Here is a 72,089-nt window from a genome sequence, read left to right on the forward strand (position 1 = left end):
GTCACATGTAATGAAATGAAATTAAATGAAATAAATGAATTAAAATAAAATACTGTTTCCACTCGTAATCTTTCTAATTTGTGTCCCTGAAAGTGTTTTTGGAGTTGAAGAAACCCTAGCATTTCAGGCAAATAACACTCTTGTCATTATTTGACTCAGTGCGAGTGCAGGAAATTAGAACGCAGTAGAGTGGAGCAGAGCAGAGCAGAGTAGCGTAGACTAGCCTAGCCTAGCCCAGCCCAGCCCAGCCCAGTTATGCTCTGTTACGGCCAGCATTCTCCATGACAAGCGATGCCCTAGGTCTGAGGGCTCCATCCAGAAGAGCAGGTGTCTGCAGGGCAGGTCCCGGACCCATCCAGGAGACAGGCTGAGAGAGGGACACACCTGTGACATGGCTCGGGCAGGGACTGACGGCCCCCGGCTGAGCTGAGACACGTCCGCGGGGCCCTTGGCAGGAGACGGCGTGGGTGGGGGTTCCAGGGGAGGCCGGTCCCAGCCATTGAGGCCTCTGAGCACCCCCAGGACCCTGACAGAAGGAGACCTGCGCTGCTCATGCACTCTCCTTTAGGCGTTTATGGTTGGCTGCTTTGGAGACCTTTTGGAGTGTTGGGCTAGATGGACCTTCAGGCTGAGCGGGTATTGTTGTTCTCAGGCTCTTGTGTTCTGGCACGTTTGCCCAAGGGAAACAGCTCAGGCATTTCTAAGAATGAGTCCACGGACAAAAACGAAAGAAAAAAATCCATGGGGAAATGAACCGGTATTGCTCACACCAGGAAGATTTGCAACCATTTAGTTCAGGAGCACGTCCTGCTTCAGACTCAGGGCTTGATCTTTGAGCCTCACTAGTGTCCGAGATGGGGGTTTTGTCACCCTGTGGAAACCCAGCTCAACTGGAGGAACGCAGAGGACTTTCAAAAACCGCACTTCACACCTGCTTTTTACAAAGTTGTTCAGACGGTCAAATTATCTAGAGATAATGAAGTTCAACAAGGCCAAGGGAAGGGTCCTGCACATGGGTCGGGGCAATCCCAAACACAGCTACAGGCTGGGCGGAGAATGGATTGAGAGCAGCCCTGAGGAGAAGGACTTGGGGCTGTCGGTGGGTGACAAGCCCAACATGAGCCGGCACTGCACGCTTGCAGCCCAGAAAGCCAACTGTATCCCGGGCTGCATCCAAAGCAGCGTGACCAGCAGGTCGAGGGAGGTGAACCTGCCCCTCTACTCCGCTCCTGTGAGACCCCACCTGGAGTACTACGTTGAGCTCTGGGGCCCCCAACATCAGGAGGACATGGAGCTGTTGGAGCGAGTCCAGAGGAGGCCACGAAGCTGATCAGAGGGCTGGAGCGCCTCTCCTGTGCAGACAGGCTGAGAGAGTTGGCCTTGTTCAGCCTGGAGAAGAGAAGGCTCCGAGCAGACCTTGTAGCAGCCTTCCAGCACCTGAACGGGGCCTACAGGAGAGCTGGAGAGGGACTGCTGACAAGGGCCTGTAGTGATAGGACGAGGGGGAATGGCTTGAAACTAACGGAGGGTAGATTTAGAGTAGATAGAAGGACAAAATGAATCCACCACTTCTCTGGGCACCCTGTTCTTCTGCCTCACCTCCCTCACAGTGAAGAATTTCTGCCTAATACCTAATCTAAATCTACTCTCCTTCAGCGTAAAGCCATGAGCCCTTGTCCTGCCACTACGTGCCCTTGTCAACAGTCCCTCTCCAACAGTCCAAACGATTGACCTGCAACCAACAAACTCTGCAGATAAGCATTAAGTCTTACTCTTGCAGAGAAGTGCATGTGGGTGAAATCATAGCGGCCAAAAGGAAGCCTCTTTGCATAACTAAGAAGTAGTACTTTGGTGAAGTCATTTGCTTTGGATTACACCAGCAGAGTTGCAGTCTGGGTTTTCAGTTCATGGCCGTTTCTTTCAGCCACGGTTGTCCCTAGAGAGAAAGGAGAATTTGTGGGCTTCCCTTTGAAATTCTGTTCTTTCTTTTAATTGCCACAGACCCACAGGTGCCACGCCCGTCAGTATTCTGCACGTCCCTGCCTAGAAAATGTATGCTGTCCCCTCAGTTGAGGAAAAAACTAGTGAAACCTCTCTTTTCGGAATCAGTTGTTGACTTAGAGCTGGTGTTACTCCTTCAGGGGTACTTCCAGATAGAGCTGCTCGGTGTCGTGGGTTAAGCCCAGCCAGCAGCTAAGCCCCACGCAGCCGCTCGCTCGCTCACTCCCCCTCCCCCGGCGGGACGGGGCAGAGAGTCGCAAGAGTGAAAGTGAGACAACTCGTGGCTTGAGACAAAGACAGTGTCATAGGTAGAGCAAAAGCCGCGCACGCAAGCGAAGCGAAGCAAAGCGAAGCAAAACAAAACAAGGAATTCCTTCCCCACTTCCCGCCGGCAGGCGGGTGTTCAGCCATCTCCAGGGAAGCAGGGCTCCATCACGCGTAGCGCTGGCTTGGGAAGGCAAACGCCACCACTCCCAGTGTTCCCCTACCCTCCTTCCTCTTCCCCAGCCCCTTCTGCGCTCGGCATGGCATCATACGGTATGGGATATCCCTTTGGGCAGTTGGGGTCAGCCGTCTGTACGGTTACATGCGGAAGAGTGGCGAGGAGATAGGCGATGCAGGTCAGTACAGCTCTTTCCCAGACTCCTTTCAGCTCTTTCCCAGACTCCTTTCAAAAAATCCCTTTATGCTTTGTTAAGGCACCAGAGATTTCTATTCCACATTGTAGCACGCTGTTACTTATGTTATCCCTGGCTAGATTCTGCTGTCACGCACCTTCTCTGGAGCTGACCGTGCGCTATTTGCGTGTCCGCTTGCAAGGCTTTCCGTTAGCCCAGATTCATTGCGCACGCGCATTCTCACCTGAAAACCTCATCAACTCACACCCATCGTTCCTCGCCGTGGGCCGTCGCTCCGCGGTGCCAGGCATCTCCCCGCTTGCTGCTTACCTTGCACGGGGAAACTACTGGGGGAGCCCCGCTGGGACCTCGAGGTAATAAAAGCCTTTTGATCATCTGTGCGCGCATTGCGTTTGTGTATCCGACCCTGTTTGGGTCTGGTTCGGTGTCACCACTGGCGGAGGCCAGTCGGGGGCCACCACCTGGATCTGACACTGTCCCGGCTGTGTCCCCTCCCCACTTCTTGCGCACCCCCAGCCTACTGGCTGGCGGGGCGGTGTGAGAAGCAGAAAAGGCCTTGCCTCTGTGTAAGCACTGCTCGGCCATAACGAAGGCATCTCTGTGTTATCAACACTGTTTTCAAGAGCAAGGGTTGACCTCCCGGCGAGGGAGGTCACTGTTGCTTCATCCTTTACTTCTAGAACTCATCCTTCCCTTTCCGTACCAGCTCAGGACATGGCGTGAACCGGCAACAAGCCGTCCCTTCGCGGCTTCTCCTGTTCCCTGCCTTTGCTTATGAACAGCTCTTGCAACAGCATTGCTGCCGCACTTCCCTCCAGCTTGTCAATCCCTTTGCCTTGGCTGCAGCTCTGGTGGTTCGAACTGCTGTCCTCAGCACATGCTCTCCATTGGGCTTACCAGCACTGCTGTGACGTTGGGGTTTATTTGCACTAATCCAGGAGACAGGTAGAGATACAGAGATACAGACATGGAGATGGAGATGATTTTTCAAACTCTTCTAGACAACTGAGTCAGAGACTTGTTTTTCCTGAGTGTTTCGGGGAAAACCTGCTCAGTCCACGCGGCTGAAGCCAAATGGGGATCAACACGCTTTATTGCTCCGTCAACAACCTGAAATTCAGGAGCAATCTGTGAAATGTTGCAAGGAACGGTGAAGGCTGCTGGGCAGAGGGGCGGCGGGCGGGGGCTGCCGGGGGCCCTGTCGCCTCCATGTCACAGTGCCGCCACCCGGCAACGCAGCAGTCACAATGCTCTGGGCAGGATAAAGGGGGCATCCTGCCCTGTCCCGCTGCCAGCCTGCCCGGCTTCACCACCGGGACAGAGCTGGCCTGAAGACATCTGAGAGGACCTCCTTGTGGAGCTGGTGGAATTCCATGGAGGGGGCTGAGGAAGGAAGACGGGACGCTGGACGAGGCTGCTGGAGGTTCTCGGCTGCAATGCCAGCTCCCGGTGGGGCCACCTTCAAAGCTCATCTGATGGATGGAAATCCTGCTTCAGGCTTTGGGGAACAGAGGCAAGCTTCTCAGGAGATGAGAAGAACCATTCCAGACCTGGAGGTGCCCGCGGCTCTCAGGCTTTTTCAGCTGGACAGCAGTGGCAAGACCAAGGGAATGCCTTCTTGGCACCTGAGGAGCACCGAAGAGCTCGCCGTCCTCATCCCCCGCAGAGCACGGGGCAGCAGCTGTAAGAAACGGGACGCACAGACGTCCCAGCGCCCTCCCGCAGTGCTTTGGACCACCCGCTGGTATCCTGTCAGGCACGGGCAGGATTCTTGCCCCCAAGGTCGATCAGGCCGGGGGCATTTTGCTACTCTCGGAAGCCCCTGAGGTGGCTCCAGGTTGAGGGAGGAAAGGGGGTGGGCAGCGCTAGTGCCTTGTGGGAGGCGTGACCAGCCTGTGGGAGGAGGAGGAGGAGGAGGAGGAGGAGGAGGAGGAGGAGGAGGAGGAGGAGGAGGAGGCCGGTCTTGCTCACATGCTCAGGGAATAGCCAATCGCCAGCACCACTGGGGTCAGGAAGGAATTTTCCCCCGGGGCAGATGGGCACTGGTCCCCGGGGGTTTTTTGCCTTCCTCTGCAGCACTGAGCACGACCACTTGTCAGTCAGGGCTCCTCTGCTCCGTTTCACCTAGGCTACTGCCTGCTGCTCACGCACCACGAAGATGGCCTCTCGTGCCCTGCAGCTGGGGGGAGGAAGGCTTTTTTTCCCCCACAGTGGGGGTTTTTTGCCTTCCTCTGCGGCACTGAGCACGGCCCCTTGCCAGGGCCGCTTTGGGCCGTTTGGGCCAGGTGCCTGCTGCTCCTGCTCCGCCAAGGTGGCCCTGGGGCCCTGCACCCGGGAGGAGGAAGCTTTCCAGGCTCCCAGGGTGGCCCCCGGGGCTTGCTGCTTGTCCTGCGTAGCCCTGAGCACAGCCCCTGCTCAGGGCTCCCCGGGCCCTTGGGGCGAGGGTCTTGCCGCCTGCTCTGGCCCCTCGGAGGCACCACTCGTGCCCTGGGTCTCTCGGGCTCTTGCCCAGCGCAAGTTGGGAGCGGGAGCGAGCTCTGCTCTTCCTGGGCTCCATTTGCCCAGGGCTCCTGGCTTGCTGCACCCTCAGGAGCTGCCACTTGTCAGCTCTCCCTGCAAGCAAGGCAAGCGCAGGGCAGGCACCAGAGCACTTGGCGTGCGCTGCTGGCCGAGAAGCACAGTGGGAGAAGTTTTGGAAGGCAAAAAGTATGATTGCCATCAATAGATGCTAAAAAACCAAAATACAACAGAACAAAACACAATAAACAAAATAAATTAAAAAATAAACTAAAATTAAAAGATGAAATGAAATGAAATGAAACAAAATGAAATGACGTGACATGTAATGCAATGACATGACGTGACATGTAATGCAATGACGTGATGTCACATGTAATGAAATGAAATTAAATGAAATAAATGAATTAAAATAAAATACTGTTTCCACTCGTAATCTTTCTAATTTGTGTCCCTGAAAGTGTTTTTGGAGTTGAAGAAACCCTAGCATTTCAGGCAAATAACACTCTTGTCATTATTTGACTCAGTGCGAGTGCAGGAAATTAGAACGCAGTAGAGTGGAGCAGAGCAGAGCAGAGTAGCGTAGACTAGCCTAGCCTAGCCCAGCCCAGCCCAGCCCAGTTATGCTCTGTTACGGCCAGCATTCTCCATGACAAGCGATGCCCTAGGTCTGAGGGCTCCATCCAGAAGAGCAGGTGTCTGCAGGGCAGGTCCCGGACCCATCCAGGAGACAGGCTGAGAGAGGGACACACCTGTGACATGGCTCGGGCAGGGACTGACGGCCCCCGGCTGAGCTGAGACACGTCCGCGGGGCCCTTGGCAGGAGACGGCGTGGGTGGGGGTTCCAGGGGAGGCCGGTCCCAGCCATTGAGGCCTCTGAGCACCCCCAGGACCCTGACAGAAGGAGACCTGCGCTGCTCATGCACTCTCCTTTAGGTGTTTATGGTTGGCCGCTTTGGAGACCTTTTGGAGTGTTGGGCTAGATGGACCTTCAGGCTGAGCGGGTATTGTTGTTCTCAGGCTCTTGTGTTCTGGCACGTTTGCCCAAGGGAAACAGCTCAGGCATTTCTAAGAATGAGTCCACAGACAAAAACGAAAGAAAAAAATCCATGGGGAAATGAACCGGTATTGCTCACACCAGGAAGATTTGCAACCATTTAGTTCAGGAGCACGTCCTGCTTCAGACTCAGGGCTTGATCTTTGAGCCTCACTAGTGTCCGAGATGGGGGTTTTGTCACCCTGTGGAAACCCAGCTCAACTGGAGGAACGCAGAGGACTTTCAAAAACCGCACTTCACACCTGCTTTTTACAAAGTTGTTCAGACGGTCAAATTATCTAGAGATAATGAAGTTCAACAAGGCCAAGGGAAGGGTCCTGCACATGGGTCGGGGCAATCCCAAACACAGCTACAGGCTGGGCGGAGAATGGATTGAGAGCAGCCCTGAGGAGAAGGACTTGGGGCTGTCGGTGGGTGACAAGCCCAACATGAGCCGGCACTGCACGCTTGCAGCCCAGAAAGCCAACTGTATCCCGGGCTGCATCCAAAGCAGCGTGACCAGCAGGTCGAGGGAGGTGAACCTGCCCCTCTACTCCGCTCCTGTGAGACCCCACCTGGAGTACTACGTTGAGCTCTGGGGCCCCCAACATCAGGAGGACGTGGAGCTGTTGGAGCGAGTCCAGAGGAGGCCACGAAGCTGATCAGAGGGCTGGAGCGCCTCTCCTGTGCAGACAGGCTGAGAGAGTTGGCCTTGTTCAGCCTGGAGAAGAGAAGGCTCCGAGCAGACCTTGTAGCAGCCTTCCAGCACCTGAACGGGGCCTACAGGAGAGCTGGAGAGGGACTGCTGACAAGGGCCTGTAGTGATAGGACGAGGGGGAATGGCTTGAAACTAACGGAGGGTAGATTTAGAGTAGATAGAAGGACAAAATGAATCCACCACTTCTCTGGGCACCCTGTTCTTCTGCCTCACCTCCCTCACAGTGAAGAATTTCTGCCTAATACCTAATCTAAATCTACTCTCCTTCAGCGTAAAGCCATGAGCCCTTGTCCTGCCACTACGTGCCCTTGTCAACAGTCCCTCTCCAACAGTCCAAACGATTGACCTGCAACCAACAAACTCTGCAGATAAGCATTAAGTCTTACTCTTGCAGAGAAGTGCATGTGGGTGAAATCATAGCGGCCAAAAGGAAGCCTCTTTGCATAACTAAGAAGTAGTACTTTGGTGAAGTCATTTGCTTTGGATTACACCAGCAGAGTTGCAGTCTGGGTTTTCAGTTCATGGCCGTTTCTTTCAGCCACGGTTGTCCCTAGAGAGAAAGGAGAATTTGTGGGCTTCCCTTTGAAATTCTGTTCTTTCTTTTAATTGCCACAGACCCACAGGTGCCACGCCCGTCAGTATTCTGCACGTCCCTGCCTAGAAAATGTATGCTGTCCCCTCAGTTGAGGAAAAAACTAGTGAAACCTCTCTTTTCGGAATCAGTTGTTGACTTAGAGCTGGTGTTACTCCTTCAGGGGTACTTCCAGATAGAGCTGCTCGGTGTCGTGGGTTAAGCCCAGCCAGCAGCTAAGCCCCACGCAGCCGCTCGCTCGCTCACTCCCCCTCCCCCGGCGGGACGGGGCAGAGAGTCGCAAGAGTGAAAGTGAGACAGCTCGTGGCTTGAGACAAAGACAGTGTCATAGGTAGAGCAAAAGCCGCGCACGCAAGCGAAGCAAAGCAAAGTGAAGCAAAACAAAACAAGGAATTCCTTCCCCACTTCCCGCCGGCAGGCGGGTGTTCAGCCATCTCCAGGGAAGCAGGGCTCCATCACGCGTAGCGCTGGCTTGGGAAGGCAAACGCCACCACTCCCAGTGTTCCCCTACCCTCCTTCCTCTTCCCCAGCCCCTTCTGCGCTCAGCATGGCATCATACGGTATGGGATATCCCTTTGGGCAGTTGGGGTCAGCCGTCTGTACGGTTACATGCGGAAGAGTGGCGAGGAGATAGGCGATGCAGGTCAGTACAGCTCTTTCCCAGACTCCTTTCAGCTCTTTCCCAGACTCCTTTCAAAAAATCCCTTTATGCTTTGTTAAGGCACCAGAGATTTCTATTCCACATTGTAGCACGCTGTTACTTATGTTATCCCTGGCTAGATTCTGCTGTCACGCACCTTCTCTGGAGCTGACCGTGCGCTATTTGCGTGTCCGCTTGCAAGGCTTTCCGTTAGCCCAGATTCATTGCGCACGCGCATTCTCACCTAAAAACCTCATCAACTCACACCCATCATTCCTCGCCGTGGGCCGTCGCTCCGCGGTGCCAGGCATCTCCCCGCTTGCTGCTTACCTTGCACGGGGAAACTACTGGGGGAGCCCCGCTGGGACCTCGAGGTAATAAAAGCCTTTTGATCATCTGTGCGCGCATTGCGTTTGTGTATCCGACCCTGTTTGGGTCTGGTTCGGTGTCACCACTGGCGGAGGCCAGTCGGGGGCCACCACCTGGATCTGACACTGTCCCGGCTGTGTCCCCTCCCCACTTCTTGCGCACCCCCAGCCTACTGGCTGGCGGGGCGGTGTGAGAAGCAGAAAAGGCCTTGCCTCTGTGTAAGCACTGCTCGGCCATAACGAAGGCATCTCTGTGTTATCAACACTGTTTTCAAGAGCAAGGGTTGACCTCCCGGCGAGGGAGGTCACTGTTGCTTCATCCTTTACTTCTAGAACCCATCCTTCCCTTTCCGTACCAACTCAGGACATGGCGTGAACCGGCAACAAGCCGTCCCTTCGCGGCTTCTCCTGTTCCCTGCCTTTGCTTATGAACAGCTCTTGCAACAGCATTGCTGCCGCACTTCCCTCCAGCTTGTCAATCCCTTTGCCTTGGCTGCAGCTCTGGTGGTTCGAACTGCTGTCCTCAGCACATGCTCTCCATTGGGCTTACCAGCACTGCTGTGACGTTGGGGTTTATTTGCACTAATCCAGGAGACAGGTAGAGATACAGAGATACAGACATGGAGATGGAGATGATTTTTCAAACTCTTCTAGACAACTGAGTCAGAGACTTGTTTTTCCTGAGTGTTTCGGGGAAAACCTGCTCAAAAAAAAAACCTGCCGAAGCCAAATGGGGATCAACGCGCTTTATTGCTCCGTCAACAACCTGAAATTCAGGAGCAATCTGTGAAATGTTGCAAGGAACGGTGAAGGCTGCTGGGCAGAGGGGCGGCGGGCGGGGGCTGCCGGGGGCCCTGTCGCCTCCATGTCACAGTGCCGCCACCCGGCAACGCAGCAGTCACAATGCTCTGGGCAGGATAAAGGGGGCATCCTGCCCTGTCCCGCTGCCAGCCTGCCCGGCTTCACCACTGGGACAGAGCTGGCCTGAAGACATCTGAGAGGACCTCCTTGTGGAGCTGGTGGAATTCCGTGGAGGGGGCTGAGGAAGGAAGACGGGACGCTGGACGAGGCTGCTGGAGGTTCTCGGCTGCAATGCCAGCTCCCGGTGGGGCCACCTTCAAAGCTCATCTGATGGATGGAAATCCTGCTTCAGGCTTTGGGGAACAGAGGCAAGCTTCTCAGGAGATGAGAAGAACCATTCCAGACCTGGAGGTGCCCGCGGCTCTCAGGCTTTTTCAGCTGGACAGCAGTGGCAAGACCAAGGGAATGCCTTCTTGGCACCTGAGGAGCACCGAAGAGCTTGCTGTCCTCATCCCCCGCAGAGCAAGGGGCAGCAGCCGTAAGAAACGGGACGCACAGACGTCCCAGCGCCCTCCCGCAGTGCTTTGGACCACCCGCTGGTATCCTGTCAGGCACGGGCAGGATTCTTGCCCCCAAGGTCAATCAGGCCGGGGGCATTTTGCTACTCTCGGAAGCCCCTGAGGTGGCTCCAGGTTGAGGGAGGAAGGGGGGTGGGCAGCGCTAGTGCCTCGTGGGAGGCGTGACCAGCCTGTGGGAGGAGGAGGAGGAGGAGGAGGAGGAGGAGGAGGAGGAGGAGGCCGGTCTTGCTCACATGCTCAGGGAATAGCCGATCGCCAGCACCGCTGGGGTCAGGAAGGAATTTTCCCCCGGGGCAGATGGGCACTGGTCCCCGGGGGTTTTTTGCCTTCCTCTGCAGCACTGAGCACGACCACTTGTCAGTCAGGGCTCCTCTGCTCCGTTTCACCTAGGCTACTGCCTGCTGCTCACGCACCACGAAGATGGCCTCTCGTGCCCTGCAGCTGGGGGGAGGAAGGCTTTTTTTCCCCCACAGTGGGGGTTTTTTGCCTTCCTCTGCGGCACTGAGCACGGCCCCTTGCCAGGGCCGCTTTGGGCCGTTTGGGCCAGGTGCCTGCTGCTCCTGCTCCGCCAAGGTGGCCCTGGGGCCCTGCACCCGGGAGGAGGAAGCTTTCCAGGCTCCCAGGGTGGCCCCCGGGGCTTGCTGCTTGTCCTGCGTAGCCCTGAGCACAGCCCCTGCTCAGGGCTCCCCGGGCCCTTGGGGCGAGGGTCTTGCCGCCTGCTCTGGCCCCTCGGAGGCACCACTCGTGCCCTGGGTCTCTCGGGCTCTTGCCCAGCGCAAGTTGGGAGCGGGAGCGAGCTCTGCTCTTCCTGGGCTCCATTTGCCCAGGGCTCCTGGCTTGCTGCACCCTCAGGAGCTGCCACTTGTCAGCTCTCCCTGCAAGCAAGGCAAGCGCAGGGCAGGCACCAGAGCACTTGGCGTGCGCTGCTGGCCGAGAAGCACAGTGGGAGAAGTTTTGGAAGGCAAAAAGTATGATTGCCATCAATAGATGCTAAAAAACCAAAATACAACAAAACAAAACACAATAAACAAAATAAATTAAAAAATAAACTAAAATTAAAAGATGAAATGAAATGAAACGAAATGACATGACGTGACATGTAATGCAATGATGTGATGTCACATGTAATGAAATGAAATTAAATGAAATAAATGAATTAAAATAAAATACTGTTTCCACTCGTAATCTTTCTAATTTGTGTCCCTGAAAGTGTTTTTGGAGTTGAAGAAACCCTAGCATTTCAGGCAAATAACACTCTTGTCATTATTTGACTCAGTGCGAGTGCAGGAAATTAGAACACAGTAGAGTGGAGCAGAGCAGAGCAGAGTAGCGTAGACTAGCCTAGCCTAGCCTAGCCCAGCCCAGCCCAGTTATGCTCTGTTATGGCCAGCATTCTCCATGACAAGCAATGCCCTAGGTCTGAGGGCTCCATCCAGAACCTGTGGATACCCCCACCCTGGCAGTGTTCAAGCCCAGGCTGGATGGGGCTTTGGGCAACCTGGACTAGTGGAGGGTGTCCCTGCCCTGTCATCTTTTGTGGTGGGTTGACCCTGGCTGGAGGCCAGGTGCCCAGCCGAGCCGCTCTCTCACTCCCCTCATTCACTAGACAGGGGAGAAAAGGCATAACAAAATGCTTGTAGGTCGAGATAAGGACAGGGAGAGATCACTCACTAGTTATCGTCACGAGCAATACAGACCGAACTTAGAGAGGGAATTCATCTGATTTATTACTAGGCAAAACAGAGTAGAGAAATGAGAAATAAAACCAAATCTTAAAACACCTCCCCCCACCCCTCCCATCTTCCTGAGCTCGACTTCACTCCCGGCTTCAGCCTTCCCCCCCCTCAGCAGCACAGAGGGATGGGGAATGGGGGTTGTGGTCAGTTCATCGCATGTTGTTTCTGATGCTTCTTCATCCTCAGGGGGAGGACTCCTCTCATCGTTCCCCTGCTCCAGCATGGAGTCCCTCTCACAGGGTGCAGACCTTCAGGAGCAAACTGCTCCAGCGTGGGGTCCCCCACGGGGTCACAAGTCCTGCCAGTAAACCTGCCCTGGTGTGGGCTCCCCTCTTCACAGGTCCACCGGTCCGGCCAGGAACTTGCTCCAGCATGGGCTTCCCATGGGCCACAGCCTCCTTCAGGTGCCTCCAGATGCTCCGGCATGGGGTCCTCCACGGGCTGCAGGTGGAATCTCTACACCCCCTCATCCTTCCTCCATGGGCTGCAGGGGGACAGCCTGCTTCACCATGGCCTTCACCACGGGCTGCAGGGGGATCTCTGCTCCAGCGCCTGGAGCTCCTCCTCCCCCTCCATCTGCAGTGACCTTGGTGTCTGCAGAGTTTCTTACATCTCACTCCTCTCTCCGGCTGCAAAAGCTCTCTCCCTCTAAGAGTTTTTCCCCTTCTTAAATATGTTATCACAGAGGTGCTGATTGGCTTGGCCTTGGCCAGCAGCGGGCCCGTCTTAGAGCCGGCTGGCATTGGCTCTGTCAGACACAGGGGGAGCTTCTAGCAGCTTCTCACAGAAGCCACCCCTGTAGCCCCCCCACTACCAAAACCTTGCCACGCAAACCCAACACGTCTTTAAAGGTCCCTTCTAATCCCAACCGTCCTGTGATTCTAGGATTCTACTTTAAAAATTCACATTTGATCCATTGCTGAAATATTATTAGCAGTAATAAATTTGACATTTGCCACTTTTAAGAGATCATACAGTATGTTAGTCTTAAGTTCCGTATCAAGTTCAGGATATTCCACACTGGGATCACGCAAAACCTACTTGTTTGCAGTCTAGCCTGCAGCAAAAATAAAATATCCAGCATAAAAGCCCAGGCTTGAATTCCAAGTAATTCAAAGTAAAACGAAACACTTAAACATCATCAGAAAAAAATATCTTAATTCTGTACTACTGTTCACATCAGCAATGCCTCTTTTTTTTTTTTTTTTTTTTTTTTTTTTAACAGATTCCCTTCCATTCTTTCCACTTCCCTACCCCAGTGGACACCATGTCAGACACCAAATGGATTTCTGAGCAAAGCATGCTTTTCACCATGCTTGATGATATAACACAACAGCACAGTAGGAATTCAGGTACTGTAATCTAGCACCAGAATTAAACGACTTCTGTTCCGAAGCAGGGACGGCACAGTAGTGAACTCGGAAGAACACACACTTACACATGAAACCTAGAAAGCTTAAGATGTAGATTTATTATGCATTAGGAAGCTTATTAACTTAAAAGCCAAACTGCATAGTACAAAAGGTTTGTTATCTCTGCTTAATGTGGAACAAGTTTCAAAATATATATTTTTAAAATTTGTTTAGTCAATACACAATCCTTTTAAAAAACTGTATATCTGTCAGTAACCTCATATTTATAAATACATGATTTACACAGTACCCCATCTGGAAAAAATTAAAACTCCTTACAAATATCTACATATATTGCATACATATAAAACATTAATAGGAGTACTTCATTAAAGTTGGGTTTAATGGTCCATTTACACTGCAGTAAAATACATATAAATCTGTTATTTTTCATAAAATGTCTCTAAAAATTAGCACATTTGTAGCCATTCATAACTCCTTTAAAGCATCTTTTAGAAAGGAAATTTGATATGAATATATCCATGAGATTCAGCAGGTAAGACAGTGATATGAAGGCTAAATATGATTAATAACTGAACACTAAGTAGTAGTTAAGGCAGGGGTGAAAAGAATTAATAGGAAAGACTATTTCATATGGCAGATAAAGTGACAAAATGCAATAAATACATATATTTCTTGATGTAAACTACTCTGGCACCCACAGTTTTTCCCGCCTCAGAAGTCAGGAGTGTCCATATTCCTGATGCTTTTCATTTTATAATTAAAATTCAGTACTTTTTAATCAGCAAAATATTAATGTGACCAGTGCTCTCAGATGCCATCTGGATTTGCTTTAACTGCTCAGAACTGACTGTTCTGGAATATGGATTTAAGACTTCAATATGACCTTCACTTATGGGTAATGACTGTCATGTGTGATCATACACCCTCAGAAGTCATTTCGGTTTCGTTAATGCTTTCTGGTAACTACTGGATGTGTCATTACTAAGTAATATTTGAGAATGTGTCTTCAGGAAATTTAATTACTTTTATTGACTAGCACTATTTCAGATACGAGAACTATATATACCAGTCCCTATCACATCATGAGGACTACATGTGGCATACATGCAGACAAAAGGCATAAGAAACGCAAAACAACTTTTAGCAGTGGCAGAAACTGTTCTGCCTCAAACCTGATTATTTTGCATACAACTTTGGGATTGAACATTCAAATGTAAAAAAAATAAATTCCATTATGTCTGTATATTTGGGTTTCTACCTAATTCAAGGATTTGAGGTCGCATTTGCAGTCCAATATTGGGTCAAATCAGACCTAGTTGTGACCTGCCATGCTAAACAAACCCTTCTGCACGCACAGTATCAACCTCTAGCATCATACAGCATGTAACCTTCTCTCGCACACAGCTGCTTTCCTTTCAGAGGCCAGACACTCTGCACATCGCTTCCAAAGCCGCAATTCAGTGCGTGGATTTGTTCCATAGTATCCTCAGCAGTTAGCCTTCATACACTGCTATCTTGCAGCAATGGTTCAATGTCCTCTTCACTACTTCGGTCTTGGTTGTTACTCAGAGTACTGCTGATGCTGTTACTGTGTTTCCTGGTACTGCTGGCTTTGCTGTGCTCAGGAATAAATAAGGCAACTAGAAAAGCCAGAAGAACAACGCATGCTCCAACCAGGAAGGGTGGACCAGGAATGATTGCTCTCTGCAGGGAAACAAGCATATCAAAGAATTCATTAAGTTTCAGACATTGACTTCTGCAGTAAGAACTATATCATTAAGGCAGGAGATAACGCAAGACGTATTTACAGTGACTATAAAGTTTATGCAAGCAAGTTCGTATATGCACTGCAACATGAATTTTCTGCATCTACAATCCTTAAAAATTCTTCACGTGATCTGCACACTGATCTGGGGGGAAAAAAAAATCACGCACAAAACTATCAATTGACAACAGGACTGCCTAGTAGATGAAACAGACACTGACTGATGCTTCTTTGTAATTTCCTTTAGGCAACATGCCTGTTAAATCAGCAAGAGTCCTCTGAAGATCAATAGGATAAGGTTTCAACATCCAGAAGTACAAATGCTCAATAAATCTTTAACTTAACTTCACTTTTTCCACTTGCTTCCGTGGCTGACACACTGGAGAATCAAGTTAGTCGAATAAACAAACATCCCCAAAAACTAATATATATGAGTGAGGAAAGTAAGAGCAGGCCATGCAGTACATACTGCTCTTACTGCAGAGACAGGTTGCTGGCATGTATGATAACTTCACATTTGGAGTTATTTGTTCTTGCTTCTAAGCAATTTATTGTAAAAATTAAAATACAATTTATCCACATTTCATAACCACAATTAAAAACATGCACTGGAAAAGTTAAGACTGAATTTAAACCAGCTAAGTTTGATGACAAAACTCTACAAAAGTGTCAGAAATCCAGCATTTTTTTATTAATCTTAAACAACTTTTCTGTATTTTTGTCAACTAAAACTAAATAAAAAATCAGAAGATGAAACTTGTCAATCCAGTGTAGATTTTTCCTACCAAATGAAATGGAGGAAGTTATATTAATATGAAGTGGGAAAGTAGCTAAAATTAAACATACAGTAACAGGATATTTCCCTTGCTTCAACTCTTGTTACAGAGACCTAATTTTTCAGCTGATGGTCTCTAAATTTAAAGTATATAATCATATTAACAGAATTTATATTAACAATATTACTTAAATCTTTAAGTGGCGCTAAGCCCACAGGTACTTAAAGAATGTAGTAAACTTCCATAAATTAGTATCATCATTCGTAGTGTAACAGCTGATTTATCTCAGCAGCTTTTGAATATTCCACTACTGCAGTTTCACTGAAGGGAGAAAGAAGTTTTGAAAAGCAGCATGAGCTCATTGCATTGCCAAGCATTATTATGACTCTCCAAACACAGCCTATGACTGCACTGTTTGCTGTAAGCGCCCCCTGTGGATAATTATAATGATGCAATCTTACTCTCCTCTTTAGGCTGTTTGGTTTTGAATAAAGTTATTTAAATGGGAATTAAGTCAGATATGCTTAATTTCTGCTATTTATGCTCTCCAGAGTAGATACACAATCTTTCTTGAATAGGTGCATCAGATCTTTTCTTTGATGGAAGAGAAATCACAAGTGTGATCTATGGTAACATTGCAGCTCTCCCACAAGAGAAAAAGAGAGTTATATTCAGTAAAATCCTATTCTTAAATCCTCTAGAGTCATAGAAATGAATACTTAAAGACAAGTCAAGAAAAGACAAGAATTAAGTTTGAATTGTTTAAAAAACCACCAGAAATGACCACTAGGAGGATATGTTCGTCTCCATTTACTCTACATGTTATATAACTGAAATTTGCATCCAGACTTTCCTGTCACCACAGTTTGAATATGAAGGCTTACAAACCCATTATATCTAACAATTTGTTTTAGCACTCTGTCCATTAATGAACACAGAAGACTATATCTGAAAGGTACAATACTAAATTATGACAATAATCAGCTTTCACTAGTTAAGGTAAAAAACGTTTGGTTTTTTAAATGGGACAAGACAGCTTTCAAAGTAAAGTGTGTCAAAAGTTACACAAATTTATTCTTCATTAATAATGTTAACAACAACTATTTAAATAACCTATTTCTGACAGCAATTTAAAAGTCTGTTTCCTGTTGTAGAAGTAACACTGGTATTACAGTAGTGGAAACAAAGGAGGAAGAGCTGCTTTTAATTCACCTGAACAGCACACTGAGTTTGATCAAGGTTCAGCACAGTAACAGTGCATTCTCAACTGAGCTCCTATAGACTCATTGTTTTTGACAAGCAGGAGCAGAATACAAGTTTATGCTTAAAAAAACCAAAACCAACTAACAATGCTTTTCACAGGCTCGAACACATTCTACCAGCTAACTGCAGTTCCACAGACATCCAGTAACTTTTTAAAACAAGGTACCTGAACATTTAAACTTGTTATTAAAAAGCTTCTTGGAGAATATTTATTAGCATTTAATAAAATCAAAATATTTTCAATATATATATCTGTAATGCAACTCCTAGTTTTCAATTTAAAACACTGAACAAAATCAAAAGACAGGTAGCTTGTGTCTGGGCCTTGAAAATCCAAGTTATTGGCACTAGTGTTGTAAGCTAGGCTTGTACACATATGCTAACTTCCTTGTTTAATCTTGGTGCTTTCCCTGGTTTTCACCTCCAGTCATTTTACTCAGATGAATTTTTAAAGCTATATAATGTTTAAATTGTGGAGTTCTTTCCCACTGTTATATTAGACTTGAACATAAGAATTAGTAGGAAAAGAACTGTACAGTTATTTTCCTGAATGATAATTTGATGTGTTAGGTGCCTGGTAACTATTAACAGTGACAGATGTAATTACAGACATTTAACAAAGCTTATGAGTACACACACAATTAAACATAAGAGCAGTCACATTGAAATCAGAATAAAAAGCAATCTTAGTTATGCAAATACTTACTGATTTTGCTGTAGTGTTAACTAAAAAAAAAAGCCTACTTATTTATTAAGTAGGATTTCAAGAAAACAAGGGCATCTGAAACAACAGTTTAATTTACACTTACAGCTTAGAAAAATCATTGTTTTATAAGGAAGCTCATACATTAGGTTTCAGCATGGGAATTTCTTCTACCACAAGCTTTAGAACATTCCACAACAGAAGTTTTGACTCATTTATTTACTGGAACACTCAGTTGCTCCACTGTAGTACATCTGGGCTACTTCAACAATAAAAACGACATATGGGTATTCTTTAAGTAAAAGAACATACCGACATTACTTGTAACACAAATATGTGTACAAGGTCAAAAAGCCAACACGCTCCCTGCCCTCATGAAAAGCTTATGTGCTGCGATGCTGTAAAAAACAAGAGTTCAAGAGCGAAATTTTAACTAGTGAAAACATGGCAAAGTTCTTTAAAACCCAAAATCATGACTATAAAGGTTTTCTTGTATCTTACTACTGTTTCCTTTTTTGTGTCTTTGCCCATTTACTCTAAAATTCTATTCAGTTTGCTCGAGACAATTATGGAGCAGAGAGCATGTGTTCAAGCACTGGTTAAAGTTAATACCTGGAAGATGCACAACAAACAGTTGTTTCCACAGTAACAGCCACCAGTTATTTACATATTCAGCTAAGCTGATTAAGAAGGAACTCGGATTAATGACAAGCTAAGAGATCATCAGCTCTCTGAAAAGTCCAGTCTTAGTATTTTGAAAAAGCAATGAAATTGTAGCTGAAGACATCAGAGCAATCAAGCTAAAAAGAAAAAAGGTCCATAAGATTCTCCAAACTCTGGTAACCATGTATTTGGTATCTTGGAGCCAAGAAGGAAAGAACAAAGCAGACAAAAATGCAGACCTGAAACAAAGATGGAAGGGATACCAGAAAAGTCTGAAGGGAGTTCCGAAGTAATGTTGTACAGGACTGACTTCTCCCCTCCCCGCCAAGTTTCATACAGGTAAGCAAAGGTGATAAACAGCATTGTTACTGCCACTGGAAAAAAAAAGTACCTCGGCTGTATGCTGAATTACTGTATACGTGAATAATTAACCTACTGCTGTGACGTTCAAAGATAAACTTGTTACAATTTACTGTTACCAAAAATGACCTTCCTATTGTCAAAATTTCACATTCCACTGTAATTCAGGATTACAGCTGTTTTGAGTAGATTTATATCAAAAGAAGTTAACCAGTTCCGTTAGAAAACTGAAACCAAAGCTGCTACTACTGTAAATCTAAATATGTACTATGAAATTTAAATTATGAGCTATCTTAATAGTCTGATAAAGCTGACACATGAGAATTAACTAGATCAAGAAGTAGATATCAAGATTTTAAATCAACCAAAAATGATAGATTTTTCCCTTACGAGTTCTACACTGCAAACTTCACACCAAATTTGAACCTTACCTCATCACTGGGATCTTGCATTGCTTTTTTTCCAGAAGTCTGATCAGGTGGCAATTCATTGAGGTCCACATGAAAGAGAAAGAAAATAAAGCCATACAGTGCTGGTCCCAGGCCATTGCACAGACCTCTTATTCCAGTTATTATTCCTTGGACAACACCTAATAAATGAAAAAAAAAAAAGAGTAGATTTATTTTTTTCAATCAAGAATGAAAAACTCAGAGCCAACAGCTCTGAGTGTATTCTAATGGCTGCACGGAAATAGCACATCTCATAATTACTTCTGCATACTAAGATCTTAAGAAATACATTGAGGACAACTGGACTGAAATAATCTTCTGCATGACCATAGTTCTTTCACTGTACTTGCATGCTACTGGAAGCAATACGAGTTTTGAATATGAGTAACTAAATTTATTTGCAAGTCTAATTTTCTGTGTTAGTGTTTTTCCACTGTCACCCAAAGCCTGCAATGAAGAAAGCAGAGGTTAGGTGTGGTACCTGTTCAGTTTATTTTCAAGTGAAATATAGAGTAATTTATCTAAGTGTTAAGGGTTGTTATTGGCAAAATATGCTCAAATTGTAATAGATTTCTTCCCTTCACCAGTCTAAAACCAGGATTTATTTATTAAGTACCAAGTAGCTTATTCAGGGCAGTAAATTCAGCAGTACTACAGTAAATTCACAATACTGGATTGGTTGCAGTTTTACATTAGATTTTAAAAGCTTGATTAAGATCTGTATTTCTGTTTCAAGTTCATTAAGTGATTGTGACAAAAGATTTTTGACAATCTTACAGATTAAGATTCTACAGAACACTATTTTTACAGTATTAGTAGTCTGCATATCCCCTTCCTTCTTAAGGCAGTAACTTGTAAACGGGAAGGAAAGAAACCATGCCAAAAAAAGTTGTCCAAGTTTTTTCTCTGTATGTTGACATGCAAGCTTAAAATCTTTGTGCCACTAGGTGGCAAAACTTCACTCTAGAAATTACTGTATGCCTGAGCTATTAACAGTAGTTTCCTCTATGTAAAATGAAAGATCAATGACTTCTGTCCAGTTTTCATTTCATGACATAAATAAAAACCAACTCTTTTAAAACTCTTTTAAATGTCTCTATTGGAAACAAAAATGGAGGAGAGGGGAATGATAAAACCAGCCATGTAAAATACTGTCTTTTGTACCTTTCAAGCTTAATAGAACTCTGCCTCCTAGAACTGCACCTCCTTTGTACCTCCCATTATCTAACTTCAAGTTGTACAATATTAAAGCAGGACTGATACTTATGATTTATATGTACAGTTCTTTTTTAAAAGAGAACACTAAATTCAGTTATTATACCACAAAGTTGTACTTTGTGATTACTCCTTCCTGCACTTCATTTTAAATGAAGAGTTATTTCTGATTGTTCATTACCCTTCACATCAAAACCAATGATTTTTTCTGTCTTCTGAGATCAACTATTTAATTCAGCTTTCTTTTCTACTCCTTGAACATCTGAAGTATTATAGGAAACAGGGCCAATTTTTCCACACAGAACAGAGCTTCTTGTAAAGGCTTATTTTAATCTGGTAAGATGTGGTTTTAGCTTCCATTAAAAAGACCGTATTGTTACATTAATCCTCACTATCTACTTAGAAAATAATACTTTTAATTAAAAAAAAAAAAAAGGAAGGAAAAAACATGAAAGTTACCACTTCTGGTTTTGTTGCTTTTGCAGTACTTTTAGAGGAAGCTTGAAGAGAAGTAGGTGGTCAGACAGAAACTATGTATTCTGCAATGCAAATTTGATAAATTTGTGCACATCCTTCCTCTCTAGATTAGCAGACTTCCACAGCTACCACCAAAGAAACTCATCACTCATCAACACATTTGAAAAGTACACCTACAGAAGAATTCTGCTTTCTAGGCAGAAGAGTCATGCAAGACTCAGTCTGATGCTGAAACAGAAATTAATTCTATACTCACCTTGTTGATCTGACTCTGCATTTCGTGAAACCAGAGCACTGATTGCTGGGAATGTAATGCTTGACATTGCTGCTACAGCTCCTGCTGCCCACATCATCCTGTGTTAAATGCATAATTTGAATTAAAAATGAGACTGCCTACATAATTACTCCCCACTCCCCCAAAAAGGGCCACATGGCTACCCTCATTTCAGGCTTAATGTCCTTTCAAAAAGTACTCTTATTAAAATGCCTAAAGACTGGAAATTATCTGGTCAGGGCCTTCTTCCTGCTGCCCTCCCACAAACCACCCCGAGCTTGTTGGAATAGAAATGCATCTGATTCTACACTAGCTATTATGGCAGAGGAAAAGAAGGGTGTGGCAGAGAAGTGATGCACAGGCTTTCCTTGTCCAAAAGCTGTACAAAGGAACAATTTCACAGGGTGGCCCAGTAAGGCGGTTCTCTAACTTGTATAACTCACAAGGAAATGCTCTGATGAAGAACAAACATTCATCACTGCCGGTAGGACAAAGTTTGTAAAGAAAATGCTGTTCCAGCTTACAGCTGTAGTTCACTTTACTTACAGACTGTTTTTCCAACAAGAGAAGCTCTATAACTACAGTTATAGTAAGAGAATGACATGTTAGGAAAAAAAAGAAAAAAGTAGGGGTCCAGTAACTGATTAGAATGGATCTAGTGGAATTACTGGAGAACTTACTATTTATTAGCTTGTGAGTTTAAGAAAAAGTATTAACCACATTTGTAGACATAAAACTCAGCACACCAAAATGGTGCAAAGACTCCTTTTTCAAAAGGGCTGTTAGTCTGCAATTTACACTATATGCCTGGAAAATTCTATCATCCCTACATCTACAAAATACAGACTAAACATTGGTAGTGTAATGCAAATGAGAATGCTTAATTCATAGAACATTTAAATACTCATGACAACAGAACTAATGGTAGAATTTATGGGAAAAACATTTTCAGTTCCTTAACAGGTATGTACCTATGAAAATGTGTGCTTACCAAGACTGAGATCCAAAACCATACCAAGCCAACTGAAGGATTTGAAAGCCAAGGCCAAGGAGAACTGTATTTTTGTTCCCTATCGACCTCATCAAGATACTGAGAAACACAGTCTGCAAGAGAAATTGGTTCATCCAAAAGTTATTTTTAAAAGCCAGTTTGCCAATGTAATTTCTCCTTCTACACAAAGTAATTCAGAAGACTTTTCAACTGCTGAGGAGCTTCACACTGTTCATATTCTTACTTCCCCTGTAAGTAAGTCTACAACGCAGACTGGTCATACCAATTTTTCATGTACTGACATTCTTAACTATTAAAGAGTTTCTGTTTCAGGACTTGGAGAAACATATGTATTCCCTTCTCTATGGACATTATATCTCAGTGTCTGTTTCTACTGTGAACAGGCTTTCGTTTCCACCTCTACAATTCCATTTCATTATAGACTAGAAAGCTCCACAATAAATGCTGGCATTATGTCAAAATAGTACAAGTAGGATACAGGTTGAATTTACCAGTATCTACGAATACTAGAGAGAAAAAAAGACTGTTAGCTCAGAGAAAAATAATCTCTTTAGGTCAGGTGAATTACTACCCAAATTTACAACTAAAACCAACAAATAAATCCTGCTGCTTTTGCAGCTTCATGACATGTACTGAAATTTGGCCAAGGCCAATTCCAGTTTGCACATGGAAACTAATCCTAAAGGAAGACCACTGTTTTTCATCTGTTAGAGGTGCTACTGCCGAGGGGGAAGGAGGTCCCAATTCAGATACATCAGCAATACACTCATGACAAGAAGGAGACTGCTCCTAGTAAGGCAAAGGCCATATAGACAATTTCATTCAGTTAACAGTGCACATGTTTTTCTTTAACATGAGAAACTCAGCAATGCATCGGTAAAAAGCCAGATAAAAGGAACCAGAAGGATTGCAGAGCAGAGGATGCGTCCTCTCTCGTGCACATCCTACACTAGTTTTCTTGGGTTTTTTAGACAAATCAAATTTGAAAGCTAAATAGAAAAAATACAGTAATTCTATCTACACTTGATCAGTTCTTTCTGGAGATATCTAACATGCCAACATAAATCAGTATTTATAAAGCAAAGCTTATTTCAATAAGCTGCACTCTTCAAAGAGTTCAAAAATCAGTGCAGCGTTTCCTCATTTTAACATTGAAAATGATGAACCAAAGGACAGCCTTTTAGATATTGTTAGCAAAAATACCGTTCTGAATAAAGTATAACTGGCAAATGTGAATGCACATTAAAGCATCAGAACAAACCAGAGAGCAAGGATTAAAATAACGATTCATATTGATAATGAAGGACACGACTGACACCAGTAAAACTGGTAAACGTTGAGGAACGTGTTGTTTACATCAAAACAGTGAGACCTCCACTCTCCTAAAGATGGTAACAAGGTTACGGCACATCGCACATGCCATTCCTCTTCCTGTTATCACAACAGGAAGACAAACTGTACCCATAAAGATACCAAAGAGCATAAAAACTGTTTGATTTCTAAATCAAATATTTCTGTCCAAGCACCAGCTCAGTGTTGCAAGTTAAGAGGTATGACAGCAACATACCAGGGCCTCACACTCCTCAGTCTCCATGCTGAGCCTAAGTAACCCTGGACAGATCATGCCAATACCTGCATCGTTTCTACACAAGTTTGATAGCATAAGCCAGCCAAACACATGCAAGTAGCATGACTTTTGCTTAAAATAAGTATCACATTTCCCTTTCAGAAGGCTGTGCATTAAGTAACCAATTTCCTACATCATTTTATCATTTAAAGCCAGAATTCCAGTAAGTTTAGTGATCTAAGCTTAGCAAATTTTAGTTTCGTTTTCTGATGCCCAGGTCCAGTATTCCTAAAGAGAACAGATTTAAAGGAAGACATTTACAGAGACTACATATGAATAAAGCCTTTAGCAAACGCAAGATACACTGGCGTTTTAAAGCATGCAAGAAGTTTATAAACAAGCTTAACAGTCAGGAGAGCATGCACTCAGCAATCAGTTAGTACTGTTTAATAAAACACTAAAAAGCATAAAGCTTACCTGAGCTATTATAGACAGAATGCCTACCACAGCTATAAATGCTGCAATGCTAGCAGATCCAAAACCTATAATCTGAAGAGAAGCAGAAAACGCATAAAACAAATGCTAAACACGATCCAGGACAATCATTAGCAAAGAGGTAACTTCTTCAAAGAAAACACTGATCCCCGCTTATAATCTAAATCCATACAGGAAGTGTCCGTTTTTGAGAATAATCCTTAGCTTGACTGCTTGCCAAGAAATCCGCACAAGAAAAAAAAAAAGCTGCCTTAAAAAAAGGAGACACAGGAAGTCATGTATCTGAAAATTGAAGTTCTCTATCCTGTCCCACAGACACAATAGCTCTTCAAGGGGCAAGATCCTACCTCGAGACATACAAACCACTGCACTGAAGGGGAACAAAGGTCTCCTCAACTTTATGAGCACATGCTTAAGCTATGGCAGGGTTTATGCATCAGGAGTAAAATGTTACTCAGTTCTTGGCTTAGCAAAGTACCCTGCCTTTATTTTTTAAAGCTGTATTTTGCCAGAAAGCAGTTTTCTGAGCAAAGTCTTCAACAAGAAACAGGCCTCAGGAACAGTCATTTAAACAGCCTCAGTAAGAGATGAAGACACCAACATTTACCTGTCGCAAGTAGAGGAAAAAGCTAGAATACTGGCCAGCCTCAGGCAGATAGGAGAGAAACACTGTAATGCAGATCGGGAGGACTGTAGAATCTTTTCTAACCTTCTTCAGAGACTGTAAAACAAAGAAACAAAACAAGTATTGGAACATTTATACAAAGTCTAATGAAAGCATAAAGCAAGCAGAAGGTGGATTCACTTTTTTTAAAATCCATTTTTACCCATGCATACAAATAAAAAAAAAAATACACATGGACACAGTTAAGCTGAACATTAAGTTAGAAACAATCCCCTGTTACATAAGGTTTGTGGTATCTGAGTCTTCTGCAAAGTTTCTGTTTGATTTCTGAAGTTACCGTTCAGTGCCAAATTACAAGTACTCAATGAAAACAGCATCATATAATATTTAGGGAAATGCATAATATCTTTGAATTGATCTCCATAATAATATGAGAGATGCTAGCAAATAATACATTATCACAACTCATTACAACTGTTTCTCTTCCCAAATGATGTGAACATTTTTCCTTGTACATTTCTTATACTTCTTCACCCTTATATGAATCAGTTTGAGTAACAAATAAATTGTGGAAAACAAATTCTTTAATTGCAGTCTTTCAAGCATGCTACTCATCTCTCAATATTCACAACCAGTTCCCAGCAGGATGGATCTCATGTAGAACAATCACTTTTTCCTCTCCTAAGATATCAAGGTGTAACACAAACACAAATAAGCTGAGTGTGAATTATGTGAACAAGTTACTAGAAAGACTGTGTGGTATGTTTTAACCCTTCCTATATATGCCTGTAGAAAAGTCAGGCTTTATAGATCCATTCTATATTAAAAAAAATCACATATAACCAAAAGTAGAATTCCAGAGTGGAGAGAGATATTACCAACGAAAAGGACAAAGCATAGAAAGAATATGGAAAATATCTTACAACATCAGGTTCTGGGGTCTGTAGCAGTATAAGAATTTAGCATTTCTCTTAGAGTAAAATAGAGTAAGTTAGAAAAGTAAAGCATTTTCCCTTTGGACTTCACACCAAACATTGTTTCCAATTCAAGAATCATTTAATCCACAAAATTTGGTTTGTTTTTTAAATGTAGCTAGATCTTTTCGTGAAAGAACAGTGAACAGAGATTACAGTATACTAAATAGTCACTCTACCGATAAAAGATCTTTCAAGCTTATAAAATGAAATTAATTATTAATTAATCATCAACTATTTATTAATTGCTTATGGAAGTGCATCTTACTGCAAAAGGGTCTGCTTGTTCCCATGATATAGAAGCTCCCCATGAAGCAGGTCTCATTTTTTCTGGCAGAGATTCTGGTACAGCCAGCAGGATGAAGCAGATGTCCACAACAGCCACCAGCGTGGCCACTAGTACGACAAGGTCATCTCCATAGCTGGCAGACAGGTATGCTCCAATGGCAGGACTAGTTACCAAACTTGCTGCAAAGGTGGCAGATACCTATGCACAAGAACAGTTTAAAAACTTGTCAAAGTGGTTATTCTGCCATTGCAGAAAAATGAAGTAACTTGCTTAACCACACCACCCCTTCCCAGAAGTGTGGTTTTAAAAAAACACCAGTCAAAGTTTAAGATTAAAAAAAAAATATCACTTATGACACTAAAAACAGGTCCAAATAAAGTTTCTCCAACCTCCACCATGCAAGACAGGATTTGCAGTCAAAGAGTGGGTTTGACTCAAAGGAAAACAGCACTTGCTTTAAGATACACTAAAGTGGTTTTTGTTTTCCAATTATGAATTTGATGAGATTTCACTGAAAAAGTTGTCAGCACATTTAAGTGCCTGCCTCAGCACTCCAGGTAGTAGAGTAATACATAATGTCTTTGTTAACAGTTTGCATTTTAAATATATAGCTACCACTGGGTAGCACAGCAAACTGGGAGATCATTAGCTATGACAACAACTTCAACAACTACTGTATTGTGTCTCACTACATTGTAGTGAGAAGCAGCTACCAACAGATCACTTACTATATTCACATACAGCAAAACATGATGAAAAATCAAATACTGTAGTTAAATTTCACTATAAAAACCATCAGAACAGGTTAGAATACAGCTAGGTTGTTTGGGTTTTTTTAATTACTACTCTTTTCCAGTCCCCAAAATAAAAACAATTTGCATAACTATTTTCTAGAATAAGTAAGAACACAAGCTAGAAATTTAGCTTTATACCAAGCTAGAAAAAAATCCTAAGGAAAAGGTATAACAAACTGATTAGAAAGAGATAACAGACCTCATCAAGACAAGTGCACTTTTGTCTAGCACTTTACAGAATTTAGATCAAGCTGTTTCTGTTAACAAAAAACTGTTTGAAGGAAGGCAAATACATACTCCAAATATACTTATGGCCCTTTTTACAGCTACAAGAAATAAAGTGGGAACTTTTAAACCTGTTTTGCGCTCTGCCACAACAATACACACAAGCTTGGTTCAGAACTAAATCCTTTAATCAACATCTGAGTCCCTAAGGCTAAAAATAAAGGGGAACCTTAAAAGCTTGAAGTACAGTTCAGTCAGCCAAGAATCAAGTCCATGAATATCTGTATAATGAAAACAGATGCACAGAGCATGAAGAGATAAATTATGTTCAAAGGCTAAGGACATCTATCAAGGGCCTCCAAAATATAAACCAATACAGATATTCAGGAAAGCAAACTAAGCAGGAATTATATTATTACTGGAAAGGTTAGTTTGTATTAACTGAACTATTTTCCTCTTCTCTTGCTAATCAAGAAAGGTCATGACTAAGTTACTAAAAATACTGCATTCTGCATTTTCACCCTTCCTGCCTATTTTGACTATAGAAAAAGCCATTCTATATTAAAAAGAAATCACATAAACTAAAAGTGCCAGATATTGCCAGATCAAGCATCAAATAATTTTCATTGCCTTTAACAACTTTCCTTGTTCTGCCTGTGAAACTTAAAACATGTTTTGTTATACATGCGCTCTGCGCAGGTAAAGTTGTCAAATTCTTATTCTGTTCCCATAGACAGAGCAGTATGTGCAGCAGTAAAAAGTCTAAATTAGATTTCCCAAACTCTTAACTCAATGCCTTGATGCATGGTTTACTCCTTTCTCTATCAACCTCACTACATTAACCAGGAAACAATCTATGCATCAAAACACAAGCTCAATACAAAGGTTATAATCTGACCTTTTTTCAAGTTTAGTGTATCTTACCCGTCCATAGGCTGTAATTCTTTCATGTTCTTGTGTTACATCAGCTACATAGGCAAATATTACAGAAAAGGTAACAGAAAAGATTCCAGATACCGAAATCATAGCGAAGTACCACCTAATGATTTAAAAGCAACAATTAGTTTAAGCTAAGACCTCTTGCTTTTACTAATCACGTTTGTATTTAATCTATGAGAAGTGTTCCTCAAGAACTTAACATAGAGCTTAAATGGAGATGAATGATTGTGCAGTCTCACTTAAATATTGGAAAACAGCATTTTAATTTTTTTATACTCTACTGTTTACTTTATGTCAGCCTAAAAGAAGTGGTCCCTTCAGGACATGGTACCTATACATTTGCACATTCTCAAAGGTGAAGCAAGTTTAAGTTATGAAAAAGGAATTATCTTAGAACTCAGTTTCTCAACCAGTTAAGGAATAAACTGTCATATGTGCTGCTTCGGAAGCTGAACTCTGAATGCACTCAGTGTACACAAAGTTCTTTTGTAATCCTCCTAAGTTTCACAAAGAATGTAAATGAAACTGAAACCAAGTCAATTCCACTCAGTTAAAACTTCAAAGTTGCCTAATCAAAAAGTTACAAGATCTCATTTGCAGCAATTATACTTTTCTTTGGTCAATAAATTCTAAGGTTCAGTTAGCTTCAAAATATGTTTATTCCAGCACTGTCAGTCCTCGGGGGAAAAAATCAACAGCTGAGCTTAAAACTGAGTTAGACGGGGCTCTCAAACTATTTAAATTACCATTATACTTGTGTGAATAAAGTAACTAAATCACATTCCGTAATTTCTACTTTTAAGATACACAGTTTTAACACCTCTTAAGCAGAAAAGCTCCAGAATAATGCAATCACATCTTGAAAGGAAAGTGGCTTTCTCTTGTCTTATTGTCCCTCTCTCATTTCCCCAAACTACTCCTTTGACTGAATTTCTGCTGTACTGGCAAGCTCACTACTGTAATCTGTACCACTTACCATGGACTTATTCTCATTAACGGAATTGGGACACAGGTGAAGAAAACTGTAAGAAGAAGAAAAGATCTTCTTCCCCATGCATCTGATAGAGCACCAATTAGCGGAGCACTGAAAAAGGACAAAAAGCCCTGTGACAGAAGAAAAACAATTAATATGTCTATATCTACATTTCCAAGTTTCATTTTAATCACACTATAAAAAAGGGACTAAAATTGCAATTTGATTTGAAATTAAAAACAAAATTGTAGATAACTGGAATCATACACAATTTCTTCTACAGTCTAATTTTCTGTGATTCTGATGTTTTATGTTTCAAATCTATTAACCATGAGTGCATTAAAAAAAAACCAAACCACCCAAACAAAACAAGAGGCATGCATTTTTATATCATCAATTCGATTCAATATAGAAGTACCACAAAAGCTTCTTTAAAATCTCCAGACTCTACAGTCTAGTTTCACAAAGGACATCTTAGCCTCTATCACGAGACTTAGTGCTAGATCCCAAATCCTTTAATTTGGACTGCCCTAAGGGAGAGTTTTGGGTAATCTAACTGTTCTCTGAAACTAAATAAACAGAACACTTACTGCTTTATACTACATGTTTATCATGTACAGGACATTTGTGCATTGCAGGAACTATAAGGACCATTTGAGCAAGCTTGACAACCTAAGACAGTGGAACACCATAGTGATATTCCAGTGGCAAAAGTCAGACTTACAGGCACAGTTGTCATGGAAAAAATTGACTAAGGACCAAGAATCAAATACCAGATTTTTCAGCATTTCATAAAGTCCTAGAATCTAGGCCTCAGGTCTGTTCTGTATCACATAGAAAAATTAAAATAAGCAGAGCCTTTCTCAGATCTGTTAACCATAAAACCTCCAGAACAGATGCACCTTCCTCCTGATCAGTATATTCTCTCATCAATCCAACTCTGCCATAAATTCAACAAATACATGGTTCTGTAAGCACCTCAATACACTGGAAATCTACTCCAGCTAACTTTAGCTAACCTCTAGTATTCAAATATGGTCAACTTCAAGTTTAACATATCTGTACAGACTACTATACTAAATCATTATTCTGCAAATCCCAATAAACAACTCTGATTCCAATGATTTCAGTGAGTAAATCTCAATTTTTGAGAGCAAAAACTATAAAGCCAGACCACCAGATCCTAGGAAAGTTAGATGTCTTAGTTGAAATGTATGTTCTGGCCCCCTGCAATCAGATTTCAGTAGAATATAAACTAGCATGTTCGCTAATTGTCGCCCAAAATACTTTCTGTTTCATGAGCAGCATTTTCAAGGTAATATTGGACACCGAAATACGAGCTCGCTCTGATCTATGCTCCCCTGTTTATTACAACTGTTAGAGCAAAACATACATTTAGACCATGATACTAATGCACTTGTTCTACAGATATGTTCTGTAGAAAATATACAGGGAACTCTCCACTACTTTTAAGAGATACTCATAGTTACACTGCACTGTGAACAGAGGTGAAAGAAAACACCAAGAGGAACATGACCTTTGTTTTTCTAAGAGAACAACGCAAAGTAAGCTTCCTCTATCAGTTTGAGATATCCTGACATCTCTAGTGCATAGCCTCCTGTCAATCCACCATGAAAGATACCAAAACAGCAAGTCCATCCTATAAAGACATCATTTTCTCACAGCTAAAACCAACACTTTAGATTTGTTACAGAATACAAAGCTAAGTAATTTCTGGGTGCTATAAATTAACTTAGTCAGAAGTTACACTAAGTGCTTTGAAGCCTCTCAGTAAGAAAGCTAGCAAAGGAGAGACTTTCAAGTTTTAATTATGCTAGAGAAATTTTGCAAGCATTTTTTTTTTTATGGTAACAATATAGCATGACCACTGTGTGACTGCAGTGGTGTAAACAAGCTGTAGGCTGCCCTGAATATCTCGACTGTCACAGAATGCTTAAAAACTGATACAAAAACAACCAGGAAAATTAAAATAAACAACCCTGCTGAAAATTAGCTTGTATACTACATCTTAGACAAAAATCAGTGTTTAAGTAAGTGCTTCACTTTTTATCTCAATGGTATCATCATGGCTGCATTAATCTGCTTTTGATAGAAATCATCTAACATTAAGAAGCAGACATTAAAAACCTAGTTCCATTCTCTGAAGAATCCTTATCAAGATTACAATAGCTACCACTGATACCTATTCAAATAAGAATTTAAACTTCTGAGAAATACTCCACTTGTTTCAAGATGCTACTATTTAGCAGTATATCTTGAACTGAGCCCAAGAACACAATCATTACAACAGAAAAATGGTTCAAGAATTAATTACATTTTCAGTGTTTTGGATGTTCTTATGGAGAATGCAGGTGAGACAAATTACAATACAGCAACACACAGAAACTTTAAGTCAGAGGTTTTAAAAAAATCTTACCTTAACACCTTGAATAAGACCATTCATTAAAAATGTATGATGGGAAAATGTTTCATGTAAGACCTGATGGGAAAAAACCACCAACATTATTTGAATCAGGAGAGACAGGAGAAAGTCGATTCAAAGTTTAAATTTGATTTGTAAAACCAGATAGCTCTACTGGGACTTGTTAAAAAAGTATCTTATCCCAGAACTATACTCTTATTTCTCTTCATGAGAAAATACTGGCAAAGTTCAATATCAATTCATTGGCATAAATTCCTCTGCTGGCACAGATCGCACTGTACTGCAGGTACTTTGGGTTGGAGTACTTTGCTCAGAAAGGAGATCAATGTAAGCAAAAAGCATCTCCATGCAGTACAGATCACAGAATTTTGGAGGGTGCAAATTCCTTCAAAAGGTTGACTCAATCATTGTTATTAATTAGGAGAGAAAATGAGATTCTGCTAAGTTACTCAGTCAAGGAAAAAAAACAGTGCTATATTCACAACTGCCCAAAAAGACACTGTGAAAACTGTTTCTGAACAAATTGCAGATACTCCATAGTCATACAGTTAGAAACACTTCTGATGAAGAAGTAGATGCTTTTAAATACTAGCAACAGTTCTGAGTGTTCCATGTATCCTTTAAGTACAGCTGTGAATTTGTTTAAGGTGCTTTACCAGCAGTCTTAATTCAAGGGCAAGCATGTTAATCTATACTAAACAGATTTACCATAAATATGCAAGAGAGTTAAAAGGCCTCACAGGTGCTACTGCGTTGATTAAAAAAGTTATTGCAATGATCAAAGTGTGTATGCATACAGACTTCAAATTCGTTTGCTGTTTTTAATCTAGAGGTAAGTGCCAACAACTACAAAAATTATTTATATGCATATTGAGAATGCCACTAGCCTGAAGAAACAGAATACTCCAGTGACACCAAAAAATATCAGCATCATTTTTCAAGGATGATTGAGATTCTCAAATCAAAGGTTTAATAAAGATCATTGTTCCCATGTTAAATACTGGTCAGATAATTCTGCTTATTTACACCCCTTTTTCCTTCTGGTCTCATCTTCTGTTTACTTATTTAAAACAATTTTGCACCCGCTGACCACTGATCTTATGATACAAGTGAAAAAAAAAATCAGGGTTTAAATTAGACATCTAGAAAGCAGATGTCTTTCAAGTAAAAAAAAAAAAAAAAAAAAAACAAAAAACACAAACACCCAAGGAGGAGGGTCACAGACACAAATCTAATTATCTTTCTGTGTAGTGTTTTCCAGTATTTTTCCTAGAAGGCAACCACTGCTGGTATTTGTTCAAGCTTTTGAGATTTATTTCTGTTACTTTATACAAAAGAGAAATGCAAGTTCACAAACTGGTAGAGGGAACTGCCTTACTCAAACTCTACTGACAGAAATATTTACATATTCAAAAAAGATTACATTGAAAACAGAATATGCCATTAAGTGATTAATATTGCTTATGGTGATATACTAATATTGGCTTACAAGTCCATAAACAAGAGTAATGTATAAGTTTCAGGTAGCCTGTGAGCCAAATAGCCTTTGTGTGCTTTATATATACTTTAAATATTTTCTTCTCTAAGTACGGTGTCATGTAACAAATATTACAGCTTTGATGACAAATGTCAAAAGAAAAAGTTATTTAAAGTTTATTTTTTAGATTATCTCAGCTACCATAGAATACATACAATTTATTTTGATAATACACAACACAGCATTTTAATCTGAATGTTGACAATGACCTGGAGAATCATGACAAAACCACAAAAAAATGGAGTGATCATAAGCTTTGATCAACAGGCCAGACACTTCCATTTCTGCCCTTCCTACCAGACAAATCTGCTTGCACAAAAGTGGACAGCTGGCAGTTCAAAGGCTGAACCTTGCTTGTAAGAAAGCTCTACATGACTTCTAAAATCTGCTGACTGATCACCAAGCCAAGGTAAGTTACCACAAGTACATTACAAATCAGAAGGGTGCAAAGTATCAAATCAGATTTGAAATTATTTAAATCAAAAAGCAGCCTTTCAGTGTGTGCAAAGCTGATTACAAATAAATATGATCACCCCCAAAAACACAGAAGTCATTTACACCTGTGCAAGTTAAGTTACACTATTATATGTGACTCAGTTTTTTAAATTAAGTTTTCAATCCAATGCAACAGCCTCCTAAGTGTTCAACACCACATAAGAGAGGAACACAACATTCAAAATACAAGACATTCAAGACCACGACTGAATGCAAATACTTCAGTCAAAATAAGAATTTAGCTTTACATTAGAAGCATTTCATAACAGTCCCATCAGACATAGTACAATGATAAATACTAATTTCAAGATTTATCATTTCAGCTGCATGTGACTAACAGTACAAATTCATATGCAACTACTTCAACAGGTGTACACCATTGAAGAACCCACCTAACATAGTTTTATTAAAGTGGAGGTTCTTTTGAAGACTGCAGAAGAATTATTATTTCCACATTATCCCTTCAAATGAAAAGTGGGAAGCTAGGGCAACTTGAAGTTGAGCATTTTGGTTAAGAAGAAAAGAAAAAAAAAAGAAACAAGAAAAGTTTCAACAACACCCAGTAAGCTTCCCCATATTTTGACACTGGCAAGACAGCATGGCAGGATGGTAATTTAGTGAGACGTCTACTTTATGGAAATTTGTTAACTCTTTATATGAACTTTATTATTATTAAGCTATGTTAAAAAGATAAGTGATTGTCTTTACGAAGGTTAGACACATAGTCTTCAAGAATTATGTAGATGATTTTATGTGGAGTTTGGGGAAGGAAAATAACTAACTCCAAGGTCTTTCAATCCCACAAGACCTTGCTCGTCATGTATTCAAAGTGCACTCATATATGATGAAAAACTGGACTAACAGACTTTTCTCTCAGGCAGGCCTGATTTCACTGAATATGACCCACATCTTCAGATGAAAGGCTTCATTTCCTTTACCAAACACTCAAATTATCTATTCATCTGGAAAATAACTGCATTCCAGTACAGAATAAATACTTATAAAATTCATTTCTTACATGAAAGCCTTTACATTTTACTTCAAGTTCAATGCTGGCAAAACACCCTGCCCACAATAGTGCACAGAGTTTACTATGGGATGCATAATTTATTCAATTGTTATGACTGAAAGATGAATTGAACTATGAAGTCTTAAAAAAAAGCTGTATTATCCAGAGACACTTTCATCAATACACTAAACGGACATTACTCTAAAAGGCAAGTAAAAGGGTAGTACAGCGTTTTACGAATTTATTTTTCACTATCTTTAGCTTCTCAGCTGTGGTATACTACTATTGTATAGTTTGAATGTTAAGACTCCTGGATAATGAGGTAAGCGGGAAGTGTGTAACAAATTAAAACCCTGATCCCTAGGAATTAGCAAATTAACTTTTGTCATTACTGCCAAGACAACCGCTGACCAGTGATACTTACCGTTAGCATTGGAGTTGTCAAGAGCCCCCAGGCAAAGAATTCTAGAAATATGACCACCACCGCATGGTACACGCTTGGCCGACCAATACCTTGTTGCTATGAAAGAAAAACACATGCAGTGGTTGTACATCCAGTTCATTACACGTGCAAAGATGTCTTACAAACATATTTTGAGCATAACCAGCTTTCAGGATGACCTACTACCAAGCCCTTGGGAACATTAAAAAGCCAAACAAGGGTGGAGAAAAGTTATTACAAAATGACTAAAGACCTCCAGGAAACTTGAGAAAGTTTATTCCCTCAAACTCTTTGCTGACTGCAGAGAACTACTTTCCCCATTCCCAACATTGCTCAGTATACTGCCCTCACCTCCAGTGTGCCTTTAGACTTCCTCCCCCCTAAGCACCATTCACAACCCTTCCACAGCAGTGTGACAAACAGTGTAACTCTTCCCTGGTACCTCCACAAGTGCCAATGAAACACTAATCAGAAGAGCACCAATTTTTGTATTTGAAACTGCCTAAGTGTGAGAAAAGAAGGGGCAGCTTATGCTGCCTGTACAACTGCTTTCTGTTGACTGCTGACCAACGGATTCCATGCTTGTGCACGCCCGTAGAGACCCAGGAGCTGTTCTGCTGGTCAACACGCAATCCCAGGAAGAATCAGCAAACTATGGAAGTGCTCATGATGCTGTGAAACTGCCGCCATTTAAGACCCAAGGACTGGATCCCAGACAAAAGATCTGGAATCTTTATATTTAGACGAACCAGGCAGAAGCCTTAGGTAAAGCAGATTTAACTAGAACTGCTGCTTTCTTTCATTTCTATGTGCTCCTTGCCATAGTAACTCTTCTATAAAGTTTTGGGGCTCTGAAATTACTCTTGCCCTTTCCCATAACACTTGGCCTGTAGAAGATTGTTTTTTCAGCATTTCTAGCCAATCCAAAGCCATTACACTCCCACAGGACTGGCAATTCCTGGTGCTCCCATACACACCCAAAGTTTACTTAAAATACAAAAGAACACTTCTCTTGTGCATTGTGCAATTTAATAATGCAGGATTCAGTTGAAGAGACATCATCCAGTGACAAGTATCAACCAGATTATGTCATTTTAGCAGGTGGAGAGTAGGGAGAACAACAAAACTCAGGGTCTCACACTGAACCCAAAAAGAATTAAGACAGCCTACAATGAAGGTAGAGCAGAGACACATTAGGTGTTTCTCCCTGCTCCGTACCTTTCACCTAGATTGGTAGGAATTACAGGTTTAGAAAACACTTGTATTACAAGATTAATTTAAACTTACTGTCTATAGTATTTTTAAAGAAATCACTACTAACTGGACAGTCTAAGTGCCCAGATCTCTAATAATTGTTAAATCTATCAGAGATTATCAAAACCTGTAGCAGCAAAGTAAAAGTAACCCAGAGAGCATTTTTTTTCTAGTTAGTAAGATTCAAATTATTTTCTACACTGCAACTTGCTTCAAAGCTTGAGGATTTGAAGGAAACAGTTCTCTTTCTCCTGGAATAGGATAATATCATAGATAATCTCTGGGAGACTGATAACTTTCAAGCATTATTAACATTTCTCTGTAGGTTACCTTGCCATTTTTATTCTCTAAATAGCAAAGATTCCAAAGATTATAGGAGGAAAAAAGCTTCCTCGTGTAAGAATTCTGCAAGTTCTTCTACATAGGATAACAATTTTAAGAGTATTGGTTTTTGCTAAGATGAACGTCAGTCGGACTAGCACATAACACAGATTACACTGATGTCTGACGATCCTTGCCACAGCGTTTTCCATTAGAAAAGGCAAATTTTATGGTGGAGAGTAGGTAAGGGACTCTCAGCCCTTCTCCTACCTCTACTTTACTTCTCCTCCACCTCTGTATCACTAAACACGATGTTGGACCATAAACCTCTGGTTTGCATTCAGCAAACTATTCTAATGCCACTAAAAATGAAGATTTGGAGTGTTTGGGGGTTTTTAATAATGTTTTTATTACATGCAAATTTGATCTGAGATTTACATGGTTTACCGTAAAGATTACGTACATATATACTCAAAAGGACATGCATGTTTTTCCTCAGTAGTCATTTAAAAACCTCTGTGAAAGAGAAGCATTTTTGCTGTACTGAGCCAAAATTACTATTTCCTGGAGATTAAAACAGTCTGCAAATCACTTCTGGCAGTATCATGCAGCTTACAGATAGCTGCATTGAACTATTTAAAACCAGAAATCTCTATAGCCTATTGGATTCAAGACGCAACCTGGAAAAGCAGAATTTAAATCCTGAAAGGAACATGCACCTGTCAAAATGAAGTCAAGCATTCCACATCAGATATACTAATAGGTACTGATCTATGATCCACACAGACTGTAGTTGATGATTTTCAGTTTTCCTTACAGCTCTAAATGTCTAGATTAATTCAAGAACACTGGTGTAAATGGCTGTATCAGGAAAATAAAATCATGCAAAAAGGAAAATTCACTGACATTGTCAAATGGACCAATACACATAGTTACTTCTGGATGCCCATCTTTTCTGTAGGTCCTAAAAAACTCTTGTCACAAAAGTTTTCCATTTTTAATCAAGCATCAAGTTCTTTTTAAGACAAGAAAATAGCTGATGACTGATCACGTACACAGCCTAGACCACAAAAAGCAAAGAAAAATCTTTACTCATTTCAAAATCAAAGAGCTTTCGAAAAACACTTCACACTTGCTTTTAAGATGAACGTACCTCAGAAGTAATGGGTGTGGCTCATTTCTATATTGAGAAAATATTTTGCAACAGAATGCAACTGCATGCAATTTACATAGTGAATGAACTTCAGACACACATGCAAAAACAATTATAAACTCAAAGCACAAAGAACTTTAGGCTTCTTGAACTAGACAATACGGGAACAACCTACAGAATTCTTCATGGTTAAAAAGATTTAAACAGAATTTCAGAAGTAGCACAGATGTGGTCAACATACAAGTTGTTTTCACCATCCCCTGCCCCCAATTTTAAAGTGTAATGTAAAAATTAACCTCAGGAAGTCTTAAAATCTGTTACAGGCTTATTTTCTATCCATACAGATCATCTGCATCTGACAGCCCAGTGTGTGGGCTGAGAAACTATGCATGAACATTACAATTGCTTTCAAATGCAGCTGCTGGTCAAGCTATTATACTTGCATAATCAATAATGAGCAAAACATTATGTAATATCAAACGCTTAACAATAAAAGTTTAAGACCATCATTATAAAATCTGAAGTCCTAGAAGTTCTAACAAAATATCTACTATTTTTCCTATTTTACACTTCTGCTCCTTCTATGCTTCTTTTCGCCCATATCCAATTCTAAAAACCATTTTTCCTTCTGCCTTTATTGGAGGCAGCAAAAAACCCAAAAGTTAATTTGAACACAACAGGGAGAACTACTGGGATGCAATACAAACTTTTCTTTTTTTTTAAAGCAGAACACATCTGTTGAACATTAATAAACCCATGAAAAGATGTCAAGGTCATAAATCCAGATGGCAAGGAACTGCTCATAGAAAAGGGGGAAAAATGCAATACACTGTCAGTAAGAATGCCTTATCTTAGACATTTTGAAGTAGAACTAGTACAATTCATCCTAACATACTCCACAGCAAGACAGAATTTTATAGCCAGTCCCAGATCTTCAAAGCAAAGCTAGAATTGACAGTATTCCTTTATTCACACAACTTTTATGTAACTATTTATTAAATCAAGTCTGTAATTTTACAACTAAAATTGTTCGAATGGCTGAAAAAGCACCATAATATCTATTTTCAAACATGCTTAACTGTTTGTTTCTCTTAAGCAATGTGCTTATTTCAGAACAAAACCACTTCTCACTGTTCAAATCCTGAAGTCCTCCAGAGCACCTTTTCAAACTTGTCACATTTTGATGAAGGCTATATAGTTCTGCTAGTCAGATTAAGAGAAAGACTCGATTTGATAAATACAGCATGCTTTTTTCTTCCCATGAGGGTGAAAGCAGCAGAGCCCATTGCCACAGAGCTGATCCATCCTCAAAGGGTTTCAATACCCAACTGGAAAAGCCCTAGGCAACCTGCTCAGGCCTCACAGCTGATCCTGCCCTGAGGAGGAAGGGAACTCCCTGAAGCACCTTTCCAGTAATCCTGTTATCTCTCAGGCAGATAATAACCAAACTCAAGCCAAACTTCTGAACAGACAATCACAGGAACTCGCCTTTCTTCCCCCACATCCTCCTCTGGGAAATTCTTTCCCACCAGGCAGTAGGGTCTCTAAGGAGAGACCGCTAGTTGCTTGTTCTACTTCCAGTACAGAGATGACCGTGCAAACAGCACTTACTGTCCTTCTATAGTATGTAAACGAATATTCAAGTGCATTAGTACAAACAGTTTCCTTACTTTCTTTTTAAAAAAATGCCTACAGAAACATTCTCCCCCTACAAAAATTAACTGCTACAAGTAGTTTTTGGGGTTTTTTTTAACACAACCACCTGCACTGCAGTCCACTACGTCAACTCTCACATTTTCAAAAAAAACAAAGAACTAAACTAACAATCAGTAAAACATTTTGAGAAACATGCTTTCACATATGAATCATTCAGACCTTGAAGTTCATGCCAAATTATAAAGCGCATTCCCTTTCCACACTTATCTTCACTGCTATTTTCTTAGTTTCCCCCTCCCTGCCCCAATTCAACAGTTTCAAATGCAAACTTTTCCCAGTATGCTTAACTATTTAATTATTTTAGCTTATTCTAGCACAAACATTATGCTACCAATCTATCTCACTATGTTATGGATGCTCTTTTCTCCGCACATATTACCCAGGTAGCTCTCTAGGCATATTGTGTGTTTACCTCCTTCTAGTGCCTATGCCATTAATTTTCAAACAGAAGTATTTAGGAACAACCTTAATTCCAACTGTTCCCCACAAATGCCCCATTTATTAAAACTGGCAAGAATTCACTCAAGCGTAAAAAGCACCCTGAAGACCTTAGCTGTCTTTGTCACATGAATCACCAAATGATTATCTGTACAAACCCCAGTCTATAACATTTAACTTGTATGAAGTACAAAAATACACCAAACACAAGTGAAAGCACTTTCCAATCCACCACAGCCTCTAGCATTTTAGATCTGCCTTCTGAGCTAGAATACAAATCATACCTAATTCAGCTTACACATTGCCCAAATTTGTATCTCAGTTGCAAAAGAAATACCAGAAGCAGATACCTATCTGGATAGTGAGATCGTGATACACTCTCTCCAGAAAAAAATAGGCTGAATCATATTCCACAGGTCTAGAGTATCAGAACCACAACTCATTCAAAATGGAAAAGCCTGCACAGATTTTGTAAAGAGAAATTGTGCCTTTAAAAATTCCTGGAGTTCTGAAAAGAACACGTATCGATAAGAGAGATCACGTTAATAAGCCTTCTGAAAATTCAAGTATACATACTCAAAGACCCTCAGCAAAGGCTCTTACAGCAAAAAAGAGTGCAAATTCTTCACAGGAATTAAAAAGTAAAAAAAATAAAAACATAAAAAGTAAAAAACTAGGATAAATTAAAAAAGGAAAAAAACCAGCAATCTGTTTTCACAGAAGGAAGTTACTGTACAAGTCCCAGTGCTCTGTCCTAGGGCCTATGTAGTTCAACATATTCATAACTGAGCTGTAAAGAGGGTGAAAGCAAAGTGACAAAGTTCACTGATGACAAAATACAATTCACGTTAGAAAAGTTAGAGGGCAATGGTGAAGAACATTAGAAGTTGATGGAATCAGTAAAACAAGTTAAAAGGCAGATTAAAATTAATGCAGATAAATTTAACCAAAGCAAACATGAAAAAAACAATTGTAATTCCACATATAGAATGACTACTACTTAGGAAAGTGATCCTGGAGAAAAGTCTTCATAGGAAAGATACCACTTTAGCATGCAGCAGTGGTTTACAAAACTGTATTCAAAGATACAGCCTGTTAGGAAAAAGATTATCATTATATTAACACATAAACATGTGATGCGCCTGCCTTGCTAACCCTCTGCTTCTGGTATTTTTACCATTTTTATCAGATCTACATAAAGATCCTGCCTCTTATCCCATGACTGCTTGTTTTGTTCAGAAGCTTTAAGCAATACACATTGTCAAATAGTTTATTTTACAGAAGCACAAGTGAAAGAGTCCCACAGAAGGACAAAGAACATTGCCAAAGGTATGGAAGAATGCTGAAGTAGGCTCCTCCAAGCTGCAGTCAAAACATCTGCAGAGGGATACAACAGGGATTTATTGAACCAGGAGTGACATGAAGGGTGTGAAAAGAAAACAATTGTCACTGCCCTCTTATATTTAAAAAAAAAAAAAAAATATAAGTGAAGCAGGACCCAAGATGTCGAGTTTCAATTGCATGGCACTTCCCACAATTTACTCTCAGGGTCTAAAATGTCTTGCCACGTCATTTTTTCTACTGGGAACACATTCCTGTTTAAGTTTAGACTGGACAAGCTTCTGAAGCAGGAATCTTCTAAGGAGCGTAAAACATGAAAACACCATTTCTGGTTCAGTCTTTGAGCCCGAGGCCATCGACGATAGGAAGATCATCCAAGAGAACAATCACCATATACCCTGCCACATTCTGAAAGCTCAGCTTTAGACAGTACTGTATTGTCTAATTAAACTACTTCTTATAGAAATAATATATAACCAGCATATTATGCTACACCAAATCGCAAGCTGATTTATCCATTGCTGAAGTTCTCTTCCTAAAATGTAGAAAGATGTATGACATTGAGAAATTTCTCTAAAAAGGACAGACTGCTTAGTTAATTCACATGCTTCTCCATAGGACAGATAATTACTCAAGCTTATTGCTTAAGGCCAGGTTAGACAGGGCCTTGAGCAACCTGGTCTAGTGGAGGGTGTTCCTGCCCATGGCAGGGGGGTTGGAACCAGATGGTCCCTTCCAACCCAAACCATTCTATGATTGCCTAGTGGTTAAGTTTGGATATTCAGTATTAAAATACCAAGTCTTATTTATATAATTAAGTTTCTATCGCTCTAGCCTAGCATATTTCTCTCTCTACACAAAACCTTCCAGATTGCTAGAACCTGGAGAATCAGTAACAGCAGTGTCAGACAAGCAAAACTGCTTTCTCAGCATCAATATAAGCAAGAGTGATTTTTTTTTTTTTTTTTTTTAAGACAGCAGCTAATCACCCCTGGTAATGGTTCGGAGTTTAGATTTAGTGTTAATTTAACATGATGGGAAGATTCAGAGTGACACTGGCAACCCTGAGAAGACAACACGGTTTATCTCTAATTATTCTGATTTAACAGGAAAAATAATTTTTGTGGGGGAGAAAATAGTGCTCCACAAAGGACTAAATACCCAAACTGCCAATTTGAACAATGTGTTTACTACTAGCAATTTAATTAAATCCTACAGGCAAGAAATTTAAGAAATCAGCTTACTGGGCTGAAAGGTGTTTCAGTAAAGTCTCACAACCTTTAATGATGCTGCCTTAGTTTCACCATGCTATATTTTTCATGAAGTATTAAAAAGAAAACTGCTAGCAATAAGGGTAAAAACCTGTAGTTCTTTCGGTACATACCAGTTGTGCTTCGTTGTATAAATAGTGTAATGAATAAAGGCTGGCGCACTTCAAAAATGTACTGCTTTAACCTTTGGAAGTCTTTCATTATGTTTCTAAAAAACACAGAGGTCTTAGGCTTCAAAATAGCTAAGATATTTTATAGTGCCCAAGAACATAAAATTAATGTATGATTAATTCTCAAAGAGGTGCATAGGTGTGTCTTCTCCTTAGATATCCCATTTGGGGAGTGCTCCCATAAAAGCACTTTATTTAGACAGTACAGTACTGGTTTTCGTTTAAAAGCTTCCCTAGAGTGGCATTATTTTGCAGACAATAGGTTGCATAGAAATGAAGTACGTGATATGAATATTTTGAATATCATGTTAAGTTTTATACCACCAGTGTTCACAATTCAGATGGAACAAGATTGCATAACCAGTAACAAAATGCCCATGGCATCATTTACTTCAATTTCTGAAGCTCACTGAAATAGGGGTAACACAGCCAACAGAAAGATTTAATTCCAGTGGAATTTACTTAAACATACTATTGTTCTTATTAGTTTTGAGCCAGTAACTCAATTCATAGAGAGTCATTTGTTCAGCATTTATATTTTAGTTCTTTGATTCAGTGAAGCCAATGCATTCAACAGGCTGAAGTTAGTTACAGATAAACGAAAAACCAGAAGCTTGTTACTCTCAATCTGGAGGGGTAAGGGGAGAAAGCCTTGCATAACCTGACAGATTTGGTTTGATATACCATATGATATAAGACTCAGAATAAAAATTAAAACATAGTTCAGAGACCGACGAAGTGGCTCACCCAAATTTCATTTCTGTATTTGCTTCTTTGTCAGCAGCCCAAAGGGCAAGCTTCCACTTTCAAAGATCAGGGATGCACTCCCACTGATATCAAAAAGATCTCTGCAATTACATCTAAAGCCGTGATCCGGCCCCTCATATTTTAGTCTAAATAAGCACTTTTAATAAAGTCAAGGCAAAGAGAGTTCTAGCTATATGACAGCCACATGAGAATCACAGGATGGTGCAGCAACTACCATAACAAAGTAGGAAACAGACTGTTCAGTCAAGAGTTGTGAAGCAGACCCTAAGCTGATGTAAGTATAATTGTATTACTGCTATACTGATGTACAGAAGATAAGGCTAAAGCCTCATGTCTTTCTCTCTTGTAGGAGATGCACTACAGGAACACAAAGTCCCTTAAGGGCACTACTAGGAGGGAGGTGGCAAGAAAATCACCAAGGAAGGAAAACCTGACATAATTTTATAAATTAAGAACTTATGTCATTTAGAAGTTAAATTTTTCAAGCTGAAGCCCCAGCATATTTTAAGTACTCAAAAGCATTATTTTAATCCAACTTTTACAAACATTCCATCCATTAATAAAAAAACAGGTTAGCACCTTTGTCAGTTATGGATTTATTTTGCATTTGAGTTTTACTCTTCTTCAAAGTTAGAGAAAGAAATCAAAGTTCTTTGATCTATTTTATTTTTTTAAAATTTCTCTACCTGTACCCTCCATTTCCTACCCTCTGTTCATATTTAAATAAATTCATCTGGTTTTCTTCTATAAAATGACATCATCCTTTATGTCTTTCACCACAACATCTCTGCCGATAAAACTGAAAGCTTACATTTCTCAACTAAAAAGTTAATGGGCCTCTTCCAGGCCTCTTCTAGAGTTACTTTCCTATTCTGACTTCAGATTGGGTTACTGCATCATATCTAAAGTACTAAATGGGAGCTGCTGTACACAAACCTAGAACAGCAAATACACCATACAGCAGACATCAGTTCCACCTCTTGAAGGAGACCACCCTGCTTTTTGGAAGACATAACCATTTCTAAAAGAGAACTGAAGGACTCAAATACGGACATGATTGATTACAAGAAGTATGAAGCAGTCACTTTGCAATTAACTTACATAAAATAACTTGACTAATGAATTCCATAGCAGAAAAATTTTTACATCTTCTCTGGGTTAATGACATATTAAAAGTACCTTAACACCTTCATTAGATATGAGTAAGGGTCAAAGAACCTACTGATATCAAAACCAGAGGGTTTCAAGATTATTATTTTACGTTCTTGAGCTCTAGCCATGATGACATTAATGCTACACTATTAATGCTCAGCTAACGATATTACAAGTTCATTTGCTTCACATTAACATAAAACAGTAAATTATCCTCTCTCCAATAGCAGGGATGCTTATCTGTAGGAGGGCAGGTGACACACATAGCAGACTTTGGCTCCCTGACACAAACTGAACATTGTTTTAAAACTTTTGGCATAAGCAATGCTTTGAGCCTATCTAATTTTGTGAGTAAACTAATATTAAATACATTATTCAGAAACACCTGAATATGAATTCCTAAAAAAACATTGATAGCTGTAAGTCAGGTTGCAAATAAAATTTATGTGATTTCAACTTGTCAAAAGAGATTTATCACGGCAAGACTTTGCCTAGTTTTGTATCTGTACCCCTTCAAAAACTGTCAATGACAGGATCACCTGTTTTGTTACTTTGCGTGTTCTCCTGGGTTCCTCCACCTTATGCTCTGAGCTCGCTGACAACAAAACAGGACCGGTTATATCATTTCAGCCTGAAACAAGTCACCTGTCCCCACCTACTGCAGAAAGCTCGGGAAGTGTCATCTCAGATCTGGTTTTAAGGCATCTTGTGAGCATGCATGTACAAAGGGAAAGGCTTAAGCCACTCAAAAGAGTTTCTTCTGGGAAGTAATTACGCACCACTGCCACCCTTGCAAACACAACTTTTCTACAGATGCTTTCAAGCGAGTGCACAGACCACTCCTTTCCAGCTCCTTTTATCTGCACAAAGACATCTTAATGCTTCATGCAGTGGGAAGAGACGGAACCGAATGAGCAGTAAGTTATTAAAATAGCATGACAACTCTACAGTTTCGGTTCACCACGAGGAACCTCCTAAAACTCCAAAAGGAAACTGAGCTTTACGTCCAGGCGCCTCAGATTTACGTACTTTAAAAGAAACCTTATTTACAACCACCTGCTAACAGGTGTCCCCTCAGCCCGGGATAAACCAGTAACGAATGCCCCGCGGCTGGCGGAGACGAGGAGGCACGGCCGGCGGGAGGCCCGGAACCGCGCCGGCCCGAGGTGCCGCCAGCCGCAGCCTGCGGGAACCCGGCACCCCGCCGTACCTCGACTTCCAGGAAGTTTCCAGGGCCGCGGGGGCGCACGGAGGACGCTCTGGGGGGCAGCCGGCCCCTCACGGGCGGGGAGCCGGGGCGAGTGCTGGCTGCCACGGGCCGCCCGGCCCGGCCCGGCCCGCACCGCAGCGGCGCCCCCAGCGCCGGTGGCGCCCGCACGCCACCGCCCCCTCCCCCGCGGAGCCCAGCGCCCCCCAACCCCGCCCCACACTCACCGCGCCGCCGCCGCCCAACTTCAGACCGACCCTCTTCACCAGCATGATGCAGCCGCCCCGCCTGGCACTGCCGCACTCCTCCTCCTCTTCTTCCTCCTCCTCCTCTCCCTCCCGTGCCGGGGCTGACGGCGGCTCCGGCTCGGGGCTCATCTCGCTCCGACCATCCTCCGGGCCGGAGGAGCAGCGGGTGCGGAGCGGGCTGGGGGCGGCCGCCCGCACCCACAGCGGCCGCCTCCGCCGCCCCGCCCGGGCGGTGCGTTACAGCCTAGCTTCACGTGACCGCGCAGCCCCGCCCCCTCGGCCTCGGCGGAACTGCTCCCGGTCGGCAGGAAGCCGCGCGCCCGCCTTCTCCGCGCGCGGCGAGGGCCTTCCGGTGGAGGTGCTGCCGGCCGCTCCGGCGCGTTACGCCCGGTGAGGGCATCCCTGCGGGGAAGCGAACCGCTTCCAAACTGGCGTCCCGCGTGGCTCCGTCAAACCTTGCTGGGCCCCTTGGCCCTTCGTCACCGGGCAGGTGTAACTGCGAGTTCGGGTTCCTCCCGCCGCTGTCCTGCGAGTACTAAGCAGCATCACGAGTTATCGTAAGAAGTAGGGGTGCTTGCCTCTCCGTGCACCGTGTGCGCAGAGGTGGAGGACTTTGAGATAACGTAGCGCTGGCAGTAAAGATGATGACTACTAACAGACCAGGTTACCTCAGGCGTCCTCCGCTAAGTACGAAGCTGTTCACGGGAGCAGAACTTTTCAGTTTGCTAGCATGCTAAATGTTAGTTTTAAGTGTCGTTTTCTATTTGCTGTGTATCTATTTTGTCAGTGTGTAACAAGCTGTATGCTTGCTAGATACAGCGCGTTGAGAAATTTATCTTCTGTGCTGTTACAGAGCAATTTAACAAGTTGTCTCTTTTAGCAAACTAGCGTGTGTTTACTTGAAAGCATTTCAAAGACTTTTTTTTAAGCTGTTTTGTTTAAAGTAGGCATCAGCATTTCAAGAGGCACATTTGATACCATGGGCTAAATAGATAAGCAAAATTATATTTCTTATTATATGGGGATTAGTGATAGGGCTAGTAAATCAACATTTATTATTTAAAATCATTTTTCCTAACCAGCCCAAGCCAATTGTGTGTAGAATTTCATGCGTGCTTCCTGCTTTTTTGTTCTGGTAGCCTAGAAATGCTGACAAAACCTTTCATTTCTTCAAAAGTAGTCACCACTGTGAAATAAAGTAACATTTTTGCTCCTTTGAAGACTTGACCATTTTTCTAATGACTTGAAAACCAAGGGGGCTTTATTCCTTACAGTTTTGGGTCATTTGGTTTTTTGGGTTTTCTAATTTACAAGCTTCAAAATACTGAGGTTTTTTTTAATTCAAACACCTTCCTCAGTTAGATATGAATTTATAAGAATATACCAGCTTTTCTAGGTAGACAGGTTTCTTGCAACCACATTGAGTTCATGTAAAAAATATTGCTTGAAATCTTAGTTGTGTTTTGAAGATCTCAGTATTATCATATTCACTTGCATCACTTAATTATTTAACCCAATTCATATACAAATTAATGGAGAGTCTTCCATCAATGTTTATGGCTGTTGATTCAGGCTTAATAGACAGCTGCTAGTAATTTTATGTCATTATGTCCTTGTCCCGTGCAGAATTTGAAGTTGGAAGGGTTTTGCTCACATGCTGAGCTGAGTATATAATATTTATTAAGAACTGGTTAACCAATTAACTGGAAACAAAAAGAAGGAATAAATTCTCAGTTTATGAAGAGATGTTACTGGTACAGTTTCCCTCAATTCTGTGCTCCATATTTTTTAGAATATTCCTAAGCAATATTTTTAAGCTATCTGGAGGGGAGATTAATAATGAAGATATAAAGTTTAGTACAGAATGCTGTTCAGCATGATCAAAACAATAACAAGTTGTAAAAGAATATAATGAATCTGAGGGAATGCTAAAATGTCAGCTGAAAGTGTTGATAAATGAAGATCTAGGGAAAATAATTCTAAGTAGTCATTGGGTTTATAGGTCTCTGAATTAGCTATTTCTACCTGGGAAAGATGGTAGAAACTGTATAGTTAGTTTCCTGAATGCTCAGGAGTGGTTAAAAAGGAAAACAGAAAATTTTTAAATATTAGGAAATAACTAGATGAGAAAAAAGTTGAAAATACTATGTCAACGTATCATGAATCCATGAAGTCTATATGCTGTTTTCATCCCTATCTCAAAAAGGAAGTAACTAAAAAAAAAAAAAACCACCAACCCAACCCCCCCCCCCCCCCCCCCCGCAAAAAAAAAAAAGAACATAGAGACCAGCATGAGCAGAGTTGTGGAATGGCTTCAGTACGTGAGAGGTAACTGAGGAAAGGGAATGGTATGACAGCATCCTGGCTGGAATGGAGGAAGTGGCTGTTACCATTACTTGATATTCTCTTAGAATGCAGGAAGAGGAGGCACTAAATGGAATGATCAGGCAATGAGTTTAACACAAACAGAAGCAAGTGTTTTTCCAGGGAAATTCTTGTTAAATCATAGAACTTATTTCCAAAGCATATTTTGGTTCAAAAGTACAAGTGGTTTAAAAGGCAATTACACAAATTTGTGGAATAAAACTCCATTAAGGGCTATTAAGCAATAGAACGTCCCTGAGCTGCTAACTGCACAAAGGTGGGTTAGTTTATTGGAAAATTCCTCTGTTGTTGCACATATTTTCCACTCTTTCCGTAAGCACACGCTAATGTTTCAGAACCAGGATAGGTGGAAGTTTGGTGTAGCTCTGCGTATCTGCTCTTTTATTGTGAGGCTTGAGTCTTGGCAGTCTGACAGTCTTTGAAACGGAAACCACAATAGCACTGTCTGACCAACCTTGCAAGCATCCAGCAGCTGGTCTGAGAGAAGTAGAACTGCCCCATTTGTGTCACTGGGTGTATAGAATCATAGAATGTTTTGGGTTGGAAGGGACCTCAAAGATCATCTAGTTCCAACCCACCTGCTGCGGGCAGGGACACCCTCCACTAGACCAGGTTGCCCAAAGCCTCATCCAGCCTGGCCTTGAACACTTCCAGGGATGGGGCATCCACAACCTCTCTGGGCAACCTGTTCCAGTGCCTCACCACTCTAACAGTAAAGAATTTCTTTCTAACATCTAATCTAAACCTACCCTCCTTTAGCTTAAACCCATTACCCCTTGTCCTGTCACTACACTCTCTGATAAACAGTCCCTCACCATCTTTCCTGTAGGCCCCCTTCAGGTACCGGAAGGCCACAATTAGGTCTCCCCGGAGCCTTGGCTTCTCCAGGCTGAACAATCCCAATTCTCTCAGCCTGTCCTCATAGGAGAGGTGCTCCAGCCCTCTGATCAACTTCATGGCCCTCCTCTGGACTCTCTCCAACAGCTTGATGTCTCTCTTGTACTGGGGCCCCCAGAGCTGGACACAGTACTCCAGGTGGGGTCTCACGAGAGCAGAGTACAGTGGGAGAATCACCTTCCTCGACCTGCTGGGCACACTTCTTTTGATGCAGCCCAGGACATGGTTGGCTTTCTGGGTTGCAAGCATACATTGCCAAATCATGTTGAGCTTCTCATCAATCAATGTCCTTCTCCTCTGGGCTGCTTTCAATCCATTCCTTGCCCAGCCTGTAGTTGTGCTTGGGATTGTGCTGACCCATATGCAGGACCTTGCACTTGGCCTTGTTGAACTTCACATGGTTCGCACGGGTCCACCTCTCAAGCCTGTCAGGATCCCTCTGGATGGCCCTTCTCTCCAGCATGTTGACCACACCACACAGCTTGGTGTCATCAGCAGACTTGCTGAGGGTGCACTCGATCCCACTGTCCATGTCACCGACAAAGATGTTAAACAGTGCCGGTCCCAGTACCGACCCCTGAGGCACGCCACTCATCACTGTTCTCCACTTGGACGTTGAGCTGTTGACCACAACTCTTTGAGTGTGACCATCCAGCCAATTCCTTATCCACCAAGTGGTCCATCCATTGAATCCATGTCTCTCCAATTTAGAGACAAGGATGTTGTGTGGGACAGTGTGAAATGCTTTGCACAAGTCCAGGTAGATGACATCCGTTGCCCTTCCCTTTATCCACCAATGCTGTAACCCCATCATAGAAGGCCGCCAGATTTGTCAGGCACGATTTGCCCTTAGTGAAGCCATGTTGGCTGTTACCAGATTTGTCAGGCACGATTTGCCCTTAGTGAAGCCATGTTGGCTGTCACCAATCGCCTCATTATTTTCCATGTGCCTGAGCATAGTCTACAGGAGGGTCTGCTCCATGATCTTGCCAGGCACAGAGGTGAAACTGACTGGCCTGTAGTTCCCTGGGTCTTCCTTTATTCCCTTTCTAAAAATGGGGGCTATGTTTCCCCTTTTCCAGTCAGTGGGAACTTCGCCAGACTGCCAGGACTTCTCAAATATGATGGAGAGTGGCCTGGCCACTTCATCCGCCAGTTTCCTCAAGACCCGCAGATGCATCTCATCAGGTCCCATGGACTTGTGCACCTTCAGGTTCCTCAGATATTCTCGAACCTGATGCTCTTCTGCGGTGGGCGGTTCTGCATTCTCCCAGTCCTTGCCTTTGCCTTCTGTGACCTGGGCAGTGTGGCTCAAGCACTTGCCAGTGAAGACTGAGGCAAAGAAGTCATTGAGTACCTCAGCCCTCTCCATATCCTGGGTAAGCAGGTTGCCCGTTTCATTCCGGAGGGGACCCACATTTTCCCTTGTCCTCCTATTAGCACTAACATACCTATAGAAGCTTTTCTTGTTGTCCTTGACATCCCTGGCCAGACTAATCTCTATCAGGGCTTTGGCTTTCCTAACCTGATTCCTGGCTGCTTGGACAGTTTCTCTGTATTCCTCTCAGGCTACCTGCCCTTGCTTCCACCCTCTGTAGGCTTCCTTTTTTTGTTTGACCTTGTCCAGGAGCTCCTTATTCATCCACGAGGGCCTCTTGGTGTTTTTGCCTGACTTCCACTTTGTTGGGATGCATCACTCCTGAGCTTGGAGGAGGTGACCCTTGAATATTAGCCAGCTGTCTTTGGCCCCTCTTTCTTCCAGGTCTTTGTCCCATTGTGTTCTACCAAGCAAATCACTGAAGAGGCCGAAGTCTGCTCTCCTGAAGTCCAGGGCAGTGAGCTTGCTGTGTGCCCTCCTCGCTGCCCTGAGGATCTTGAACTCCACCATTTCATGGTCACTGCAGCCAAGGCTGCCCTTGAGTTTCACGTCCCCTACCAAGTCCTCCTTGTTGGTTAGAACAAGGTCCAGCATGGCACCTCTCCTCGTAGGCTCCTCTGTCACTCGGAGGAGAAAGTTGTCATCGACATATTCCAGGAACTTCCTGGATTGCTTGTGCTCAGCTGTGTTGTCCCTCCAACAGATGTCAGGGTGGTTGAAGTCCCCCATAAGGACCAGGGCTTGTGAAAGTGAGGCTGTTCCTATCTGCCTATAGGGGGCTTCATCTGCTCGGTCCCCCTGGTCAGGTGGGCTGTAACAGACCCCCGCTATGATGTCCCCTGCCCCATTGCTCCCTTTAATGCTGACCCATAGGCTCTTGGTCAGCTCCTCATCCATCCCCAGGTGGAGCTCCATGCACTCCAGCTGGTCATTGACATAGAGGGCGACACCCCCTCCTCGTCTGCCCTGCCTGTCCTTCCTAAAGAGCCTGTACCCTTCCAACCCTACACTCCAGTCACAGGATCACCACATCTCTATGATGCCAATAATGTCATAGCCTTGCAGGCACGCACACATCTCCAACTCCTCTTGTTTATTCCCCATGCTCCGTGCATTCGTGTAGAGGCATTTCAGTTGTGCCCCCGATGAGGCTGACTTACTGGCTGGGGTGGCTGGAATTCTTTTGATGTATACTCCCAGTGTTTCCCTGTTGGTATACTCTCTAGAAAATTGATGATAATTTGTATGTCAGTGCTGATAACTATTGCTACCAATCAAGGAAATACCAAAGATTACAGAATCATTTGAACACAGATGGTGATGTCATTGGTTGAGCCCAGCTAGGCAGCGCTTGAGAAAGCGATCCCTGCAGCTTGTGAGAGCGCTCTGTCTTGGCAGGCTGCTGCTGAAGATGCTCTTACTCAGTGAGCTGTCAGTAAAAGCAATTTGAAGTCTCCTATCAATGAAGCAATCAGGTGTGCAAGAAGTGGGCCAGCTCATTCTGCAGGGTAGACACTTGCCATAGTTTTTACATTCAATCTGAGCTATGTGTTACAATAATGTGAGCTATAGCTATTGTGGACCAGAAACACCCTCCACCCTCTCCTTACTCCATACATCACTGTTCCTGGTGAGAAGAGTTTAGAACTGTTGACCATCTTTTCAATTTCATTTGTGTTATTAAAGGCAAGAGGAACAAAAACGATGGAATATGCTCATGTTGCAATTTAGCTGTGTACAGCGCCAGAATTCATTACTGATTTGCTGAAATTCATTATAGCCTAGTCCCCAGCATTCACTACAGTAAGATTACTTTCTTTTATGCTCTTGGGCCACCTTGTAAGTTATTAATTTCCTATGACTACAGACTATGAAGGAAATCCATGCAGCCTGGGTACTCCAGGAACCATTGACTTACATTACTTCTACCTTGTACTTCTTTACCTGAAATCACTTACATCTCATAAAACTGGATACTTACTTTTTTTCCCCCACAGTGTTACTCTAAGCTTTTTCAGAGCTCCACCAGATAATACAGGAGATAAAGTTCCTTGCATGCATCAGTCCTTTGTTACTGATAAAGTAGTCATAACGGTAGCAAAGAATATACTTTAAGGAGAAATCTGGTGTAGGCAAAACCTGGGAATCTCCCGCTTTTATTTGATGGTCTTTACTGACACAAAGTTCTCAAAGGCAGAGTAAGGAACAGATCAAATCCTATCAGCTATTAAAAGGGAGTCCCACTAGATGGGGTTATAATTTCAGATTAAGAGTATTTTCTAATCTGGTTTGAGGACAAGCATGTTTTTGCTTCTTATTTTGTTCAAGTTACCGACATAATTCTATGCAATTATAATATATTCTCTTTATCTCTTCAGTTCACCAGTAGATTTTTTTGACCATTCTTATGTTCAGCACAAGCTACTGTAGCTTTGTCCGAGTAAAATTACTCATGTGTTTTTGGCACTGTTGCTACTGTCCATAGAGTTCAGTGAAAATCTGTTAAATATTTGTTTGGTTTTTTTCCTTCTCTGTCCCTAGCACTACTGCAGTACTGTTTTATATACTACCATGTAGCAATTACAGAAGAAAAAAAACTCTAGCACAAATCATCTTAATTTGGAATTAGTAACGTTATTGGTGCCATAATCTATGAACAATTTGTAACAGAGCTTTTATTCGTCTATTCATTTTTTTGAAGAAAGGTTAGCACAGGGGCACCCTATTACTGGAATCTAGTGCAAACAAATGGAGATCAGAAGGCGAAATTAATTTTTGACATTGCCTAGTTTGTGGTTATTTAAAAACATATCAATATTCCGGTACCATATTTGTTATTATGCTTAGCACACTTTCATTTTGACATCAATTTAGTTAGTAATTATAGTGATGCCTTGTGTTGGGTTTTGTGTGGCAAGGTTTTGGTAGCGGGGGGGCTACAGGGGTGGCTTCTGTGAGAAGCTGCTAGAAGCTCCCTGTGTCTGACAGAGCCAATGCCAGCCGGCTCTAACACAGGCCCGCCGCTGGCCAAGGCCAAGCCCATCAGCGCCTCTGTGATAACATATTTAAGAAGTAGAAGAACACTTGGAGAGAGAGCTTTTGCAGCCGGAGAGAGGAGTGAGAAGATGTAAGAAACTGCAGACACCAAGGTCAGTGCAGATGGAGGGGGAGGAGGAGCTCCAGGCACCAGAGCAGAGATCCCCCTGCAGCCCCTGGAGAAGACCATGGTGAAGCAGGCTGTCCCCCTGCAGCCCATGGAGGAAGGATGAGGGGGTGTAGCGATTCCACCTGCAGCCCGTGGAGGACCCCACGCCGGAGCAGGTGGAGGCACCTGAAGGAGGCTGTGACCCCATGGGAAGCCCACGTTGGAGCAAGTTCCTGGCAGGACCGGTGGACTCGTGGAGAGGGGAGCCCACACCAGGGCAGGTTTGCTGGCAGGACTTGTGACCTCATGGGGGACCCATGCTGGAGCAGTCTGCTCCTGAAGGTCTGCACCCCGTGGGAGAGACCCACGCTGGAGCAGTTCGTGAAGGACTGTAGCCCGTGGGAGAGACTCCATGCTGGAGCAGGGGAACGATGAGAGGAGTCCTCCCCCTGAGGATGAAGAAGCGACAGAGACAATGTGTGATGAACTGACCACAACCCCCATTCCCCGCCCCCTTATGCCACGGAGGGGGGTGGAGGTTGAAGCCGGGAGTGAAGTTGAGCCTGGGAAGATGGGAGGGGTGGGGGGAGGTGTTTTGAGACGTCATTTTATTTTCTCATTGCTCTACTCTGTTTTGCCTAGTAATAAATTAGATGAATCTCCTCTCTACGTTCAGTCTGTTTTGCTCGTGACGGTAATTAGCGAGTGATCTCCCCCTGTCCTTATCTCGACCCAAGCCTTTTGTTACACTTCTCCTCCCCGTCCCGCTGGGGGAGGGGTCAGTGAGCGGCCGCGTGGCACCCAGCTGCCGGCTGGGCCTAAACCACGACATGGCTTTGCGTTTTACACTTTAAGAATGATGATAGACATCTCAAGGGTCATCCCCATTCTAATGAAGTTAATTGAATTTGATTAGTACTAAATCACTTCTATCTATGGTTTTTAATACAAAGAATAACAAATGAAATTTGGTTTTTAAAATCTCTGAAATAAAAAGGCAGGGGGCCAGATTTGGACAAGGACAGGAACACAGGGAAATTACAAGTAATCTAGTGATAATATCAAATGTGGTTTCCGGTAAGAGGTACTGGAAAATCAAGCGACTTTTAAAAATTATCTAAAACTTAACAAAACTGTATTTTCAAAAGTGATTTAACATCTCCCTTCCCTAGCCATGCTATGAGATCTAATTTAGTTCAAATTCTAAGAATGAAATTTCTGACAATACTTTAAACCTACAGATAGTCATTACACTATGAGTAGAAACAACAGGTACAACAGGAGAGTAGAATATGGGATGAAGGAAAAGAGAAAAATAACAAAAGAGTGGGGTTTTTTACTTCACTTTTGGCTCACTCATTCTCAATATTTAAACTTTTTTTTTTCAACAAAAGAGATTTCTAGCTTGGGACCTGTCAGAAGTACTATCATTTACTGCATGAAACAATAACAAAAAGCATAATAAATATACAACAGCTATTTGTTTTCTTCCAAATCCTTTAATTGAAAAAATTGAGTTCATTGATACATTTCTGAACGTTATTGCTGAACTCCTTAACAACAAGTCTTTTCCCCCTCATTGTTCAATGATGGCATTAGCAAGTGGAAACTGCGTTACAGAAGAGGTCACTGGAGATCACCCAATCCCAAGATCTATTATGTTAATTTACCTGTTGTTTGCCAGATGTCTTCCAATTGCATGTCTACATTACACTGTAATTCAGCTTTGATGAGACACTTATTTGTGTTGCTGCATTTGTTTGATCCATGAATAAGAACTTCAGCTTTTGCTTATACTTACCATTTTTATTTCTTCTCTGTGCTTGAAGCTTAGCATTAGCTAAAAATCACTTGACCTTCATGTATTGTAATAAGTTGGGATTTTGATCTTTTGCAGTTCTATTTTAGATCATGCATTTAGTACAGTTATTGCACAATTAAGGAGTTTAGCATCATGGTTTGATCAAAATCTGGCTTTATTTCAGAAAAAATTACCTACTCTTACCACTACTTAGGAGCACTTTCATAGTAAAATAATGTATATGTACATACCTAGAATAGTGTATAACCTGTTTGTATAGTAATTTGGGTCCCATCTGAATGAAGAATTCCGTAGTCACATATTATTTTACTTTATTGGTTGCAGAAGAATAGCTTTACTAGCCTTCAGGAAAATTAGCTTCAGGAAAAACTGGTTACTGAGTCAAAAAAATGGTATGTATAAACTTTTTTCGTTCTGTGATAAATTTCACACAAAAAGGTGAATGCTGCAGTGCTTCTTTTGTCCACAGCTCTGGGGACCTTCCAGCTCCCTGTATGACCATGATGCTGTCTATCACAGGATACTAGATATGATGTAGAGATACAGCACAAGGTGTTTCTTTATGGTTTGATCAATGTTCTAGTAGAAAGGTACAACACTCCTTGGCTGAGGGGAAGAAGAGGACAGAGGTGTACCAAGATCTGCTCACGTCCCTGTCTAGGGCTGCAGATGTCAATGACAGGAGAATCACCAACTGAAGCAGCCACCGTCTGTTGCCACCGAGGGCCCCTGCCTCCCGGCCTGTGGCACTCCCAGCCTCACACCAAAACTGTCATTTACATGATTCCCTGGTGGCCACAGTAAAACCAGTCCTGGGGAGCCAGTGCTGGCTACCACCAGCATTCTCCCCACTCTGGCATGGCCACTACCTCACCAGGGCTAGTGCCAGCAGCTCAGCCCCAGTGTACCCAACGAAAAGGGGCACAGAACTTGCATTGCCTACGGCTCTCAGAGCTGTCAACTCCCTGTAAGACCACCATAGGGCAGGGGTGGGTGCTGCCTTATCTGTTCTGTAGACTGTTGGCAATAGTACAACTCAGTTGCAGAGGAGGGAGGGGACAGCAGTGTGCCATGCTCTGGTCACTTCCATGTCCGCATGTCCAACTGCAATATAAAGTAGGCATCCTCCATCACCATGGGCAGCCCCTGGCCCCTGTCCACTGTCCTCCCTGGCCTTCCCTACCTGGCTACTCATCTGTCACGGGGAAGGTGTTTGATGCTGCTTTCACTGTCCTGTGGACTTTTGGCAACTGTACAGCGCTTTGGCAGAGTAGGGGGAGGACAGGAGCGTGCCGTGGTCTGGTCACTTCCCTGTCCTGACGTCAAACTGCTGTAGAAAGCAGACACACTCCATCACCATGGGCAGCCCCTGCCCCTGTGCCCTCTCCTCCTTGCCCTTGCTCACCTAGCTCCTTCATCGTTATTAATCAGCATTCTTGTACAAGGCCACTCCATCACTAGGGCTTGTGCCAGCAGCTCAGTCACAGGATACCCAGCGAAAGAGACCACAGAGCTGCCCTTTCCCATGGCTTTTGGGAGTTACAAGCTCCCACTAAGACTACCCAGGGGTGGGGTTGCTGTCACCTTATCTGTCCTGTAGACTGATTGCAACTGTACAGCACAGTGATGTTTGAGGTGGTCTGGTTGCTTCCCTGTCTGGACATCCATCTATGGTACAAAGAAGCAACCCCCATCACCTTGGGCAGCCCCTGCCTCCGTATTGCTCCCATCTCTTCCCTTGCCTACCTAGCTACACCTCTGCATGAAGAATGGGTTTTGTTCTGCTGCGTCTCTTCTGTAGACTGGTGGCACCTGCACTGCTTACCCCCTGCCCCCATGCCCTGCCATTCTTTCCCCATCTCACCTGGCTGCTCATCTGCCAGACTGACCTCGCATGGCCCTTTTCATACCCAGCCTGGGCGGGCATTTTCACCACTGCCACTACCAATGTTCTACCTACTATAGCTCCGCCATCACATCTCCAGGGCTGATGCCAGGAGCTGGAGTCTGCCATCTGTGACATCACCAGGGCTGGTGCACTGACTTAGTTCTGCAACTGACATGGCTCTTATCTTCCACCGTTCAAGTTAGAAGAAACAAATCATTTATAGGTTAAAAGATGTTAATGTTAGCCATTGAAATGAAGGAGCTGTAGTGGAAATGTGAAGAATACCAGCTCAATAAAGTTTGAAAGAGAATTAAAAGCAGCAGGTCCTACCCACTGCCCAATTTTAAATATTTGTGTGATACCTGATGCTGAGATTTTTGTATTTGAAGGCTAAATTATGGAGGAAACATTCTTTTTTTGACTGAAGGCACTATTTCACACCTTTGGAATTAAAGACATGTACAATGCCAAACTCTGCTTCCACGAGTGGCTGGCAGTGCTGAGGATTTTCAGCATGAACTGCAAGACTCATGTCTTTCTTTTCCTGAAATGAACCCAAGATTTTGCCAGAGATTCTCCTGCACTACACATTTTGGTTGGACACTAGAACAAAATGTGTAAATCAGCTTCCATCTAATTGTTTCCCTACAGACTGTTACATCCTCTTTAACTGACAGGGCAAGAGGCAGTGGGCAGAAACACAAGAAGTTCCTCCTGAACATCAGGAAACATTTTTTCCCTGTGAGGATAACTGAGTGTGGGAAAAGGTTGGCCAGAAGTTGTGGAGTCTATGTCCTTGAAGACATTCAAAAGCCATCTGGACATCGTCCTGCGCAATTGGTTCTAGGTGGTCCTGCTTGAGTAGAGGGCTTGGACAAGACGACCTCTAGAGCTTCCTTCCAACCTCAACCATTCTGTGGTCCTGAGTTTATTTAAACTTCTTTAACAGTCATTATTTGATAACCTACTGTATTCACATATCCCTATAAAAATACTCAGTGTAGTTAGAACACTTTGCTGTTGCTGCCAGATATCTAGCCTATAGACCTACTTTTGCATAATACCTTTTAGAATATAAAATTCAGTGTTGGATTTTTCTGCAGCAATGTTGCAGAGAAAATTGACATGTTTCAGCAAGGATGGGGAGAAAGGATGGTGAGCTAGGAGCTCAAGAAAATTTTCTTCCAGGATGAGAGGTAATCCATTCCTTATTAAAAGCATCCATGTCGCAAGATGTAACATGCTATTTTCCAAATAAAAACTAAATTATTACAATAATATAGTAAGGTGAAGTTATTATGGTAAAATAATGGAAGTATACAGTGTAAATTACTTGGATAACATTCTTATTCATCAGTGGACACTCACACTGATACGACCTTGGGGAGGAAACCATAGGAAAGGCATATTGCTTATGTCAGACAAGGACATACACATTGGTTAGACCATTTCCTTAATTTCATAGTCAAAAGTAGCAAAGGTCAATATTAGGTATTAGGCCAAGTGGTACAGGCTATTGTTATGGATGACCCATGTAAGATACTGTGTAAACAGTATGCGCTGTGTAACATTTCACAATTGGTGAAATGTTACACATTGTCAGGAAGAGCAACTGATGTCATCTACATGGACTTGTACAAAGCATTTGACACTATCCCACACAAAATCCTTCTCCCTACATTGGAGAGACATGGATTTCATGGATGGATCATTTGACGGATAAGGAATTGGCTGGGTGATCTCAAACAAAGAGTAGTCATCAACGGCTGGATGTCCAAGAGGGAAGCAGTGACTAGTGGCCTGCCTCAAGGGTCAGTATTAGGACTGGCACTATTTGACATCATTATTGCAGACATGGTAAGTGGGATTGAGTGCACCCTCAGAGACTTTACCAAAAACACAAAGTTGTGCAGTACAGTCAAAAAACTGGAGGGAAGAAATGCCGTCCAGAGGTAGCTTCTAAAGCTTGAGAGGTGACAAAGTGCAAACATCATAAAGTTCAACAAGGCCAAGGGAAGGGTCCTGCACATGGGTCGGGGCAATCCCAAGCACAGCTACAGGCTGGGCGGAGAATGGATTGAGAGCAGCCCTGAGGAGAAGGACTTGGGGCTGTCGGTGGGTGACAAGCCCAACATGAGCCGGCACTGCACGCTTGCAGCCCAGAAAGCCAACTGTATCCCGGGCTGCATCCAAAGCAGCGTGACCAGCAGGTCGAGGGAGGTGAACCTGCCCCTCTACTCCGCTCCTGTGAGACCCCACCTGGAGTACTACGTCGAGCTCTGGGGCCCCCAACATCAGGAGGACGTGGAGCTGTTGGAGCGAGTCCAGAGGAGGCCACGAAGCTGATCAGAGGGCTGGAGCGCCTCTCCTGTGCAGACAGGCTGAGAGAGTTGGGGTTGTTGAGCCTGGAGAAGAGAAGGCTCCGAGCAGACCTTGTAGCAGCCTTCCAGCACCTGAACAGGGCCTACAGGAGAGCTGGAGAGGGACTGCTGACAAGGGCCTGTAGTGATAGGACGAGGGGGAATGGCTTGAAACTAACGGAGGGTAGATTTAGAGTAGATAGAAGGACAAAATGAATCCACCACTTCTCTGGGCACCCTGTTCTTCTGCCTCACCTCCCTCACAGTGAAGAATTTCTGCCTAATACCTAATCTAAATCTACTCTCCTTCAGCGTAAAGCCATGAGCCCTTGTCCTGCCACTACGTGCCCTTGTCAACAGTCCCTCTCCAACAGTCCAAACGATTGACCTGCAACCAACAAACTCTGCAGATAAGCATTAAGTCTTACTCTTGCAGAGAAGTGCATGTGGGTGAAATCATAGCGGCCAAAAGGAAGCCTCTTTGCATAACTAAGAAGTAGTACTTTGGTGAAGTCATTTGCTTTGGATTACACCAGCAGAGTTGCAGTCTGGGTTTTCAGTTCATGGCCATTTCTTTCAGCCACGGTTGTCCCTAGAGAAAAAGGAGAATTTGTGGGCTTCCCTTTGAAATTCTGTTCTTTCTTTTAATTGCCACAGACCCACAGGTGCCACGCCCGTCAGTATTCTGCACGTCCCTGCCTAGAAAATGTATGCTGTCCCCTCAGTTGAGGAAAAAACTAGTGAAACCTCTCTTTTCGGAATCAGTTGTTGACTTAGAGCTGGTGTTACTCCTTCAGGGGTACTTCCAGATAGAGCTGCTCGGTGTCGTGGGTTAAGCCCAGCCAGCAGCTAAGCCCCACGCAGCCGCTCGCTCACTCCCCCTCCCCCGGCGGGACGGGGGAGAGAGTCACAAGAGTGAAAGTGAGACAGCTCGTGGCTTGAGACAAAGACAGTGTCATAGGTAGAGCAAAAGCCGCGCACGCAAGCAAAGCGAAGCAAAGCGAAGCAAAACAAAACAAGGAATTCCTTCCCCACTTCCCGCCGGCAGGCGGGTGTTCAGCCATCTCCAGGGAAGCAGGGCTCCATCACGCGTAGCGCTGGCTTGGGAAGGCAAACGCCACCACTCCCAGTGTTCCCCCACCCTCCTTCCTCTTCCCCAGCCCCTTCTGCGCTCGGCATGGCGTCATACGGTATGGGATATCCCTTTGGGCAGTTGGGGTCAGCCGTCTGTACGGTTACGTGCGGAAGAGTGGCGAGGAGATAGGCAATGCAGGTCAGTACAGCTCTTTCCCAGACTCCTTTCAGCTCTTTCCCAGACTCCTTTCAAAAAATCCCTTTATGCTTTGTTAAGGCACCAGAGATTTCTATTCCACATTGTAGCACGTTGTTACTTATGTTATCCCTGGCTAGATTTTGCTGTCACGCACCTTCTCTGGAGCTGACCGTGCGCTATTTGCGTGTCCGCTTGCAAGGCTTTCCGTTAGCCCAGATTCATTGCGCACGCGCATTCTCACCTAAAAACCTCATCAACTCACACCCATTGTTCCTCGCCGTGGGCCGTCGCTCCGCGGTGCCAGGCATCTCCCCGCTTGCTGCTTACCTTGCACGGGGAAACTACTGGGGGAGCCCCGCTGGGACCTCGAGGTAATAAAAGCCTTTTGATCATCTGTGCGCGCATTGCGTTTGTGTATCCGACCCTGTTTGGGTCTGGTTCGGTGTCACCACTGGCGGAGGCCAGTCGGGGGCCACCACCTGGATCTGACACTGTCCCGGCTGCGTCCTCTCCCCACTTCTTGCGCACTCCCAGCCTACTGGCTGGCGGGGCGGTGTGAGAAGCAGAAAAGGCCTTGCCTCTGTGTAAGCACTGCTCGGCCATAACAAAGGCATCTCTGTGTTATCAACACTGTTTTCAAGAGCAAGGGTCGACCTCCCGGCGAGGGAGGTCACTGTTGCTTCATCCTTTACTTCTAGAACCCATCCTTCCCTTTCCATACCAACTCAGGACACGGCGTGAACCGGCAACAAGCCATCCCTTCGCGGCTTCTCCTGTTCCCTGCCTTTGCTTATGAACAGCTCTTGCAACAGCATTGCTGCCGCACTTCCCTCCAGCTTGTCAATCCCTTTGCCTTGGCTGCAGCTCTGGTGGTTCGAACTGCTGTCCTCAGCACATGCCCTCCATTGGGCTTACCAGCACTGCTGTGACGTTGGGGTTTATTTGCACTAATCCAGGAGACAGGTAGAGATACAGAGATACAGACATGGAGATGGAGATGATTTTTCAAACTCTTCTAGACAACTGAGTCAGAGACTTGTTTTTCCTGAGTGTTTCGGGGAAAACCTGCTCAGTCCACGCGGCCGAAGCCAAATGGGGATCAACACGCTTTATTGCTCCGTCAACAACCTGAAATTCAGGAGCAATCTGTGAAATGTTGCAAGGAACGGTGAAGGCTGCTGGGCAGAGGGGCGGCGGGCGGGGGCTGCCGGGGGCCCTGTCGCCCCCATGTCACAGTGCCGCCACCCGGCAACGCAGCAGTCACAATGCTCTGGGCAGGATAAAGGGGGCATCCTGCCCTGTCCCGCTGCCAGCCTGCCCGGCTTCACCACTGGGACAGAGCTGGCCTGAAGACATCTGAGAGGACCTCCTTGTGGAGCTGGTGGAATTCCGTGGAGGGGGCTGAGGAAGGAAGACGGGACGCTGGACGAGGCTGCTGGAGGTTCTCGGCTGCAATGCCAGCTCCCGGTGGGGCCACCTTCAAAGCTCGATCTGATGGATGGAAATCCTGCTTCAGGCTTTGGGGAACAGAGGCAAGCTTCTCAGGAGATGAGAAGAACCATTCCAGACCTGGAGGTGCCCGCGGCTCTCAGGCTTTTTCAGCTGGACAGCAGTGGCAAGACCAAGGGAATGCCTTCTTGGCACCTGAGGAGCACCGAAGAGCTCGCCGTCCTCATCCCCCGCAGAGCACAGGGCAGCAGCCGTAAGAAACGGGACGCACAGACGTCCCAGCGCCCTCCCGCAGTGCTTTGGACCACCCGCTGGTATCCTGTCAGGCACGGGCAGGATTCTTGCCCCCAAGGTCGATCAGGCCGGGGGCATTTTGCTACTCTCGGAAGCCCCTGAGGTGGCTCCGGGTTGAGGGAGGAAAGGGGGTGGGCAGCACTAGTGTCTCGTGGGAGGCGTGACCAGCCTGTGGGAGGAGGAGGAGGAGGAGGAGGAGGAGGCCGGTCTTGCTCACATGCTCAGGGAATAGCCGATCGCCAGCACCGCTGGGGTCAGGAAGGAATTTTCCCCCGGGGCAGATGGGCACTGGTCCCCGGGGGTTTTTTGCCTTCCTCTGCAGCACTGAGCACGACCACTTGTCAGTCAGGGCTCCTCTGCTCCGTTTCACCTAGGCTACTGCCTGCTGCTCACGCACCACGAAGATGGCCTCTCGTGCCCTGCAGCTGGGGGGAGGAAGGCTTTTTTTCCCCCACAGTGGGGGTTTTTTGCCTTCCTCTGCGGCACTGAGCATGGCCCCTTGCCAGGGCCGCTTTGGGCCGTTTGGGCCAGGTGCCTGCTGCTCCTGCTCCGCCAAGGTGGCCCTGGGGCCCTGCACCCGGGAGGAGGAAGCTTTCCAGGCTCCCAGGGTGGCCCCCGGGGCTTGCTGCTTGTCCTGCGTAGCCCTGAGCACAGCCCCTGCTCAGGGCTCCCCAGGCCCTTGGGGCGAGGGTCTTGCCGCCTGCTCTGGCCCCTCGGAGGCACCACTCGTGCCCTGGGTCTCTCGGGCTCTTGCCCAGCGCAAGTTGGGAGCGGGAGCGAGCTCTGCTCTTCCTGGGCTCCATTTGCCCAGGGCTCCTGGCTTGCTGCACCCTCAGGAGCTGCCACTTGTCAGCTCTCCCTGCAAGCAAGGCAAGCGCAGGGCAGGCACCAGAGCACTTGGCATGCGCTGCTGGCCGAGAAGCACAGTGGGAGAAGTTTTGGAAGGCAAAAAGTATGATTGCCATCAATAGATGCTAAAAAACCAAAATACAACAGAGCAAAACACAATAAACAAAATGAATTAAAAAATGAACTAACTAAAATTAAAAGATGAAATGAAATGAAATGAAATTAAATGAAATGAAACGAAATGAAATGAAATGACATGTAATGCAATGACGTGACATGTAATGCAATGACGTGATGTCACATGTAATGAAATGAAATTAAATGAAATAAATGAATTAAAATAAAATACTGTTTCCACTCGTAATCTTTCTAATTTGTGTCCCTGAAAGTGTTTTTGGAGTTGAAGAAACCCTAGCATTTCAGGCAAATAACACTCTTGTCATTATTTGACTCAGTGCGAGTGCAGGAAATTAGAACACAGTAGAGGTGGAGCAGAGCAGAGCAGAGTAGCGTAGACTAGCCTAGCCTAGCCCAGCCCAGCCCAGCCCAGCCCAGCCCAGTTATGCTCTGTTATGGCCAGCCTTCTCCATGACAAGCGATGCCCTAGGTCTGAGGGCTCCATCCAGAAGAGCAGGTGTCTGCAGGGCAGGTCCCGGACCCATCCAGGAGACAGGCTGAGAGAGGGACACACCTGTGACATGGCTCGGGCAGGGACTGACGGCCCCCGGCTGAGCTGAGACACGTCCGCGGGGCCCTTGGCAGGAGACGGCATGGGTGGGGGTTCCAGGGGAGGCCGGTCCCAGCCATTGAGGCCTCTGAGCACCCCCAGGACCCTGACAGAAGGAGACCTGCGCTGCTCATGCACTCTCCTTTAGGCGTTTATGGTTGGCCGCTTTGGAGACCTTTTGGAGTGTTGGGCTAGATGGACCTTCAGGCTGAGCGGGTATTGTTGTTCTCAGGCTCTTGTGTTCTGGCACGTTTGCCCAAGGGAAACAGCTCAGGCATTTCTAAGAATGAGTCCACAGACAAAAATGAAAGAAAAAAATCCATGGGGAAACGAACCGGTATTGCTCACACCAGGAAGATTTGCAACCATTTAGTTCAGGAGCACGTCCTGCTTCAGACTCAGGGCTTGATCTTTGAGCCTCACTAGTGTCCGAGATGGGGGTTTTGTCACCCTGTGGAAACCCAGCTCAACTGGAGGAACGCAGAGGACTTTCAAAAACCGCACTTCACACCTGCTTTTTACAAAGTTGTTCAGACGGTCAAATTATCTAGAGATAATGAAGTTCAACAAGGCCAAGGGAAGGGTCCTGCACATGGGTCGGGGCAATCCCAAGCACAGCTACAGGCTGGGCGGAGAATGGATTGAGAGCAGCCCTGAGGAGAAGGACTTGGGGCTGTCGGTGGGTGACAAGCCCAACATGAGCCGGCACTGCGCGCTTGCAGCCCAGAAAGCCAACTGTATCCCGGGCTGCATCCAAAGCAGCATGACCAGCAGGTCGAGGGAGGTGATCCTGCCCCTCTACTCCGCTCCTGTGAGACCCCACCTGGAGTACTACGTTGAGCTCTGGGGCCCCCAACATCAGAAGGACGTGGAGCTGTTGGAGCGAGTCCAGAGGAGGCCACGAAGCTGATCAGAGGGCTGGAGCGCCTCTCCTGTGCAGACAGGCTGAGAGAGTTGGCTTTGTTCAGCCTGGAGAAAAGAAGGCTCCGAGCAGACCTTGTAGCAGCCTTCCAGCACCTGAACGGGGCCTACAGGAGAGCTGGAGAGGGACTGCTGACAAGGGCCTGTAGTGATAGGACGAGGGGGAATGGCTTGAAACTAACGGAGGGTAGATTTAGAGTAGATACTTGGAACAAATTCTTTACTATGAGTGTGGTGAGACACTGGAACATTTGCCCAGAGAATTTGTGGGTACCCCGTCCCCGGAAATGTTCATGGCCAGGTTCGATGGGTCTTTGGGAATCTGGTCTAGTGGACGGTGTCCCTTCCCATGCCCAGGGGGGTCTGAACTAGGTGATATTTATTTCCCTTCTACCCCAAGCCATTCTCTGATTCTAGGATTGTATGATGTAAAAACGCAGCAAAAATTAGTGACAAAAATTTAAACATTCATCCATCTGTAGCTGCCTGTGTTGTGTAAATTGCTCTATCTTGCAACTGTTCTGGCTAACATGCTTAAAGAGTATTTGGTGTAATTCTTTCATCCACAGCTGCAGGATGTTGTTAATTTCCCACTTTTGACCGGTGGTTGTGGAACTAAATTTCCATTTGATTGGTCTTTAGTTTGTGTAAAGCCATGAGTGTTATGCATGAGTATTCAAACAATTGGTAATGCATTTGCTTCAGATTTATCTGTTCAGTGATGAAGATATGGTTTCTAGCATTTCTATTAATAGCTGTCAAGTAGATTACATGCAAATATGATAGTTAATTACCATTCAGGAAAAAAGTGTCATTCACTGTGAACTGAATAAGGTGTTATGGACATTTTCCCTTTGTTTTTTATGGGAATACATCCAGGGGTAGATGCCAGTTTAGGTTTTCTGCTCAAAGCAGTCTTGGGCCACTTCTTTACAAGGTGCTTTACTGTTAAGTACCTCCAAAATGTTATAGTTAATTTAAACAAACTTATGTAAATGTCCTTTTAAAAACTGTAAAAATGTCATTGCTAGTGAGTAGCAAGAGTTATTGTTGAGTTATTAGTGTAGTCAGAGAAGACATGGAAGATTAGCATACAGATGTTTTCAGAACCATATTCCTGATGATAACTCATTGGCTTGAATGTTTTTCTCTGCTGCTTGATGTGAAATTAACTCACAGCAGGGGACGGGGCCAGGGAAAATTCAGCTGAGGTTTAACATTATCCCCTGCAGTATTGCCTATTTCAACTTCTATATCAAACATAAAAGAGTGGCTCTCTATAGCTACTATGTATTGCAAAATGTAGGATGCACAATAGCTCCACTTAATGTTTATTAGAGTCACATAGCTGTATGGTCATCAATTGGACAGAGCTACTAAAGAAATCTCTGTAATTCATTCAAAATGCAAGAATCGTAGAATCATAGAATAGCTTGGCTTGGAGGGGACCTTTAAAAGTCATCTAGTGCAACCCCCTTGCAATGAGCAGGGACATCTTCAACTAGATCAGGTTTCTCAGAGCCCCATCCAACCTGACCTTGAATGCTTCCAGGGATGGGGCATCTACCACCTCTCTGGTCAACCTGTTTCACCACCCTCATTGTAAAAAATTTCTCCCTTACATCTAGTCTGAATCTACCCTCTTTTAGTTTAAAACCATTACCTCTTGTCCTATCACAACAGGTCCTACTAAAAAAATCTGTCCCCATCTTTTTTATAAGCGCCGATTAAATATTGAAAGGTTGCAATAAGGCCTTCCTGGAACCTTCTCTTCCAAAGACTGAACAACCCCAACTCTCTCAGCCTTTCCTTATATGAGAGATGTTCCATTCCTCTGATCATTTTTGTGGCCCTCCTATGGACCCACTCCAACAGCTCCATGTCTTTCCTGTGCTGACAGCTCCAGATCTGACACTTCATCACCGAGCTCCATCTGGACATTGAGGCATTGACCACTACTCTCTGGATGCAACCATCCAACCAGTTCCTCATCCTCCAAACAGTGCACATATCAAATCCAAATTGCTTCAATTCAGACAGAAGATGTTGTGGGGAAATGTCTCAAAGGTCTTACAGAAATCCAGATAGACGACATCTGTAGCTCTTCCCTTGTCCACTGATGTAGTCACTCCGTCATAGAAGGTCACTAGGTTAGTCACGTAAGACTTGCCCTTGGTGAAGCCATGCTGGCTGTGTTGAATCACCTCCCTGTCCTCCATATGCCTTAGCATAGCTTCTAGACTGGCCTGTTCCATGATCTTCCCAGGCACAGAGGTGAGGCTGACAGGTCAGTAGTTCCCAGGGTTGTCCTTTCTACCCTTTTTAAAAATGGGTACACCGTTTCCCTTTTTCCAGTCACCAGGGACTTCACCTGACTGCCACAAGTTTTTAGCTGTCATGGAGAGTGGCTTGGCAACTACCTCAGCCAATTCCCTCAGGACTCTGGATGCCTCTCGTCAGGTCCCACAGGCTTATGTGTGTTCGGGTTCCTCGGCTGGTCATGAACCTGATCTTCTCTTACAGTGGGATGGACTTTGCTCCCCCAGTCCCTGTCTTGTGGTCCATCTACTGAAGAGGCGTGGGAAGAGAGGTTGCCAGTGAAGACTGAGGCAAAAATGTTGTTGAGTACCTCAGCCTTCTCCTTGGCTGTTGTTACCAGTTTGCTAGTCATGTTCATTGGGGGGGTATGCTTTCTTTGACCTTCCTTTTCTGACTGGCATACCTGTAGATGCCCTTTGTGGTGGGTTGACCCTGGCTGGAGGCCAGGTGCCCACCAAAGCTGCTCTGTGACACCCCCTTCCTCAGCTGGACAGGGGAGAGAAAATAGAATGAAAGGCTCGTGAGTTGAGATAAGGGCAGGGAGAGATCACTCACCAATTATTGTCACGGGCAAAATAGGCTCAACTTGGGGAAATTAGTTTAATTTATTATCAACCAAATCAGAGAGGATAATGAGAAATAAAATCAAATCTTAAAACAACTACCCCCACCCCTCCCTTCTTCCCAAGCTCAACTTCACTCCCAATTTCTCCACCTACCTTCTCCCCTCCAGCAGCACAGGGGGACGGGGAATGGGGGTTGTGGTCAGTTCATCACACGTTGTCTCTGCCACTCCTTCCTCCGCAGGGGGAGGACTCCTCACTCTGCCCCTGGTCTAGCGTGGGGTCCCTTTCACAGGAAACAGTCCTCCATGAACTTCTCCAGCGTGAGTCCTTCTCATGGGCTGCAGTTCTTCACAAACTTGCTCCAGCGTGGGTCCCTTCCATGGGATGCAGACCTTCAGGACCAGACTGGTCCAGCATAGGTCCCCCATGGGGTCACAAGTCCTGCCAGCAAACCTGCTCCCAGTGCGGGCTCCTCTCTCCATGTGTCCACAGGTCATGCCAGCAGCCTGCTCCAGTGTGGGCTTCCCACGGAGTCACAGCCTCCTTCAGGCATCCACCTGCTCTGGTGTGGGGTCCTCCACAGGATATCTGCTCCACTGTTCACTTCCACGGGCTGCAGGGGAATAGCCTGCCTCACCATGGTCTTCTCCATGGCCTGAAGGGGAATCTCTGCTCCAGTGCCTGGATCACCTCCTCCCCCTCCTTCTGCATTGACCTTGGTGTTTGTCTCTTATATTCTCACTCTGGCTGCAATTGCTTTTGCACAGCAACTTTTTCCCCTTCTTAAACACGTTAACCCAGTGGTGCTATCACCATCGCTGATGGGCTCGGCCTTGGCCAACGGCTCGTCTTGGAGCCAGCTGGCATTGGCTCCATCCAACGTAGGGGAAGCTTCTGGCAGCTTCTCACAGAAGTCATCCCTGTAGCCCCCCCACTACCAATACACTCTTCTTATTATTCTTTGCATCCCTTGCCAAGTTCAGGTTCAGCCACACCTTGGCCTTCCTCACCCCATCCCTACACAACCGGGAAGTGTCCCTATATTATTCCCAGGATACTTATCCTTGCTTCCACTGCCTGTGCATTTTCTTCTTACCCTTTAGTTTGACCAGCAGGTCTCAACTCAACCATGCCAGTCTCTTGCCTTCCTTTTCTGGTTTCTTACACCAGGGCATTGAGAGCTCCTGTGCACTCCAGAAAGCGTCCTTAAAGATCTGCCAATTCTGTTCTGCTCCCTTGTCCCTGAAGGCAGTTTCCAGTGGGTCTTATTGACTAAGTCCCTGAAGAGCTGGAATTTTTCTTTCCTGAAATTCAGGGTCCTGACTTTACTGTTTGCCTGACCCATATCCCTCATGACTGGAAATTCCACCAGTGCAAGAATAATAGAGAACCCTACAGCTGGTATTTGAGAGAGGAGTGGAATTCAGGAATGCTTTGTATATCTCAGTGAAAATGCACTTTGCTGTGTAAAAGTGACCATTCCATATTTTATTGTCTTACCCTTTCCATATGGACATATCTCCACAAACCCATATTGTAGAGCAAATAAAAGCAGTGGTGAATAGACTTCACAAAACTGACAGTAGAAGAATGACATGTACTTTTACATACATATGCATTACAGTACCCCATATAATATTCAACATTTACGCATCAGATCAGGGTACTCCATTAGTTGGTATATCTCTTTTAAATAGAAAATTCTGTTTTCTACCTAGCCTAGTCTTGCTTTACCTCAAAATCTAAATACAACAATGAAAAACACCTGCTTTGTAATGCAGTCGCAAATTACAGTCCATTTGGGAATACTAGGATCATGGGAAATCGATAACAAGAGACAAATGAGACCTATTAAAACTGTGCCCAGTTATTTTATCTTTATTTTTTAAATTTAATTATTATTTAATTAAATTTATTTTTTAAGGATAACAATGTCCAGCACCTGGCCATCTCTTGCACCAGTTGCTTAGAAGACATGTAAAATATGCATAGTTATGGAGTGATTTGTCAGAACAAATTAAGGCAATTATTTTCCTCAGTCAATGTAGGAGTTTCAAGACCTTTAACCCTCTCACTCAAAACTGACAACTCCTTGTTTATATCCCTTTAAAATTATTTCTAACTGTTTTGGGGGATTTTTCACCTAAGAGCACCCTATAGCAGGGAATTCTACTGCTTAACTGTTTTACAAAAATCACACTGTATAAATCTACATTCCTAGCTGAAAATTACAGGGATTTAAGAATATCAGAAATTATGATACTGATACATTTGGAGAGACAGAGGGCTTGTGTAATAGGGGCTGTTTATGCACTGTGTAATAAGACATGCATTAGCAAGCATGTAAAACAAAATTGTGAAGTCTGATTATCTAAAAGTGATCACCTTAAAGAGATTTGGCCAGATTATCAGCTGTGTGGGGCAACTGCAGCTTCCTTTGATATCATCAGAGAAAAAGGCAAAGCAAGTCAATGCATTCTATCACATTCAACTCCAATGAGTACCACAGATGCTCAGGACCAATTGAGACAAGGGTATTGGTGGTAGATAAAACCTAATTTTAGGCATGTACAGTTAAAAAAAAAAAAGAAAAAAAACCCAAAACCAAAACCTGTCTTTAAATTAAAGACCTAGAATCCTAACTATCCTTTTATTGATTTCATTAAAATAGTAATTACTTTCTCCATAGTCACATACCATTTCATTAAGCCTAAGACATAGGGGTTAGCTGAATTTTCCTATTATTAAGGAACATATTGATTCAGATCATAACACACAGTCTGCCAAGTCTGTGGGACAATATTGAAAGTAAGCTCAGTATTACGGACTCAGGGTGATCTGTTAGGAGGATTAAGGGAACCAGGACACCAATTTGTAAGTCAAAATAGTATTATGTGCTTTGGGTCTGAGAAGGGGTGTTAGCATCAAGGAGAACGCATACACAGGCAACGTGGGAAATCTTGCTGGCTCACAGCAATGCTTACAAAAAAATGGTCCACTGTTTAGAGGTCCAGAAACTCATTTAGCTGATTTCCAATGGGAAATGAGTTAGAAGAAAGTTTCACTAGCTTCTTGTATCTTCAGTTACTCTGTAAGGAAGTAACACGTTCAACAATGCTTCAGGCACACAGCAACGTCGACATTGATGCCGTATTTCCAGGGCACTCACACGTCTATCACTGTGCTAGGCCTTTGCGTGTGTTTACATCTTGGGATCAGTTGGTAATCAAAGGAAAAGAAACATTGTTTTGAAAATTACCACATTACCAAAATACGGCTTCATCAAGTGAGATCCAGGTTGCGACAGTAAGGTACATTTTTAATTATTATTGTTCTGTATTTTAAAATTGTCTGTACTTTATACATATATATATATCTCCTGTGTTCCCTATGGGGTTTAGTAGTAAAATGATTGAAAAAAAAAAAAAAAACAAAACAGAAAAGACCACAGGTTAAAATGCTGAAGAATCCTTGCTGGCAGGAAATGGAAGGTTAGTTACTCATGCCAATGCTAGAAACTCAAATGCAAGAGTTCAAATTTAAACAGAAAAAGGGAAGAAGGTGTTTGACCTTTATCAATACAGATCCTACTTGATTTAAACTGAGCCCCGGATGAATTTACTGGCTACCCGTGAGGGATGGAAATCAAAACTCAACCTTGACTGTAGTGGGCGCTACTTACTCACTTTATGTTACAACAGTTACTCAGCCGCAAATAGCTGCAGTTCAACAGTTTACAGCAGCTTGTTTAATTTAATAGATGAAATAAAGAATATAGGAGAGTCAATCTGAAGTAAAGAAAAAGGGCAGGAAGGCAGCACATACTTACTTAAGCCTGAATTTTCTCAAGAAACAGATAATGTGAATATCAAAAATTCCAATGTATATAGCAGCAAACCAGGCATTTTCTCTACTGAAATTTCGGCTAGCATTGCCCTTATCCAGTTAAATCTATCGGGTTTTTGCTGGTGCAATTGCTCCTCTACTTCTCTGGTGTGAAGTAAAAGTTTAC

The 72,089-nt window shown here is 43.6% G+C and overlaps 1 protein-coding gene across 2 annotated transcripts; it reads right to left on the reverse strand.

The window, feature by feature from the left end:
* Positions 1-13,073: 13,073 nt before the first annotated feature.
* MFSD14B (major facilitator superfamily domain containing 14B) lies at positions 13,074-46,068 on the reverse strand. Of its 2 annotated transcripts, XM_054810215.1 has the most exons (12): positions 45,784-46,068; positions 34,748-34,843; positions 31,277-31,339; positions 28,843-28,970; positions 27,852-27,966; positions 25,888-26,106; positions 24,628-24,741; positions 24,003-24,074; positions 21,938-22,050; positions 20,929-21,026; positions 18,963-19,120; positions 13,074-14,705 (listed from the first exon to the last, which is right to left on the reverse strand). In XM_054810215.1, the coding sequence occupies exons 1-12, from the start codon at positions 45,931-45,933 to the stop codon at positions 14,502-14,504; spliced, it is 1,530 nt and encodes a 509-aa protein (XP_054666190.1). In that variant the 5' UTR covers positions 45,934-46,068; the 3' UTR covers positions 13,074-14,501. The 2 variants fall into 2 exon arrangements, with proteins under 2 accessions (XP_054666190.1, XP_054666191.1); XM_054810216.1 differs by lacking the exons at positions 27,852-27,966; positions 28,843-28,970 and having other exon boundaries at positions 45,784-46,059.
* Between the last annotated feature and the right edge of the window lie 26,021 nt (positions 46,069-72,089).

The sequence above is a fragment of the Grus americana genome, chromosome Z (assembly GCF_028858705.1).
Source record: "Grus americana isolate bGruAme1 chromosome Z, bGruAme1.mat, whole genome shotgun sequence".
NCBI lineage: Eukaryota > Metazoa > Chordata > Aves > Gruiformes > Gruidae > Grus > Grus americana.

Coding starts and splice junctions, on each gene's coding strand:
- MFSD14B (XM_054810215.1), bottom strand. CDS start 45,933: ATGAGCCCCGAGCCGGAGCCGCCGTCAGCCCCGGCACGGGAGGGAGAG. Junction 34,844..45,783: donor AGTTGGGCGGCGGCGGCGCG/GTGAGTGTGGGG, acceptor TTTCTTTCATAG/CAACAAGGTATTGGTCGGCC. Junction 31,340..34,747: donor TGACAACTCCAATGCTAACG/GTAAGTATCACT, acceptor TTTTCCCATCAG/GTCTTACATGAAACATTTTC.